We start from the raw sequence: 72,089 nt of genomic DNA, 5'->3' as shown, positions 1-72,089 counted from the left end.
ACTGTAGAAAATTAGCACTCACCCCTCTTAGAAGAATGAAATATTTTAGGAAATATTTAAAAAGGAAGAATATTATATTTTCCCTAAGGAGAAACATGTTTCTAAAGACAGATATTTGGTGCCCATTGAGAAGAACTGGCCAGCCTATCTATAAGACCTTCAACTTTAGGATGATGGAATTATCCTTCAGGGCAAAGCCATTCAAACACAATAGAAACTACACAACAAAGCCCCTTCATTGCATCAGCCCAAACTTCAACCAAGCTTGACTCAGACAACCAACAAAATCAGCTATGACCCCTGCATAGCCCCATGGAAGTCTGACAGCAACCAATAGAATAATTGCCCTTGCACAGGAACAGGAAGTGCAAGGGCAAAGCCCAAGAGACGGTATAAATAACCCTCATTCTCCACTCCATGTGGTCAGCTGCACCAGGACCATGTGCTTGATGGTTCTTCATTAAACCCTCTTTCCAACCAGCCTCCATGTTTCCATTGTCCAGTCTTCTCCCCACTGAATCAGATGGACATTTCTCCCAACACCACCTTGGTACCATTTCCAGTAAAAGACAGTTATACTATACTCTTTCAGTTAAGTGATGGAATTACAACCTACAACCTACAGATCCACAACCACAATTGGACTTAAATTTTTGTTGCTAAGCAAGGTGGCTGTTAAGTGAGTCTCACCTGATTTAATCACTTTTTTGTCATGGTTGTTAATGACTTTAGTTGTTAAGTCAATCACACATTCATTAAGCACATCTAGTTTTCCCCATTGACTTCCCTTATCAGAAGCTGGAAAGGTGAAACTGGTGCTCCCAGGGCCCTGGGTTACTGCAGCCTTTGAAAATACATGCCGGTTGTCAAGTGCACAAATTTTGATCACATGAACATGGGAATGCCATGAGGGTCATAAGGGTGAGGATCAGTCCTAAGTCAGAGCCATTGTGACTTCAAACTGTCACTAAGTGAATGGTTGGTAGTCAAGGACTATCTATAACAGCAGTGAGAAATTCAAACCTATATTGTAATCAGTCATGACTCAAAAGTACTACCCTCTAACTCAGGGGTGTCAAACTCACATCATCACAGCTGCATTACGTGACATATTGGAATTTTTTTCCCCCTTCACTAAACTGGGCATGGGCTTGGCCAGAATATGATACATCCGGCCCAGGGACCAGCAGTTTGACAGCCCTGCTCTAACCAGATCTCTATGTGCTTGTTTATGACAAGGAGAATGAAAATGGCAATCTAAAAAATATCTTGTGAAGTAGACTGAAAACTGGTTCTTATCCTGCATGTTATTCTTGGCAGCTGGGTAGACCCCATTGGTTTCCATTATTATCCTACCATCTGTTATGAAAAGTCCAAGGTCAGGAATTAGCAGGCATAAGGGAGGGAAGAAATATAGTTTAATGTACCGAGAAGGAAATCCAGCAATAGCTGCTTTTCAGGCCACTTATTATTTTGTACCAGTCCTTATGCATACCCACCTATTTACCTTCCTTTTGAAAGGGAAATCCCATTTTTGCTGCAAACTAGCACACATCTATTAATTATCTATTACACAAGACCATTGAAATTTTGAGAACATGGCTATAATTGAATTGTTCCAAGTTACAAAATGGCTGATATTCTGAACAGGCACAACTACAAAATAACCTTGCCAGAATACAAATTGATAAGATTGATCTCCCTCATCCTTTATTTGTTTCTATAAAGTCATAACTTCCCTTGGTCATTTTTTCTGGACAAAAAAACCCCAGTACAGTACTGTTAAAATGCAATGAACTTTTTTCATTTTCTATAGGGTTAAATATATTTTGATAAATAGAGACTGCAAATAGAAACTCATGCCAGCTTTTGGTTCATTCTTTTAAATAAATGATTAAACAAACAAATATGCTTTTACTTTTTTAAAATAAATCAAGTGAAATTGGAAACTTTCTGGCAGCCAACAGAATTCCATAGGCACATAAATATATTATCTATTTCAGATGTCTAACAGTCTTGCAATTAAGATGGTTGCAAATATAGGTGTTCCTAAGCACTTAAATAAATTGCGCTCTTCTGTCCAGAATACTGTTTGTTTTGTTCTCATGTGTAAAGCAATCTGAAAGAGGTAATTAAATCTGGAAAATAGATATTTGTAATACTATGATGGTCCAAAGGAAAATACTCCAAAAATATTACTCTTGTATCTCTCTATGTAAGATACAAAAATATCTTACATAGAAATGGTAGTCAGCAACCTTCTTGGCTGTAAAATGATAGGACTGACATGTTGTCACTTGTTGAGTAATTTCTACGTGGACTTTCCCCATTTTTCATTCTCTCAGGTAGCCTTGTCCAATATGAGAACATTCTTTTGTATCTGCAACTCCTACAGAGATAGTAGTCCTTGACTTACAACCATTCATTTGGTGACTGTTCAGAGTTACAGTGGCACTCAAAAAAGTGATGTATGACCGGTTTTCACACTTATGACAATTGCACTTCCCCATGGTCATGTGATCAAAATGTGGTGCTTGGCAACAGGCATGTATTTATGATAATTGCATTGTTCTGGGATTGTTTGGTCACTATTTGTAGCCTTGCCAGCTGGCTTACTACAGTCAAAGTCAAAGGGGAGAGCCAGATTCACTTAATGACAGCAATGATTTGCTTAACAACTTTGGCAAACAGGTCATAAAATGAGGCACATCTCACTTAACAACTGCCTTGCTTATAACAGAAATTTTGGGCACAATTGTGATAGTAAGTCATCTGTATTGGCTGGGAAGTCTTGGAGCTAACATTCTGTTCTATCGCCAGAACAAAGTAGACTCGAGACCGGAGTTGAGTTCAGCTCTTTATTTAACTGTCAGTAACTTCAACTGAACTGAACTGAAACTGTAGCTTCCGCATTCAAATCCTGAAGTGAAATTGAAGGGATTATATCCCTAATGGGGGGATACATAAGTGGTTTGTGGGCATTCCTTCCTGCAAAAAATATCAAGTGAGGAGGAAGGAGTTTGTAGCCTGGGATTCTACCGGTTTGGACTGATTCTATAGAACAGGTTGTTATCATTCTGCGCAGTTCAGAGAACCGGCAAATTGTGCCCCTGGCTGGCCCTGCCCCTCTCCACCCGCCCCTCCCCTCCCCTCCCCACCCAGTCAGTCCTTACTGTCATGTGCAACATTGCACGCATGCCCAACATCACTGACTGGGTTCTTCCCCGGCCAGTCACTCCTTAAGGTAATTCTTTCTTTTTATTCCCTCCCGAGGATCAGCTGTTCCTATGATCAGCTGTGTCAGGATTCCCTTCATTTACTGACTGCTTCACCCAACATGCTTCCCTGAGGCCCAGGAAGGCAAAAAATGGAGTTTCTGGGTTTCAGTTGGTTGGCAACATGGCCAGTCTGATACTCAGTGCAGACTATACCTACCACAAGATCTGATTAGTTGTTCTTCCACTTTTTGCCCTTCCCATCTATGCAAGAAAGGCAAACCTCTCTAGCTTTTTCTTCTGGGGATTGGTCCAGTGCCTTTCCTTTCCTTTTAGGGATTATTCCTCCTCTCCTTGCTGAGATGTTTGCACCCATGGATGCCTTCATCCTCTTTTCCCCATTATCTCCTTTGACAGTGCTGCAGTGTTGGTCTTTGTTTCTTTCCCCCTTAAGAGTTCCATTGTTGCTCTGGTGTTATAATAATTACAGCAATAGAGAACAAGATGCTCTTTCATTACTACCTTCCTCTGCAGAATCAAGAAAACTGTATAGCAAGGAGGAACTGGTAATTTAATTTTGCAGAACGAAGTAACAACATTCCTACATTGCAAGGGGAAGGGAGGGGAAGGGAGAAAAGAAAAAGAAAAAAGAAAAGAAGGTGTTGGAAGTTAAAACCCACCCCTCTCCTAGAAAAATGAAATATTTTAGGATATACTAAAAAGGCAGAATATTTCCCCTAAAAGAGAAGTAGATACTCAGCCCCCCCACATATCTTTGTTAATGGGCCATTAAGGCCTGGGCAAGTCTAGTCTACATAACAAAGATCTACCTCTTTCAGGCAGAGCCATTGACTTGCCCTTCATTGCACCACCCACTAAGTTTCAACCCACTAAGTTTCAACTAGCACATAGACAATCTACAAAGCTAGCTATGACCTCTGACAGCAACCAGTCAGGATACTCTTCCTGTGCCCCAGGAAGTTCAAAGCCCAGAGAGGGCATAAAACCCAGGGACTCTCAGCATCTCTCCCCTTTTTTTCTTCATCCAAGAGCTCCAAGGCATGTGATCCTGTCCACCATTAAACCATCTTTCCAAACAGCCTCCAGTGTCTTTCTCTCCATTTGGAACTGAACCCAGGTGGACATTTCTTCCAACAAAGGGAAAGGAATTTATTCAATATTGTGGACAAGGGGTGGGGAAAACCAGAGGAGAATGCTTCACCCTGCCATTGTAGAAATCTTGGAAGACAGGTTAAATGGACCATAAGCTTGTAAATTGAGGATGGTTCATTGACTTCATAGGCCATTGTTGCATGAATTGGTTGTCCAGAGCAATAACCAACCTTGAGGATAAGAGTTAGGGGGTGGAACTGTTGCTGGGATAGAATAAAGTTTGGGGACCATCTACATTGAAAGGCTCAAGATGGCACAAGAGAGATAACAGCCATTTTGAAACAAAGGTGGGAAATATAGGGTTGATGGGCTAGAAGTGAGAGGAAGAAGATATCATCTGTTCTCCCATTCAGGACCTGGTCAATGTCCTGTCCTGGTAATGAGCCAAACAGAAAATCCAGAACCAGCTTTAGTTGCTCTTTTGGTTGTTAGAATTTATTTATCTTTGCCAACTTGTTCTTTGTTCCTGCTAAAAAGTCATAGGCTGTGTGGAGGTTGTCTAATGTTTCCCTTGCACAGGATTAAGGCACCTTGAAAATGGGCATTGGAAAAAATAACCATCAAGCAACTTTCTTAATGCAAGAAAATGGGATAGGGCAGTGGTGGGATTCAAATTTTCTTACTAGCAGTTCTGTGGGCATGGGTTGGTGGGCGTAGCAGGGGGAGGATACTGTAAAATCTCCAATCAGAGGTGGTATTTTCCAGTTCTCCAAACTACTCAAAATTTTGGCTACTGGTTCTCCAGAACTGGTCAGAACCTGCTGAATACCACCTCTGGGATAGGGGGTGAAAAACCAGTTTCTGGAAGAAGCAGACTGACTCCTCCAGAGTCATGCACAAGGAACCAGAATAAATCTGTGAATAGGTCAAAGCAGTTACTTTATTATGATCGCCTACATTACAAGAATTTCACCAAACTGCATTCCTTAAGACTTTCCTAGTCTGGTCTATGATGTTTCCTCCTCTGGAGTAATTCCATATTGGCATGCTTCTTAATTCCCTCTTCCCATTCAGCTGCTGCTTCCACTAATGCAGTTATGTACAGGAATAATAGAAAATGGACTAACTATACTGTCTCTTTGACCCCCTAGCCCTATTCCACTTATTAGCTCCAATGATTAGCTAAAGAAAAGACCCACCCCCTTTTGTTTTACATGCAGAAGAGTTCTTTTTTAAGTCAAGCCATAGGTTTGAAGAACAGTTTTCCATAGGTTCACTTTTAGGTTTTAGTGACAGGGCAAGGTGGGGAAGATAACGCTTTCTTAAAATTAGTTTTAGAGTGTGGGACAAAGCTTGCACCCCTCCCCGCAAAATATATAGAAAGGTTCCCCCTCCCAAAATGTATGTGTGTTGTATCCAGTCATTAAAATAATAAGTGATAACTACAGAGCAACAGCTCCAAAATGGTGGGTTTTTTTTCATTCTAAATCTAAATCCTTAGGCCAGAATGGGCCCCACAGAGCTATACAGATTATTTTTATGACAAAAATATTTGCTAATTACTGCTCAATGTGCCTCAGCAGGTGGCAGCAGCTAGCTGACATTAGTAGATCTCAAAAAGCTGAACAGGGTGAAATTGTTTTATACTTGGATGGGATACAAACACGAATTTCCAAGTCTGTAGCTAAACCAGAAAGTTTTTTTAAAAAATATTCCCAGAACAAGGTAGTTGTAAAGAATGTTCAGTTTGTTGTGAATAATAATAATAATAATAATAAATCCCTACAATATTTGAGTTGAAGTTGAATTTGAAGAAAACAATTTCAACTTATATCACTGGAACAGAGAAGGATGTTATGAACATCACTCTTATTATAAACAAATTAAGCCCTGCTACAGAGTTTGTTTTTCACACAGTACTGCTGATAGAATAAGGCACATTTTTTTTTCCTTAATCAAATAGTCAATCGCCACCACCAATAATTACATTAAAGGCTTCTAGTGCTATTTGGCATGTGAAATCTTTAGATATGATTGTGTGGGAGAAAGCTATAGAGTTTAGGAGTTTTAAATTATTCAATCCCAATCATATAATGTACCAAAAAGTAAGGTGCCTGCTGAGTCATTTTCAACCCACGATCTTGATGTGGAAAAAAAACAACAACCCAACCATAGCAATCACAGTTGCATGTGATATGCATAATACTATGTATATTTTATTCCCATCAGATAAAATTATCTGCTATGAGGCAATACTATATTTCAGGAAGAATTATCTTTGTAAATACCCAAAGCATTTTAATGTATTTTGATATGACATTTTGAGTCACTCATTTTCTCGCTGCTCATATTCCCCAAATTTACTCATATCCTTAAGGAGAAGACCACAGTAGAACTGTTCTATATAGACTGGATGGGATCCATACATAAACATTAAATATATGCAAATATTATGGAATTTATTTGCAGGGGCCTATGCCCTGAAACTTTTAAATACTTAGTGTACCACAGATCATAGAGAAATTAAATTGTGGATCAGATATTAAAAGTTGCCTCATAAAAAATTATCACCTCCCAGACTTTGAATCTTTAGTTGCAAAAAATAAAAAAGTGGATGAAAACTTTAACCTTGGACTGTCTATTATTGACCTCACCCCTTTCCTAAGAGGTCTGTAGGAGGAGTGCATATGCGCACCAACGTGCCTACCATCCCTGTCCTATTGTTTCTTTTATTTTTCTATATGTATCCATTTCATGTATTCATAACTATGTTTATACTTATACCTATTATCTTGTAAGCGATTGGCAAATCAAATAAATAAATAAATAAAACAATTCAATGTAGTCAAGATTTATCTTGTTGAAGTTGTTACGTACTTTTACATTGATGTAAACAATATAGTGCATTGTAGAAATGCAATTTGGGGGGGGGGTTTCCCTCTTTTTCTGTTTCTCTTTCTATCTGTCAATAAGTTTGCTTTACTAGGATTTTTATATTTTTGATTTTGATTTGCCTTCATACAGTCTGGATTTTTAAAAAAATGTATTTTGCAGTTGAAAGAAAGCAGTATATTTTTTATATACAAAGCCACATAATTTTTTTTATTGATCCATACAACCAAAATAGCTTGCTGAGTTTAGAATTTATCTATGTATTATTACTGTATCATATCTGTTGCTGAGAATTTCACATTAATACTGAATGTTCATTACTGTTAAGTATATTAAGCCTTACTGTATTTCATACTGGATAATTTAGTATGGAAAATAAGACTTGGCACTCTTATAGATTTCAGGAAAGTGAAAAGAAGATGCAAGCAATAGAACTGGAATATATTGGAATTCAAAATCAGATTACTAAAGTGTTTAATCTAACTTAAAACAGGATTTCCTCAATTAAAAATCTAATGAACCTTAAAATAAATATATGCCTGAAAAGTATGGCACTCCAAATTAAAAATAAGTCAGAACTGTACCCAGGTAAATATAATAAAACCAAGACATTACTGATTACCAACTAAATAAAATCCAAGGAGATTAATTTTATTAATGTATTACCACATCAATTCTCCAACATCTGTCAATTTATCATTCCCATTTCAGCTTTTAGAGTTGATATAATAGTCAATGCATGGAAAAAAGGGCCTCCAATAAATTCTGTTTTCAGAATTGAAATGCAGTGGTCAGTTATTCAGATCGTATCTTCCTGTATTTTTGAAACGCAGTAGTCAATATGTTCTTTCTGCTTAGTGGCTTACTTTAAAAGCTACGTAAGCTGAATACTGAACTTTTTCAATCAATTCCCATGTTCAGAAAAGGGACTGGACGTTGTCATGAGAGTGAAATGCCAAGACTTTTTCCTCATGGAATTTTCTTTTGGTAAAGACAAATATGTTTCTAGAGGTCTCAGCCCAAGACAAGCAATTTGTACATTCCCATAGAGTTCAGTCTTCACACTGATTCCCAGCTCCAATCCTGTTCTAATCTTTTCAAAATAATGTAAGCTATCTGTTACAAAGTGTTATATTCTGAGCATGGGCACAAGGAACGGAGACGAGGCAGAGAGCTAGTGAACTTCAACTCTTTATTTAACGAATAAGAACAGAGCCAAAACCCTGGGCAGCAGCAGCTCTTTTATAGAGCTGGCTGCTGACCCGTTAACCAATGATTTGCATTCCAACGTTTAAATTGTACCCAATGAGAGATGTTCAACTAATAGCCAATCAGGCTGCCCCGTAAGGACCAATCCCTGCTCGCTATCAATGGGCCAATCAAAGGTGCAGGATTACAAGCCTGCTTTTCTCGTAAGGTTGACAAGTTTTTATTAAATAGTTTTTATTAGTTCATAACACAAAGGTGTGCATATAAATTAGTTTTTAATCTTACAGGAACATTGTGTTCCTTAATGTTTATGTCTGATTTTCAGTGACTTCCTGAACAAGTCCCTGAAGTTTTCTTGGGAAGGTTTTTCAGAAGTTTGCCATTGATTCCTTCCTACAGCTGAGAGAGAGAGAGAGTGACTGGCCTAGGTCATCCAGCTGGTTTTGTACCTAAAACGGTCTCCCAGTGTGTAGCCTGATGCTTTAACTGCCACACTAAAGTGGCTCTCAGGTCACCTATAATGAAATACAATTATGAATTTGTCAGAAGCTATTTGTGTCATGGATTTATATGCATCAAGGCTTACAATACCGCCAGTAATTGATTAACCTCATTTAATCAGCAACATTTCTGCAATTTCCTAATTAAATTTCAAAATGTTTTATAAACTGCTTACCCTATCGCCAGAAAGCATTCACGTAGCTTATAAATACACAGTACACAATCCAGCGGCGCTATTATCTCCATAATATTAATATTCTACCATATTGGAGCACTGGTGCTCTTCTGTCCCACTTCTATCATTTTTCCTCCTCCTCCAAATCCTGAAGCTGATTCTGTATTCAGGATAACTAAGAACATTTCCAAGTTGTCATTATCACACTTTCTCAAACCTTAGAGCTCTGTTTACAATAGTCCATGAATATGTTCACTTGCAACCATTGCCAGAACAGACAACCTGCATTCTTTCAGAGAACTCATAAGAAAGAAAATAAACTAACCTTTATCCAATACCCTTTCCCTCTCCCCATTCCTGATTTTTCACTGCATTAGTTTGCTGGGGGGTGGGGGGGGGAGAAATAGGTTGATCTGCAAACAATTCTTGAAGTATGGTTTAAGTATGTATCATGTCTTCCTGGGTAGTTTTCTTTGAATATTGTAAGCCTGAACAAAGATACAAAGCCCTTGCTTTCATTGGCACAGTACCAATGAACAAGTGTAGTTCAGAACAAATGCTTGTCTTTTCCCTCTTTTCTTTGTAACTGCATTTCTCTGGCCTTCTTCCTACACATCTGGGCATCGTTCCAACTCAGCACTAGTTTATATTTCAACCCGGTTGAATCAGCCTTGGAATCTTTCCCAGGGAAATGAGCTTGCTTTTTCTTACAAGGGGAGGCTGACAACCTAATAATGACCTTTTCTATCCCAAACCTTATATTTTCTTCTTCTTGCTGAGAACTCTTGTTTATCAGCACCAGAGCACTGAGGCAGCTTCGTTGTCACGACTTGGTCACATGATTCTCATTATTTAGAATTTTTCCTAACTATGCCTAGCTGATCAGTCCTGTCCATCCAATTGATAGAACAGCCTTATCAACAATTACTCAATTTACGGTTGGTTAAAAACATCACAGGAACGAATACAGCTAAATGCAATAATAACAGAGTACTGGGGGTTAGATAAAAAACCCATGCAGTATCACAGGCTGCTCTGGGACTAGATTTCCTCAAAACACCAAGTTTTTGAAGGCTAGTGAAGCCCAGATAAGCCATAGAGAGAATGTTATTTCAGAAGTCAGGAGCAGTAACATGGAAGGCTGTTCCATTCCACAAGATGGCACCACTACTTGTTTTCAGAAGGCAAGACAAGAAACAATGGATGGAAACTAAACAAGGAGAGAAGGAACTGAGAAGTAAGGAGAAACATCCTAACAGTGAGAACAGCTTGCCTTCAGAAGTTGTGGATACTCAATCACTAGAGGCTTTTAAGAAGAAACTGGACAGCCATTTGTTTGAAATGGTACAGGGTCTCCTGCTTGAGCAGGGGTTTGGACGAGAAGACCTCCAAGGTCCCTTCAGACTCTGTTAGTCTGTTAAAAATAAGTATGCCCACCCTGCCACACCTTATAGGATGGACAGAAGACAATGATAGAAATGTGGTTCCATAAATAATCAGGGTCCAAACTATGTAGAGTTTTGTGGACGATAATCAGAAATTTGATGGTAACCAGAAACTTGAATTGCACCCAGAAATCAATTGGCAGCTAGCGCAGCTTGTGAATTACAGGAATCAAGAGGGCATACCAAATTCTATACAGCTGTAGAGGATTCCTATGTAGAGTCCATTACAGTAGTCCAAATAGAATGTGAGTAGGGAGAGAAATATAGGTTTTTATCTCTTGCCACCACCCCTTGTTACCACTAGTTATTAATGGCTTTGATGTGATGACAGGCTGGGCTGGGTTGATAACTGTTATAGCTTCTTCACAACTGGACCTTTGACCTGCCTTCCTCTGCTTAGTTTACTTTTGCTCAGCCAGAATTTGTGTACAGTATTGTACGTTTCTGTGATGTTATCAGTATCAGTTGTTGGAATATCAGTAGTTGCCTCAGAGTCATAATTTCAAGTTCAAACAATTCCTAGCTCTAGGCTCCTACTCCCTTTTTACTATCTACTTGAAAAGCTGCTTCATGTTTTTACTGTAGGCCCAAAATAGAATCTGGCTTCTGTTTGCAAACATTGCTGGAAAAATCCAACATTCCAAGTGCGTAGCAAATCTTCCAAATGCAATTAAATTTGATTTAATTTAAAAGGATAAAAATGTGTCTTGGCTAGATAAATGGTTTCCATGTTTGTAACAACAAATCTTTTTCTTAGCCTTTCCCCCTGCCAGGACAGTCAAAATGATTTTCTACCAACCAAATGTTCTGATATGTATATAGTTCCTTTTTATTACAGTATTGTACTTTTTCTATTTATTTATTTATTTATTTATTTATCAAATTAACTTATATGGGTGCCCATGTCCCCTAAAATGGATTTTTTCTAGTTAAAGGAATTTCAGTATTAGAGGCAATGAAAGTCTTGCTCTCAGTTTCTAGAAGGTAGGAGAATATTGTTTTCTATCCACTTCCAGTCCACCACAAATGTGTCCCCTTTTTGTATTTTGAAGACCTACAATTTCTATTCCAAGCCACCTGAAATTCCTTTCAGCAGTTAATCCACAATATTTCATTCTAAGTTAGTGTCATCTCCAGCTCTGATTGTACCTGGAAACATAGTTTGATATTATTATTGTTGCTGCTGTTGTTGCCCATTGCATAGTCAGACAGATGTTCAGACTGCATTTGGCATTTTTGTCTACCTATCAAGTCTTTTCCAAGTTCCTGGGATAGATAGATGTTGATTTTTGATGGTGTTACAGGTATTATTACAGGATATAAGCTGTTAATGAGTAAGTTGCCTTTAGCAATGGGCTGATGGTGTTCAAATGGTGCTCCAGTTGTTTTGGAATTGCACCCAAGGTGCCTATTACTATTGGTAATTGGTAAGCAATTGCTTACCAATTTGCTTACTTTTGCCACAGTCATTCTAAATCATTTTGCATTTTGTTATCTTCTCCAGTTCTTTCTCTTCTCTTCTGTTCTCTCCAGCTACTGCCACGTCCACCATCCAGATTTTTTTTGTCTTTATTGAAAATGGTTAAGTCTGGGTTATTATTGCTAAAAACATAATGTCTATCTAATCTAATCAAAATCCAGTGAATGCCTTCCAGTTCTTAATGATCTATTGTATCCATATTATTTTCAATTTAATCCAATGCATACCTATTCATAAGTAAACCCAATGAATTACTTGGGTTTGTAATCATAAAAGTATGCACAGAGCTGCAGCCTCAGTTTCTGGCCAGCTATAAGTTCTATTATAAGAAACAGCTGCATGGTTGGGAGAGTGCTACTTATTTCTTAGCCATGCTGGATTTGCTAGGAAACGATGATTTATGATGCTCCAGGCTGAATTTTTTTTATTTTGAAAGCAAGTTGAGTCAGCATACTTTTTATAGAGTCAAATCATGAACTTTTTATAGAGTTAAATCAATATTAAATAAAGAATATACTTAAAGAATCAGTACATTATGATTCTTTGTTGAAGAATAAGGAAACACAGATAAAGTAGATCCAACTCTAATATTGTAATATCTTAAAATTTAATCCTATAGATTCACATTATAAAATGCTTAATTTTCCTATGTAGGTTTTTCAAGGACACCAGAAGATTGGATTATACTATGTACTATACTTTTCTTAGCATTTCTAAGAAGAAAGTGATGCAGAGACTGAGCAAAAATTGTCCTTTGATTAGGGAGATAACTTATTTTTGACAAGTGCAATCAAACCCCAGATATCAATTCAAGAAGCTAAAGAATAATGTTGGTAAGAGTTATTGAAATGGAGAAGGCTTGGAAAGCGGGTCATTTTGAAGAAGGAGATCTGTCTCTTATCAAATTGTCTTTTTATCATTTTTTAAAAAAAGTTAAAGTCTTCCTAAAGTTGAGCTTTACTTTTGGTGATTGCATGAACACATGACAAGTAGGATGTCTTGGAAAAAGCAAAAATGATATGGTTATCTGATTTCTATGTTTTGCTTTGCTGGAAAAAGCCTCTTTGAATTTGTTCTGATTAAAACATTTGTCTCAAATTATGACATTAATATTGACTAGTTAATATGCATGAAATTGTTCTAAAGGAAACAGATATACTTTGTTAAAAGCACCCACTCTTCACCATTTCAGCTGTTAAAAGAAAATGGCTGTTTCCAGCAAATCAAGTAAATCAAAATTTTCACATTGACTGAACATTCGAGCTGAATTAGAATGGTTTTTTTGACTAGCAGCTCAATCCTAGGCAAGAGGTAACTTTCATTTATTTCAGTGGGCTTGAATCCCAGAAATGTTGTAATGGATCACAGTCTCAGTCATTCATAATCCCACAACCCCAAAGCCAATTTGTAGCAACAAAGCTGATAAGATAAGAGCCATCATTACAGTTAGCTAATGTAATTAACCCTCAAACAAAGCAAAATATACTTTAAGCAGCTATCACAGCATAACCACAGCATATAACAGCTATAATTCACTTGTGGATTCCAAAATCATCACCGCAAATATTTGTTTTTCAAGGCACATGCTTCAAGAGCTTACCTGTGAGGCATGCCACTGGTATGAGCTACCGTATATTCATAGGATAATTCACAGATTTTTAGGTACCAGTTCATTTCCAGTTGGTGCAAAAGGGCCAGAATTCTGGACTTTTGTTTCATCTGCCCATAAATACTGTATCTGTTCTCCTTTTCTACAGAGACTTTTTCAAAGTCCTGTTGCTTCTTTAATTCTGGATTCTTTCTCTTCATTATCCCACCAGTCCGGACTACAAACATCCTTGCTCTTTGTCCATACAAGTGGAAAACACCATTTAAGACTCCAGTCTCAAATCATAGCAACTGATTTTTTTTCCATCATGTACTTTTATCCTGCAAGAGCCTTAACCTGGTCACAAAACTGTAATCAGATATGTCTACAGACTTAAACTAGAAAGCAGAGTAGTAAAGTTTCTAAAGCTGCATCAGGTAGCAGCTTTTGTTCTTTTTAACTGTATCACTGGTTTTAGTTTTTATTTTTTTTTAAAAGAAAACAAGCACTCTTGGAAATACTGATAGAGTATATGTGATTTCTCAGTGTAGTGGTGGTAGGAATACATGAACAGATTTAGAGATCGTTAATTACTATTTCATAAATTTTATGACTCAATCCTGGATACATTCTTGAACATATGCCTTAAGTTCAGGTCTGAATAAGAAAATCCATGTCAGAAGAAGATGTAAGCTGATGCTTTTTAGGTAACATTCAATTAAAGCAGCATTTCCCTTTGTTCAATTATTAAAGAATAAGGAGATTTTTGGATTTTGAAGATGCAGGATAGGAAGAGTATTGAAGCTTTGGTATTGCAAAAGGTTCTTGAGAATATCATGGACAGCCAAGAACACAAAACAAAAGGAAAAATGGATAAACCAAGAGTTGTCACTTGTGGCACAAATGACCGTGCTCAATTGTCATACCTCCAGGGTTATGATGGAGGAGGAAGGAGAGAGAATAGAATGATCAGCAGCAAGATGCATGGTTACAGTAGGAAAGGGTGATCCACGGGAAGGCTGTGGTGGCACAGTGGTTAGAGTGCAGTATTGCAGACTACTTCTGCTGACTGCCGGCTGACTGCAACTTGGCAGTTTAAATCTCTCCAGGCTCAAGGTTGACTCAGCCTTCCAACCTTCTGAGGTGGGTAAAATGAGGACCCAAATTGTTGGGGGCAAGATGCTGACCCTATAAACCGCTTAGAGAAGGCTGTAAAAGCACTGTGATGCGGTATATAAGTCTAAGTGCTATTGCTATTACGAAGCAGGTTAAGATTGTGCTGGAGAAAATCTACTTAGTGGTCACTTTTAAAAGTCAATGCAGAGTTGATAGCACATAATAAGCAATGTTGTGTTATTAGGAGTTCACCAAATTGTTTTGGTACTTTCTTTGCATAACTAGCCCACACAGTTCTCAATTCCAGTTCCCTACCTTTTCAAACAGCAATGTTTTTTTTTTATTAAAGATACTGGTTTTATAAATTGAATGAACTTCAATTATTGAAGTTTGTATTTGAAAATGGAGCATGGAAACAGGTCCAGATGTTAATATAGCTAAAAAAGATACAACGTGATTATTATATCCAGCTAACATAGAAAGTAATTCTCTCCCAAATATACTGGAATAGGTTTTATACATAAATCCAGAAAAAAAATACATATACATACATACATACCTACATACATACACACACACACACACACACACACACACGAAATATAAATTGATTTTTCAAAGAATAGATGAATGAATTGTTTTAAAAAATAAGAAAATGAAAGAATGAATATGGGAAATTGCATAAACAATGACTGTAGTCTATAGATTCACATTTAGAGAATAGTAATATGAAAACTTGAGGTATTAAAAACTGGAGCCAAACTATTAAAATACCCTTGGATTAAATATTTGGGTCATTCTGAGTTTTATCGTGTTTCCTTAACATAATATTCCATTAGATCCTTTGCTTAATCTCTCCAAAGTGTTATTAAAATGTCAGTATTTTAAAAAGAAAAGATAAAGAAAATGAATTATTTTATGACTCTGGATTGTTTCCAGATCTTTCTTCATCGTCTCTCCCTCTTTTATTGTAAGGGAACTTTCTTTTTCTCATTTCAGGATACAATAGAATACAGTACATCACCCTGGAGGAATCTGGTGTCTTAAATGAAGTCTTTCCATGTTCATAATAAGTTAAGTGAATAAATCAGCAACATTCGAAAAGATTTCTGTATTTTCATATATGTAAATTAATGTCGGGTTCTTTGTTGAACCTTAACTAATTTAGAGGCCGCACAATTTTGAGACAATTTAATTTCTTTAAGCAGAACAGGCTTAGGGAATCTTTATTATAGTCTTACCTCTCCCCCAAACAAAATAGCTATGAAACAGGTAGATATGCAGATGTCAGCATTTTTTTTAGTCTCCTTAGAAAAGGTGAACAGTTACAGTATTTATGGGCAGATGAAACAAAAGTCCAGAATTCTGGCCCTTTTGCACCAACTGGATTGCATTGTCCGAAGACACTTCTGTGATTATGTGGCCAGCATAACTATACACCAAGATGCATTGAATGCTGTTACCTTCCCACCGAAGTGGTACCAATTTATCTATTCACATTTGAATGCTTTCAAACTGCTAGATGGGCAGAAGCTGGGCAAGTAACCACAGCTCACCCTGTTGCATGGCACTCAGGTGTTTCCAGCTGACAAGCACAGTGTTTCTAACTGCTGAGACATTGCGCCCCAAGAAATGCACAAACCAAAAGTCTATAAATAAAAAATAAAAATAAATACAATGAAATAGCTTAAAAATAAATTAATATATAGTAGTGGAAATAGACAATTTCCACTAATAGACAATGTTTATTCAGGTAACTGTACAACATGCATTCACTCAAAAACTTTTGCCATTCAAGAATCCCAAACCAACCTATGAAAAATGTAGAATTAAGATACTGTCATGACTCTGAACTAGAAGACTGATGTAATATTCTTTAACTATTAATAGCAGCCTTCTTCAACAGTTCAGCTGGGTTTCCATAGCCAGTTCAGTTTACTTACCGTAAGAGAAACAACTGTAACCTAATTGTTAATTAATGTTGAAGACAAAAAAGTAAGTAAAACAGACTCCGGCATTCCATTCTAGAACAAAATTACATACAGAATATGCTCCAAAACTTTTGCAATCTTCACTCAGCTGGAAAGAGCAATATCAGGGCAATCAATCAATCAAACGTTTATTGTCAATGCACAACTTGTGCACAATGAAATTGCAATGCACCAGGGCAGTATAAATGGATGCAATGCACCAGGGCAGTATAAATGGATAAATGTGTAAATGCAATTTAAATAAAATAAAACAAAACCTTATCAAACGGTGAGATTCAAAAAATGTTACTACCCGTTCTCTGGGTGTGGCTTGGTGGGTGTGGTGTGGCGTGCTGGGCATGGCTTGGTTGGCATGGCAAGGGAAGGATACTGCAAAATCTCATTCCCTCCCCATCCCATTAACCTGCTTTCCAGCTCCATTCTCTTGTCCAGGGCAACAAAAGAAGACCCACCCAATCAGCTGGGATTCTGGAGGTAAAGAATAGATGGGGTGGGGCCAGTCAGAGGTGATATTTGCCGATTCTCCGAACTACTCAAAATTTCCTCTACCGGTTCTCCAGAACTGGTCAGAACCTGCTGAATACCACTTGTGTTATTATCAAAGATTGATCAGATGTCTTTATGCATTGCATATTTTTTTAAATGAAAAATTGGAGAAAGCAAAAGTAATTTCATCATTTACCCATAAAATTCATGAAATTAATCCAGTAATATAACATTTTTTTCTAATAGGTTTTTGCTGATTCTTTAGCAAATACACTTTGTTTGATATCAATAAATCTAACTCTAATTGTCACTCACTCCAGTCAAAAGTTAGGCAACATCTTTTAATTATTTAGGTTTGTTTTTTCATTATTATGGCATTACAGGTAGTCCTCAACTTACAACAGTTCATTTAGTGACTGTTCAAAGTTACAACGGCACTGAAAAAAGTGACTTATGACCGTTTTTCATACTTATGACCACTGCAGCATCACCTGTGATGTGATCAAAATTCAGACACTTGACAATGGACTCATATTTATGTTGGTTGCAGTGTCCTAGGATCACGTGATCTCCTTTTGTGACTTTCTGACAGGCAAAGTCCATGGGGAAGCACGATTCACTTAACAATTCTGCTATTAATTTAGCTATTTGCAGTGATTCACTTAACAACTGTAGCTAGAAAGGTCGTAAAATGTAGCAAAATTCACTTAACAAATGTCTCATTTAGAAATTTTGTGCTTGACTGTGGTTGTAAGTCGAGGACTACCTGTATTTTCAAAAAGAAATAGGAAAATCTAATTATTCCTGGTAAATTACTTTTTAACAGCAATATTGCATGGAATAGGATACAGTTTTATCTAATATTATCATACTAAACCGTGATTTCTGTATGAATTTTTACTTGAGCTTCTTCCCATTCCAAAATAATTTTTGAAATCATCAGCAGCAATTACCCCAAAATCCAGTGTGATAATCCACCCAATGGTGGGATTCAGGTTTTTTTACTACCAGTTCTGTGGGCGTGGCTTGGTGGGCATTGCATGGCTTGGTGGGTGTGGCTTGGTGGGCGTGGGAGGGGAAGGTTACTGCAAAATCCCCATTCCCTCCCCATCCTACTAACCTGCTTTCCAGCTCTGTTCTCCTGTGCAGGGCAAGAAAAGAAGACCCAGCTGATCAGCTGGGACTCAGGAGGCAGAAAATAGATGGGGCCGGGGCCAGTCAGAGGTGATATTCCAAACTACTCAAAATTTCTGCTACCGGTTCTCCGAACTACTCAAAATTTCCACTGCCGGTTCTCCAGAACTGGTCAGAACCTGCTGAATACCACCTCTGAATCCACCCTGTCCTTGTTATCACAAAGAGGCTGTTTCATCAATCCTCAATCCTGAGTAACCAAGTGACAATTCCAGAGACCCATAACATTAAGAGCAGTGTTTGTTCTACTACCACAGCAATTTATTTTGGGTGTTGTCAGAATAGGATTAGAAAATAAAGCTAGGGTTGCCCTCTACTGGTGTGGAAATCATATTTACAATTTAGCTCTCAGAATAAAACAATGTATTTCACATGATATAGATCCTGGAGAATATTTTGTTTGATTGTTTGATTTATCCCCTGATTTTCATTCAAGATTTGAAGGTGACTTTACATTGAAGTCCCTCTTGTGTCCACATAGCTAGAGCCGTTGTTCTTTCTTCACAAAAAGAACATGCTGATGTGGAAGGCAACGATGCAATGTTCATTTCCTTCCTGAATTTTGATCAAGAAATCATGCTATTTCCCTTCTGATATCATTCTAATCTCAAGATCTCCAGGATTGGTCTTGCTTTGCAGGGTTGGGCAACATTTTGGGGCTAAGCACAGTAAAGTGCTTTGGAGACTGCAGGAGAACTCATGTATCATCTGCAGAAGTTGCATCTTTCCCTATAGCTGCTGGCTTAGAAATATGTATGTGAAGACTTCAGGCAACCATAGGCATCCACCAGGAGAGAAGGCAAGGGAGAAGTGATGAAATATTGGTTATACACAAATTTTACTCCTCATGTGTACATGTGCAATATTACAACACAAATACAAAAGAATAGAGCTTGCACTGTGACATCATGGCTTAAGTTGGCATCTTCTTAACTTTGGCATCTTCTCACACCATACTTAGATGGGGAAAGAAGGGAGACAGGGAGGGAGGGAGGGAGGGAGGGAGGGAGGGAAGGAAGGAAGGAAGGAAGGAAGGAAGGAAGGAAGGAAGGAAGGAAGGAAGGAAGGAAGGAAGGAAGGAAGGAAGGAAGGAAGGAAGGAAGGAAAAGAGGCCAGTAACTAAAAATATCAACCCTCAAACGAGTGTTCAAATTTCTGGAATCCATTCCCATTCAATCCCCAGATACAATTTAGTGGCTAAATTATTTAGTGGCTAAATTATATATTCTGCTGCCAATCTAATTAATTGAAAACTGGTGATGTCACAAAGCTCTGGCAGTATGCTCCTCTGCATTTCAAAAGTGATGATCTTTGACCCACTTTTTTTTTATTTATTTATTTGATTTGCCAATTGTTTACAAGATAATAAGTATAAGTGTATACATAGTTGTGAATACATGAAATGGGTTGAGGTCGATGATCTGTTTGCTAGAACCAATAGTAAAGAAATCTGACTAGGTTAAGCATATTATGGGAACAAAACCACAGTGTCTCATCTGGACTGTGGAATATTAAGTTTCTTCAGTATCATAAGAAGACTTAAAAAATATCAAGGAGTTGGCAGTTCTAGGTATCTGTCCTAAATCTAGATGACAGCTTTGGCATGGTTCTTTTAGCAACTTATTTAGATTCTTCCAATTAATTTGAGGTATCGGTCACTGAAATTCTAAATTCATTGTATTATTGTTTGCTAATGCTGTGATTTGATGGATTTATTACCTACACTATTCTGCTGCAATCTTAATAAGATAACCTTATTTTTCCATCCTAGCAACTTAGTGTAACAGGGTCTAATTTACATATCTGTAATCTTTCATGTGTATTCCATCTAAGACTGAAGACATGCCTGGGTATCACCTTTCCCAGATATGCTAGAATTCTTCCTTTCCTATCTCAATAAGTTTTTTTCTGTTTTCTTTAAAAGAATCTTGTCTGATAAAGAGTTCTTGAACTCTTGAACGTTTACAGAGCATTTTGTAATCTTGGATCAGTCTAATCAGCCACAGAAAGATACATATGTCATATCCACCTGGCTCATTGTAGCTCAGATCTCTTGATGTCTTTTCATCCTCTATAATGATATGTGGGAATGACCTTGGAAGATAAAAAAAAGACACACAGACTAGACAATCATCATGGAAAAGGTATCTCAGGTCACAAAAGGAAAAGGAACCTGGGAAACATTTCAAAAGGAAGCATCCCTGGTTTTCTGGAAAGTAAAAGCAAGGGAAGAAAGAAATGCTTACACACTTACAAGATTCTAATATTGTAACCTTACAATAAAGGTAATGCTGGTGTAGTATTTGTAATTTGTGCTTCTTGTCTGGATACCTCGAAGAGCTGACATCCTTCTTCTGTAAGCATTTATTTCCTCAACCACAAGAGGCACCATAAGACTGCAGAACTTGTCTTCATTTTTCCCTCTGGCCATGCCTCTCTATGGTTTTCTCAGATGAGTTTTTCTAAATGCCATTGTATTTGTGCCAGAGATGGTATTCAGCAGGTTCTGACCAGTTCTGGAGAACCGGTAGCAGAAACTTTGAGTAGTTTGGAGAACCGGCAAATACCACCTCTGACTGGCCCCACCCCCATCTATTCTATTCTATTTTATTTATTTATTTTTATTTATTATTTATTTTGATTTGTCAATCGCTTACAAGATAATAGGTATAAGTATATACATAGTTATGAATACATGAAATGGGTACATATCAGAAAAATAAAAGAAATAGGACAGGGATGGTAGGCACGTTGGTGCACTTATGCATGCCCCCTACAGACCTCTTAGGAAAAAGGTGAGGTCAATAGTAGACAGTCTAAGGTTAAAGTTTTTGGGGTTTGGGGAAGAAACCACAAAGTCAGGTAGAGTATTCCATTGACCACATTGACCACTCTGTTGCTGAAGTTATATTTCCTGCAATCAAGTTTGGTGCAGTTAACCCTGAGTTTGTATCTATTGTTTGCTCTTGTGTTGTTATGGTTGAAGCTGAAGTATTCACTGACAGGTAAGACATTGCAATGTATGATTTTATATACCATACTTAGATCAGACCGAAGACGGAGTAATTCAAGGTTTTCTAGGTCTAGAATTGGTGGCATAAGGTATTCTACAATGAGTAGAGGAATGGAGAACTCTTCTTATGAAATATTTCTGGACTTTCTCAACTGTGCTAATATCAGATATGTAATGTGGGTTCCAGACTGATGAGCTGTATTCAAGTATTGGTCTAGCAAATGTTTTGTATGCTCTCATTAGTAGTATGATATTACCAGAGAAAAAGCTACGTAGGATTAGGTTAACAACTCTTAATGCTTTTTTGACTATGTAGTTACTATGTAGTTACAGCCCACTGTAACTAGATCATTAGATATGAGTAGATATGTATTCCAAGGTCCTTTACCAAGGTCCTTTAGAGCTTGGATCATCAACAAGGTCTTGACTGTTCAGCTTGTATTTTATTTTCTGATTTATTTATTTTTTTGCCAATATGTAAGACTGAGCATTTATTTGTTGAGATTTGAAGTTGCCATTTGTTTGACCATTCTGATACATAGTCAAGATCTTTTTGAAGGGTAGCAGTATTGTCTGTGGTATTGAACCGCTTTACATCATCAGCGAAGAGAACGCAGTTGCTCTTAATGTGATCACAGAGGTCATTTATGTAGAGTATGAAGAGAGTTGGTCCTAGATCACTGCCTTGGGGGACACCACTATTGACAGGTACAGAATTTGATAGGACACTCCCAATTTTGACCATTTGTTGTCTATTTCAGTGGTCCCCAACCTTTTGTACCAGGGACCGGTTTCAAGCAGAAACATTTTTCAAGGACCGGGGAGAATCCGAGTTTGGTAGTTTGCTTGCAGACGTTTCATTACCTGACTAGGTAACATCTGATGTTGTTACCTAGTCGGGTAATAACGTCTGCCAGCAACACCAGTCAGGGAGCGCCTCGGCCCTGCCTCCCTCAACCCCATCCCTCAGGTGTCTCCCTCCTCCCTCCCTCAGGTGTCTGCCTTGTTCCTCTCTCAGTCACTCTATCGCTCCTCCAGCAGCCCAAGCCGGGGGGTGGCTTTTCCTGTCGCCACAGCTTCCCGAAGCGCCCGTTTCACCCCACCCCGCCCGCCCGCTCGCGGTTCAATCCACAGTGCTCGTTCTACCTGCCTGCCTGCCTGCCTTCTTCGTTTCGAACAGCCCATTTGATAAAAGAGGGAATAGTTATTATTCTCAGCGAAGCTGCTCCCAAACAACCAGACAGGCAGAACGGAGCCACTGTGGATTGGGCTGTATCTGGCAGAAATGGCTGCGAGCGCTGTCGAAGCTGCAATGACAGGAAAAGCCCGGACTTCTTTAACTTTGGTTTTCTTCTGTGCTGGTGGAGGGCGAGGAAGATAGGACAGCGAAACTGAGAAAACAGAAAGGCAGGACAGGCTTGAGGGTTGCTTCCTCCCTCCCCTTCTTTCATTTGTGTCCTGATCCCCCGTCCCGGCAGCATTCACGAAGGCGAAGAAAGCCGCCATTTTTTTTTTATTTTTTTTTTCTTTGCGGCCGGTAAGAAGTGCTCCACGGCCAGTACCGGTCATGGCCGGTGGTTAGGGGACCCCTGGTCTATTTGACAGGAATGCTTCTATCCAGTTATGCAGTTGTCCAGAGATACCATAAGATTTTAGTTTTAGGAGTAGTTTGTTGTGTAGTAGTTTGTCATGTAGTAGTTTCTCTGCCTTCTGAGTCCCAGCTGATCGGCTGAGTCTTCTTTTGTTGCCCTGCACAGGAGAATGGAGCTGGAAAGCAGGTTAGTGGGGTGGGGAGGGAATGGAATTTTGCAGTAACCTTCCCCCAGGAGTGGGGAGGGAATGGAGATTTTGCAGTATCCTTTCCCTGCCATGCCCACCAAGCCACGCCCAGAAAACCGGTAATAATTTTTTTTGAATCCCACACTGATATTTTGTGCAAAAGAAAGGGAAATAGCAGCCCACCAGCCATTCACAGACATGGGCTCTGGCCCCTATACCCATGTTACCAACCTCTGATTACACAGGACAAACACACATACAGTACATACACACACATTAATTTTGGCTGTTTTCCATGTGGTAGAGCTTATGTATTCATGAACCCAATATTCTTTTCTCCACTGATCTACCATAAATTAATGCCATCTTCATGTATACAACTATGCTTAATTACTGTTGCTTGAAATTTCCAGGTAGGGGAGAGGATCAAGCACAGTTCTGTTAGTGTCCAAATGAGTTCAAAATGGAAGAAGAAAACATGAGTACTAGTGCAATGCTAGTACATTGAGCCAGCTTGATCACACAATCAATCTAAGGCCATGTTTTAGAAGAAGCAACATAGAACAGTTTAACAGTTCTGTGCAATGCAGGTGTTTGGAGCAGCAATTCTACTTGAATTACCAGGTAAACAAAGTACAAACAAAATGAAGTAAAATAAAGTGGAAACCATGACAACAAACTCATGTCAGTGGCTCTAAGAAAACAAGACAGTAAGCTGCCTATGTGACTTGATCAAAACTAAACCCATTTGTTTCCATCAGGAATATAACCCCGGCTTTCTAAGTCTGTACCAATGTGCTTCATATTTCAGCTTCCTCATAATAGGGATAGGTTAGACATCAGTTTGTCAAATGGAAGAAAACTGAGTCTTCCAATTTCAAGGTGAAACAAACACTGGGCTGGTGTTGCTGCCTTGGTCTCAGGGGAGCAACAGTTATTAACTGTAATAGCTCAAACAACTAACTTTTCCCTTGTGAAAAACGAGTTCTGTATTTTTCTTACCACAAGCAGTCCTTAACAAATTTAGACAGCTTCTGACTGCAGCAGTGTGTCAGTCATTTGAATATGAGAGAAAAGCTTTTCCTAATTCCATCTTGTTAGGATTTCATTGACATTCTCATAACTCTGTGTGTGGGGTGGTGTGTGTATGTGTGTGTGTGTGTGTGTGTGTGTGTGTGTGTGAGAGAGAGAGAGAGAGAGGAAGGAGGAGAAGGGAGAGGGGAGGGAGAGGGTGATTTTCCCAAGCAGCATCCTCTGATTTTCCTGGTAATGAGGCAGTATTGGCAAGTTATCAATTTTCGTAGTAACTGTGCATTCATAAATGTAAAACAATCTATTGGATGCAACTAGACTCTTAATTTAGGTAGTATAATCATACATCCCTCATTGCAAGGACAAGGTATTTTTTTCTACTACTACTGCTATGATAATAATGAAAAAGCTTCCAAATGGCTATCTAGTAGTGTTGAAGCTTTGATTTTTTTTTCCCCATTAGATTAGATATTAGCAGTCAATCTTGATCCTGGCAACTACATGGATTAGTCTCTGTTTCTTGACAATTTTTCAGAAGAGCTTTGCCATTGTCTTCTTATGGCTGAGTGCCTGGCTCATAGTCATCTAATTGGTTTCATACCTAAGCTGCAGGATTGGAACTTACAGTGACCTACTTTCTAGCCCATGACCTTAAACTAGACACTTACTTAATATAATATATCCTCAATTTCAGTTTCTGCTCAAAGAGTGAAATGAACTTTGATTATTTCCTTCCATTGATATTTGATTTTTTTAAAATTATAAAATAATTGTATATTTTTGTTTTAGATATGGAAGGTAAATCATCACCCTTGCTAAACAATTTCAAGCTTCCAATTATGCGAAAGTAATATTTCATGATATATTACAAAAAAAGAATAACTCTGTGGCATTGAGGGGAAGTTTTAAGTTCTGAAGGGTGTATAAAGACAATCAAAATTCTGAGATTCATTCGGGTGGAAGAATATTACCTAACCATTTACGTTAATATTTCTATAGCTATATTTATCCCCTCAGTCTTCCCAAAAATGTGCAGGCAATTAATAACAGAAGATAATTTAAATCCAACCAATGAGGTAACATCCTTGGCCTTTAGCAAGTTATTTGCTTAAATGGTGTCCAGTTCTTTGTGGATGATCTAACTAGTATTTCTATATTACCAGGATAGACTGCCCAGTGAGACAGAGAGGAAGAGAAATAAAAGGCAATTCAATGGGGATTTTAAGAAGCTAGGTGCATGCTTCTTCAGACAGAAGAAGCTACTTAGATAAGCAGTGAAATGTTTCAAACAAAAAAAAGAAAATAAGCCAGTTGCCATGACTCAGCTTCCAGACAGGTGCATGCTACCTGGGAGTATTATTACAAAAGAAAGTAAATATATTTTTTCCAGGATAATGTTTCAGGATCCAACCTGGATCGGTCACCAGGACCAGGGGTTTAGCCTTCTGAGCTTTCAGATTCATGCTGGAGCCCATCCTCAGGGAAGTTCTCTCTCGCCAGAATGTGTGTGAGAGAAATTCCCTGAGGATGGGCTCCAGCACGACTCCGAAAACTCAGAAGACTAAACATCTGGTCCTAGTGATCAACTCAGATTCTTGAATCCCGCTAGTGTTATTGTTACAGCTATGCTATTTTGAATTCATCCTGCTTCCTTTTAATATGGACTGTTATATTTGAACTTCCTCAGCCCTATTACATCCATAACATTGTCTGGGTTTGGGGGTTCAGCTGTTTTATTTCAGACTCAGCGGTATATTTGCTATCTCAACAAATTTCCTTGCATTATTGCAGCCCTGCAAAACTGTGGGTGAACCATTCTCTTTCACTCCTGTTTCGCCAGGTCTTTTCAAAGCAGTAGATAAAATGATGGCTTGGTGGCTCCCATCGGTTCCTCAGTTTGTGTTTTTGATTTTGTAGAACCAAACAAATGCTAATAACACAAATACAATTACTGAATGGAAGTCAATAGTAATGATTTTTTATATTTTGTAGAGTGGAGCATAGAGATTTCTCTTATCTTAGGGCTTCTGATAACTTGGGATGAGACGCTGACTAAATGCTGTTGTTTGTCTTTTCCTATTAATCAGGTGAAAGGAATACTGACCGGCTCCTTTGTATTATTCAGAGCTGAGTACAATTGTGTGTTGCTTCAAACTGCTTTTGAAAGACTGAATCATCAAAATGGTGGTAGTCTTCTGTGTACGCAATCCTACAGTATAGCACATACTAACCACATAAATTGGTGGCTGCTACCACAGTCAGAATATGATATACAGCTCTGGTAGTTAAACTTTAGAAGATGCTGAAAAGGGAAATACAAATAATTAGCATACTAAAGCAATTCTCCCCAGGAAAGAAAGAAGGAGAAACAAATACCTGCACTAAGGTTTGTATTGGAAAAACAGTAGGAAGTGGCAAAATAGGTGCAGAGCTCATTAGCATGCACCATTAACTTAAACACAATGAAAAGAAATACCCTTCAAGAACGAATTGGAAATATACTAGAATTAGATTCACATTTTACTGCTGATTATTTATTGATAATTGATTTATGACCAATGGTAATCTGCAGTATTTGCTTGCATCACCAAATGTTGTGTTATTTTGTTCCTAAGTGAGAAAAGACTGAAAATCATTGCCCAGGTGATAGTAGAAACTGTACTTGCTTTGGCACATTGAAAACATATCATGACTTTTAGAGTTTCATACTTTGTCACCTCATCTAGCAAGATGTTTATAAATGGGAAACGTGGGTTATCTCAAAACTGACACTCTAAAAAGTTAGAGTGATCTCATTAAAGCCGTTCCGTTGATTATTATAGTAATTGACATGGTGTAGCACTTGGGATCCCAGTGGGATTTCTGTGCTTTACGGAAAGACCAATGCAATCAGCCGCAACAGAGTCAGTTTGAAGAAAAAACAATTAGTCCATTTCTGCATGAAATAAAAGGGTAGGGGTGCTGGTGAAGAAAAGTGGTAAATCAACAACCCAAATGCCTATTTAGTTAACTGTTTCCTGCAACATTAGCCAGATCCTCATTTAGAACTGTGGGGGTAAATGATCAGTGACAGTTGTTGCAATAATCAACTGAAAGCAAATTAATAGGTTTCCTTTCCATTAAAAGCATACATTGGGGCTCCAGTTCCCTGCAGGATAGTTTGAGGCTTTTCCAAACTGTACAGCTGCTAGAATTAAATCCTATGATTTTGGCCCAGTGCCTGGGTTTGGTAGGGTTTTCACTAATGTCTTTTAGAAAAACCTTGTCTACCTATCTGCAAGGTAGATCAGACTAAGAGGCCAAAATGGTGCAAGCTAATGCAATTTTTATTGTAAGATCATGATAATACAACATTGCAATTCTGAATGCACTTCCCTCCTCCCTCTCTTTATCTTTGTGAGAACTAGGACGGGTTTTGTCTGGGATGCTGACTCATGTTATAGATCTGTCCTGGACTCACATTTCTTTTATCTGACTGTTGTCTTCCTTGCAGCTTTTCTTCCTGTCCTCAGGATTATTCCTTCTGTGTATTACAGATTTTTTCCCCCCTGACCCTTTAGAGGTTGCATATGCAATTTAGGACACATTTAATTTAGCTTGATAGATATGTAAGTCATTTTCAATAGGTAAAACATTAAAATGAAACAAAGTATATGCAGCAGGTAAGACCTTACTGAAAGTATAGAACATGCAGTGTCTATGGAGATTCTAAGTCATCCATGTCACGGTTGTTCCAAAGGTGCTTTTTCAAAAGGCAACTGGACTTTGTTTTTCCTTGAAGAACAAGGAATAGAGAACACTCACTTAACGAAGTTAATACATTGCCGGGAAATAAAAATTCAATAAGTGGGTCACATATGTGGAAGATATTCCAGAAATAGGGGGATGCCAGAGAAAAAATCCTGGCGTTCATACAGCACCCAAATCTTCTATGTGACACAGAGGCTCTGATGCTAATGGCAAAGGATGACTGAATCATCTATACGCCTATACTTCATTTCTATAAAACTGAAATGAAGTACTTCTCCGTTCAGGAAATTCTACATATTTCATCCTATTCTGATGAAAACTAAACCCGTGTTAATTATTTGAACCTTTCCCTGAGAAACAATTCCATTTCCCCAAATCTCACTCTGTATCTAGCTAATTGGATTGGTTACTCAGATCAGTGATTTCCACTTTTAGCAATTGATAGACGAGTGGGATTTGGCACCTAGAATTCTCACCAATGATCGTACTGGCCAGGGAATTACAAAAATTGAAGACAATATGGATGGAAAGTGTCAGTATCTAGATTAACATGGATTGAATCAGATTAAGTGGTCTCAGGATGCCTTTTATAACCATTAAAGATAAGCTCTGTGGTTATGGAAAGACTTTTCCAAATATTTACCTGGTATAAAATCTATGTTTTAAATTTTGATTTTCTAAAAAAAAAGTAGCTTTATATTGTTTAAGATGTGGCATTAATCTGCTGTTATGATGATTATTATGACATTAGGCTTTCTTACTTATTTTGTTATATATTCTGATGTTCTCATGTTGCAAATTTAAAAATTACAACCGACCATGTCTAGTGCACCTGGAATGCTGGTGAGAAGGGAGCTGGAAAACCAGGAGAGAAAGGGACTGTCCCTTGCTGTGTTGGCAGCAGGAAAAAACAAGGCGAACATACAAAGAACAATTGATCTTTATTGCTTTGACACAGAAACTACAGAAGCCCCGTGAACAGCTAGAGCATTCAATTGCAGTGGACCAAAATGCCATAATTAACAGCAAAGCACTTGGTGGAATAAATAACAACCCTATTGTGTCACACCTCCAGAATGCTGTTAGAAACTTTATGCTAGAGCTGAATCACTAATGTCTTTTGCCAAGCTTCCACTGAGATCAAGAACACAAGTGTCACATTTCTGGGTATATCTGAGGTCAAGAAACAGAATACTGCCCCTTGAGGCTATCTGGTACTGTCAGCAAATTTCCCCTGTGTATGCTTAAAGCACATGGCTAAAGCAGATGCTCAAAGCTTAAAACACTTTTGCCTAAGAGCTTATGTTAATGAAGTGTGGCAAACAGAGAGCCCTCATTTCCCACCTGCTGTTAAAGCAAATTTACTTAATCCTTTCATTACTTGTTGATGATTTATTAGTGGATCTTTAAAAGATACAAAAAAAGAGGATAGATATATATATATACATGAAGTTTCCATGATAATTTCTAAGAAGAAAAACCTGTACCAATGTTGGGGTTTTTGTATGATGTGTGTCAATATTTTGTTCCTACAAAACAATCCTTTTTGGGGTGAACACATTTTTCCCCAAAACTGCCTTGTATGGCATAAGAAACTCTGCATAAGAACAATCATTTGCTTAAACGGAAAATAAAGAATCAAGGGCAGTGATTCCCAAAGTTCATTTACAGGTTATCAGAGACTATAGAAGATTAACATATTTGAATTCAGTGTTCTGTACCATAACGATTTTCCACGAGGAATAAAGCTGCAGCATCAGACACAAGCTTTGTTTCTTTAAGATATTTGTAGTGTTTTTTCTTTGGATTGTCTAAACCCTGAAAAGCAGAAAACTGATGAGAAAATCCCTAATTGGATCTTTAATCGTTAGGCTTTCAACCTTTGGCTAACTTAACATTTGTTATTTCTTTGCCTTGAATGACAAACTTGATGTTTCTACACACATACACAAACATGGGTGATTGATGGGAACAGCTCATTGTCTGTACATTCTTTCTAAGATTATTGATTCCCTTTTGCCCAACTAGTATGCCACACACATAAACATCATTTAAAATATACATATTTCTAATAGCTTCTTCATTCCAATTTATGGAGTCATTACCAAATACATCTCAACCATTATAAAAATTATTCCATATTATGAATCAACAACATACTGCAATTAGAAAAAGAAATAGTAACCAGACGCCAGTAATGTTACAAAGATAACGGGATACTATGTGGGAAAGACTTTGATTGTGCCAAGACTTGCTGCCAAGGGAACAGGCAGATAAAAGACAGCTAGCCTACAACTGGATAGTCCAGAGATCTCCAAACTTGGCAACTTTAAGACTTGTGGACTTCAACTCCCAGAATTCTCCAGCCAGCATAGTAGTTGGAGAATTCTGGGAGTTGAAGTCCACAAGTCTTAAAGTTGCCAAGTTTGGGGACCCCTGGGATAGTGGGTGAATCAAGAGGCTAGGAAGAGACCCCCCTAGTTTCTCAGGTAGTAAGGAAGATGGTGGGGGGCAGGATTATACTTTCAGACTTGCAAGATTATGACAATGTAGATATCAATGGTATCAGCCTCTGGGATAAACCAAGTCAGAATCATCACCAGATGAGCTACTTCTACTTTGTTGTAAAAGCTACATTGATAGAATCTTGCAAGTCTGAAAGCATTGTACAATTCTATCCTATTCTTGGATATTGGCAAATCAGGATATCAAGGTATCAAGGAACTGGAATTTCCTGTTTCTTTTCTGCCGAGGAACATTTATTTTTACAGATGTGTCAAGCAGATGTGACATTTATTTTTTTTGCTTTTTCTCATCACCATTTTTCAAATTTTATCTCTGATTTTAAGTGGCATGATCCCGGGGCTCCTTGGGCAAAAGAACAGAATCTTGGGTTCTGCACGTAGTCCACAAGTGACCAATCTCTGATCTAGTGAGGGAGCAATATAAATGAACTGGAAAGAAAGGGATCAAAGTTTAATTGTTAAAAAAAGTTACATACAGTATATACTTCTCCAGCAAGCATAGATGGCAACAGTAAAATAAGGTGTTTTTTTCTGGTTCTTAGGAAGAAGTGAAAATTCTGCTTTGGATATGAAAAAAAAATGGCTAAGAAATTCCCTAACCTTCTGCACTGTAAAGCAAACACCTATTTCAAGAGTTAAGGTAAGGTAAGGTAAAGACTCCCTTGAGTCTAACTTGTATCGCTGCCAAGAAATTAACAAGGAGACCATCAACTTTTTGTCACTAATTGCAGCAGATGCATGTCCTAGCAGTCTTTTGTGCCCTGTTTTTGTGATGGTGCCTTCATTCGTTTCCAAGCCTCCATAGGAGGCAGATCTAAGTCATTTTTTGCTACTCTGGTTTTAAAATTATAGGTTCCCTCATATCCCAACCATTTTTTTTTTTCAACGGATACAACCTGGAAAATCCTGCCTAAGTTTGTATTGGGTTGATGGAAGGATTTGGTACCTGAAATCTAAAACAATCTATCTCATTCTAATACAGGTCTGTCAAACTCCTGGCCCATGGGCCAGATGCATCACGTGCTAGCCACACCCATGCCCGGTTTAGCGAAGGGGGAAAAAGTCCTGATATGTCACATGATGATGACATGAGTTTGACACCCATGTTCTAATACATTCTCAGTACTCTCACATTATGTATATAAAAATACATTTTTAATTGTGAGAGTTTAGCAAAGAAACCATTCTTCTGGAATAGTGGTAAACCTATATCCAGAAAGGAGGATGATTATTCACTGATATTTCAATGAGGGTTCTTCCATTTGACATATTCGTGCTCTTCTGAATCAATACCATCCTTATAAGATCCCATACCATTATGTCTGTTCATTAGCAGAGCTGATCAATTTCTGGTTTAGCTGCACTGCATCACAAATTGTATTTTAGCAACACAGAATCAGAGAGCTTGCACACAAATTAGTCTTCCATTAGATAGGAAGTCATATGTCTCCCCCTTCCCTATTTTTTGTTCAGCCAGCTCTCTTCTCCCTGCCCAAAGAAGTTAAAGCATCATTACATAACGTTTTACTACCTGTTTAAGAAAAGAAGAGGGGATAGTGTCTTGATGGCTCTCCCATCAGATATTCAAATATTTTAGAAAATCATTATAAAATTATGAAATAAAGGCATTAATTAAACACTGGGGTTTGCATTCTCTGGTCAACTGAAGGGAGTGATAGTTGCTCATCAATTTAAAGCTGATGGCAAAATCCTCCGCAAACAACTTTTGAGAAATTTGAAAATGCAAACGGTGTGATAATATGGAACTGAAATGACTGGTGCACAGACTAAGATTGGCATAACATACAATATGAACCATCTGTAAATAATTAGATTTATTGGAAAATATTTTTGTCATACAATAAGTTGATATTATGTTGAATTGATTACTTTTTACAAGGACATGCCACTGACTGTATTGTGTTAAGCTGATGGTATCATATGTAGTCCTGTATTCTATCAAACTTAGAATTTATATTTTATACTTCGATAAGTTTAATAAAATCATTTTTTAAAGAAAATTGTGTAAACTTCAATTCATGAAATGATTCCTTGTTTTATCCTTCCTGCTTCCCCCTCTGTTACTACCACCCCAAAAAGCCCTACATCAAAAATTGTGGAGCTGCAATGGAATGGAAAAATCAGCCTCAGTTGTGCAAGCAGAAATTAGAAGTTGCATAAGATTTGATCCTGGCTAAATATGAATGAAAATACAAAATTTCCTTAAAAGAGTTCCACATTACTTCCTCTGCAAGCAATTAAATATGTTGTATGTATTCTATTCCCCAAGAAGCCACTTTGACATGGACCAGATGATATGGGCTGGCAGGAGCTACAAAGTCCTAATCCTCAAGAACTGTGGAAACTGTGTTAATTTCACTGGCGCAAGAGGCAGAGGTTGGTGGAGCACTCTTGTCATTGGTGATAGCCCTGCCACCCACAATTTCTTCTGTATTTCTGGCAGGCTTCAACAAAATAATATAACATTTGGGCACAAATATGCACCCTAGCAAACCAAAGCTGGAGGCCAGAATTGCAAATATCTCCACAGCTACCTTGAATTTCCCTCTTGTGCTTAAATAAGCAGGAACAAAAGATATCCAGACAATGAAGAAAACCAGCATTCCAAATGTAACAAACTTGGCTTCATTGAAGTTATTGGGAAGTTTCCGGGCCACAAAAGCTGTGAGAAAGCACTGGATGGCGAGAAACACATCAAACCCAAACATAATGCACAAGTACATTATTGAACCCTCATTGCATTCAAAAATAATTTTTAGGGTTGTGAACTGGGTGTTTTTATACATACTGGGAGGGCTATAATAAAGGTAAGCAGTACAGATGCCCACTTCAGCTAGAACAGAGACAACTACCACCACTTTTTGGAAAATTGGTCCAACTGACATCCGGGCTTTCTCAGCCACTTTTGAATTTCTGGCCAAATGAGTTAGAAAGAGCATCACTGTCTTTCCTAAAACACAAGACAGGCAAACAGAAAAAGCCAAGGCCAAGGATACTTGGCGAGATTGGCATGACCAATCTTCTGGCTTCCCCACGAAGAGAACAGAAGTCAACAAGGTTGCGATGAGAGAAAACTGGATGAGGAAGCTGAGCTCACGGTCGTTGGCTTTCACCAGAGGTGTTTTCCTGAACTTGATGTAGACTCCAGTCACAGATAGAATGACACATGCGCCAAATACAGAGAGGGCAATCAATGTCATTCCTAAAGCTTCTCCATAAGCCAAGAATTCCACTAGCTTATGCTCACATTTGCTTCTTTGGGTATTGGACCAATAATCTTCGGGACATGGTGTACATTCCCTTGCATCTGAAGAAGAAACCATAACAATGGTACTTGGAATGGTACTACAGGGTTACTTTTATGCCAAAGCTTTAAAAGGTGAACTCAGTCATCAATATATAAAATATCTTTCCCCAAACCTTCTCCAATTGAGTTGGAATACTGCCCTGATTACTCCCTAACCATGTAGTCTTCTACAGCTGACACTTGTCAGAACACATATGGAGGACACCAAATTGAAGAAAGACATTATGAAGAATAATTTAAAAGTGCTTTGAATAATTGCATAGCCCATTTCTATCATTACAGATACATATGCATCAATGATGAAGTGGTCATTTTCCAGAACACACCATTTCCAGACAGACCTGAGGGTCAATATTACTGTTGTTTTAGAAATTAAACACAGTCCAGTTAGGCATAACCAGGGGTGGGATTCTACCAGTTCGCACCTATTCACTAGAACCAGTTGTTAACATTTTAAGCAGTTTGGAGAACCGGTTGTTAGAAGAAATTACTGGCCTAATCCTGTAAGGAAGGCAGGAAGGAAACATTCTGGTGTTGCTTACAAAAACTGCCTCTCCGTTAACCCTTATTACATTCTTGGCAGGACTAGACTTCCTGTCTCAGGAACTTCTCTGGAGTTTCTTTCCCCTCCTTTGCTGGTACTTTGCTTGTGTGGAGTAACCATTTAAAGTTACAATGGCACTGAAAAAAGTGACATGACCATTTTTCACACTTATGACTGTTGCAGCATCCCCACAGTCATGAGAGGCCAGTGCGAGGAGATGCATGCCTCGATGTGAGTGATATTGAGTTGGCCACGCCCAGCCAGTCACATGACCACCAAGCCACATCCACCACCTAAGCCACGCCCACAGAACCGGTTGTTAAAAATTTTGAATCCCACCCCTGGGCATAACCATCACAAGTAGCCAGAATCTAGCATAATGTATATCCACAATAACTCTGGATTTCTAATTAAAGCTGTTAAAAATTAAAGATATTAAAGAGAGATTGGATAACCATTTGTCTGAAGTGGCATAGGGTTTTCTGCATGAGCAGGGTTTTGGAGTTGGACTAGGGGCTTCCAAAGACCCTTCCAACACTTTTATTCTGTTCCGTGTAATATCCTAGATTGCAGAATTGAAAATATAAAGGGTCCAGTTTGGTATACTTGGCTAAGACTGTGAAGATTCTTGTTCAAATTTCTATCCAGTCCTTCTTTGAGAAACCTTGCAATTAGTTTCCATTTCTCAGGCCAACCTGGCCTAATTTACAAAATGTTGATAAAAAGAAAATTGAGATGGGGAACCATGAACTATCTGAAGGAAGGATGGATTTAAAAGGAGGAGAAAAAAAGATGAGAAAAATATACAAAATTTAAATAACAATGGCTTTTTAAGTTTCCCCATGAAAGATATGTTTGAAAACTTCATGTAAACTTTGCTGAACTCCCAATTCCAAGGAAAAGAAATAATTCAGTAACACATAATGACAGAGATCTGGGGTGAGGATTGGATAACAGATAACAATACAATTGCAACTTTAATTATTTAGAGTAATTAATGCAAAGCATTTTGATGAATTAGGGAGCATGTTTTAACATATCAGGGGGCATATTTTAAAGTATTAATTTAAATAGTTTCAAAATTATTTTGCATTGTGTGTGACAAAATAAATCTGTATCCCTAAAAATGATGCCTCCTACAGGCAATGTTCACATTATTCAAACACAAGAATATTAGGAAAGGAGTCTCCTTGTCAATCTAACTGTTAAATTAATACTTTTTACTTCATGTGTATTCAGTTAATTACAGCATTTCATTTAGTTGTACTATGGATTACCTAAGTTTTTAGTAAGTGTATGATAGTTCTATTTTTTTAAGTAGTATATTAAAAATTAATGTAGTAATTAAATGTGGTCTTAAGAATATGCTTGACACATTTCACCCTTGCCAAAATAATTATTTATTTGCTATTGTCTCACAGCAATCGAATGAGACATTCATCTGATATTTCATTTTGTTTATCAACAAACGTTCTCCATTTGTTATCCTTCTTCTATATAACTTTCTTTCCCTATTCTTTTAGGATAGATTTTAGGACTATTTACTTCTGATTTAGTTAAAATAGAATTGGATTTAATAACAAAAAAGAAACCAGAAAAATAATAGCATTCTAGCAAAATTATATGTTGAGTAAGGGCAGAATTGTTTTTTAGCTAACATGTTTCTAGACCAGCAATGGTAGCCTAGGGCTAGATGGACAATTTTGTTTGACTGAGTCATAAAGTATATGATGCCATATCATCATGTGGTCAAGAATACACTATAGGAAGGAGTTGGGTGTATGCCTATTTTAGGATTTAACTTAACAACATTTTAAGATTAAACTATCATAATCCTTAAATATTCAGTTCTGACTTTAATGAGAAGGAATTTCGACTAGTTTTGAAGTCAGAAGACCTGCTTCGAAGGTTGAAGCAGTTCTGACAAGATCAAAACAGGTTGAAATAGGATAGCCCAAGGTCATAACATTTTTCCTTGAAATATTTTTCAACTATCTAATGCATACTAGATTTTCATGTGTTTTCTACTTCAAACTACTATAAAAGCACACTTCAGTTTTCATCAATTGCAATCAGATCCCCAAGAACATTTTTCCTGTTTCTACGGTGGGGTTGCTTTCTATTAGTTCAAGTGATAGGTGTTCATACCTGTATGGTTACTGAACTGTCCTTCTGCACACCGTATACAATCATAACAGCATGAAGGTTTCCCTTGCAAGATTCCCTTACGATACCCAGGTTGGCAATTATTATTGCATGCTGAACGTGGTCGCTGAAAACATAGAAGAGGCGTTATATTTCTTATAAAAAAAAGATGTGTTTGAACCTGAAATAAAGTTCAATTTTGGGCTAGAGAATTATGGCTCCATCTATATCTCAAGTAGGACCTCAAGAGACTCTCATCAATACTGTGATCTTCTGAGACAACATGATAGTAAACATGATGACAGAACATCCATGACACACTAAGGCATTGTTGTTGTCAATGGGAGGGAAGAAATAAGGATTCTATAGAATAAGAGAGCCTCGGTGGCACACTGGTTAGAGTGCAGTACTGCAAGCTACTCCCACTGCAATTTGGCAGATCGAATCCCACCAGGCTCAAAAATTGACTCAGCCTTCCATCCTTCCGAGGTGGGTAAAAGGAGGATCCAAATTGTTGTGGGCAATATGCTGACTCTGTAAACTGCTTTAAAAGGGCTATAAAGTACTATAAAGCGGTATATAAGTCTAAGTGCTATTGCTAGTGCTATAAGGCCTGAAATAATTATTTACGTTATCACCTTTTCAACTTGCTTTCTTGGGTAATAGTAATGAGTTTTCCATAACTGCATTATTTCTGCCATGATGCTCACAAATCTCTGCCCTTTATATCTTTATTATCTTTGTGGGCATTAGTAACACTTTTGCATGGGAACTGAGCTTCTCTAGAATCCAAAGCAGGGTGGGTGACCATCAAATTCAGTTACCAAATGCATTGATCCAAGAAATGTCTATTTCTTTTTCCTTCAGAAATTAATATTTTTGTAGAACTTTTGTTTCTCAAGCATCTTTGTATTAATGAGCAATTACTTACCCAGTATAAAGTTTGCCCATGGTCATTGTGACATGAGATAATACGCATTTGAGATATGTGTTGTCTATCACTGTGGTAAATATGTGATTTTGTCAGGCACATATATGAGTGCAAACTATCAACATTTCAATTTTAATTATAAAGTTTTCAAATTTGAGTACTCCATAAAAACCACAAACATGCAGCACCAGTACACAGAACAATACCGTAAATGTAGAACTTTACTGTAGAACATTAAACTACTGGATATGAAAAACTATTCACTTACTGATCGTTCTCGGTTGTTCCAAAATATTGAATCATTAAATATATGAAATTCTTTATTGTGTTCATCTGTCTGGTTAAAAGTTCCAACTTTCACAAAATTGATTGCTCCAGTTTCATTCATCTGCCAATTTAGGATGTCATATGGTGTATAGACATCCCCACTGGTATCAATGCGTACATCCTCATCCAAAACTGTAAAGTTCATCTTATTCTTCATGTAGAACATTAACTGTGAACCAACAGGAAAAGATTACAATACAATACAATGCAATGAAATGCAATGCAATGCAATAATACAATACAGATAGCTGTAATGCTGCTAGATTTTTTTTTAATGATGGTCCACAAATGTCAACTGGTATTCAACAGTCTATATATTTTGTACAAATAAGGTAGAGTAATTGGATTCAGCAATTGCAAAAGTTAATTTAAAGTGTTCAATTTAAAATGCTAATATAATATGTAAAAACCTGAATGGGGACTGGTTATTCAACATATAAAGAAACATGTGAACTTTCCTTCCATAGAGATTAGAAGTTCTATTTTCTGGGCTTAGAAAATATTAGAAGTTCTATTTTCTGGGCTTCCACTTTATCTTTATCTTCTGAAAGATGAGTTTTAACAATTGTTATTTATTTGTTTTTTAAAAAAATATTTATTGAAAGCTAAATTTTAAAAACATTTGAACGTAGTGATCTTTTGACATATATCAGCAGTCTTTACATTGTTATAATAGCAGAATATCATTAAACAATATAACATTTATATATATATATACATCTATCTATATACACCTTTACATTGTAAATCTTTATATTTCTTAGACATTTTATTGTAGTATAAACTCTTTCTTTAATTTCTATTTCACATTTTTTGACTTCCTTTCGTATCCCTCCAATTATAATTTTTTTTCCATATTTCATAGAATTCTGAAGTATCTCATTCCTTCAGTTCTAACATTGAGCTATCTAACTCGGCGCAGCGTAGAGTTTTTTAAATTATTACTTCGTTATTAGGTATTTCTTTTAATTTCCATGTTTGGGTAATTAATAATCTTGCAGTTATGATAATATGAATAATTAGATATAAATCTGCTCTTTTTTTATTCTCATTTGTTATTCCTAGTAGGAACATTTCTGGTGTATAATTTATTTTTAAGTTTAACATTTCCTATAACCATTGCCAATTTTTTTGCCAAAAATCTTGCATTTTCTTGCACTCCCACCACATATGGTAATAGGTGCCCCATTCTTTCAAACATTTCCAGCATATCGGAGATTGGGAACTGTTCAGTTTAGCTAATCTGGTGGGTGGGAGATGCCATCTATAGAACATCTTAAACAGATTTTCTTTATAAGATGTTCTTTATAAGTGATCTTTTTATTCCTATCCCAGATTTGCTGCCATTGATCCAAATTTATGTTATAGCCGAAATTTCTAGCCCAGGTTAACATTGGTTCTTTCACCTGCTCCTCATGCATCTTATAGTCTAATAGATAGTTATATAATTTCTTTATTTGTTTCTTTTCTGATCCTAATAGTATTTTGTCTAATATTATATCTTGGCAATTTATTCCCCATTCTTTTTTATCTCTTTTATATCTGGATTGTACTTGGAGATATGCCCACCATTCCAAACCCTATTGAATAAGTTGAAGTCTTTGTTTTTGTCTTCCTTCATCTGTTAGGATATCTTTGTATGTAATTGCCTTTTTTTTGGTTATAGAGGTTTGGGTATGATATAGCTTCTAAAGGGGAATGCCAACCCGGAGTTTCCATATAGTTTTGTGATCTTGTTTTATTCCAAATTGATATTAGAGCTTGTCAGATTTTATGTCTCACAAAATATTTATGTGTTGTATGCCTATTAGGCCACAGATATGCATGCCAGCCCTGTTGTAGATCGTGCCCTTCTAAAAATAAAAGTCTTTCCCCCCCAAGTTTATCACAATTATTATTTATTTGTTGATTTACTTGCTTGTTCAGTTTCTCCAGCCAATATGTGTGCAAAACTCTGGGCTACTTACAAGGATTAAAACAATACACTATAAACAAAAGTTTTAAACAATGTAGACACAGCTATGCCAGGGGGGAAAACACAACCATTAATAAAGACTGAAGCAAATTAAGTAGTCAGTTCATATTATTCCATTGCCCACCGCCTGAGGAAAGAGATTTTCATACTTTTTTTAAAAAAGCAGCAGGGCCAAGGGTAGTTAATCTCAAGAGGAATGTTATGTCAGAAGACAGTTGTCACAACAAAAAAAGACATGCCTCCTGGGTTTACAAAGATTATAATATTTAACAGATAGGACCCAAAGAATGTCAAACTTACAAAATTTAAAGAACAGCTAATTCCCAATGATTCAGGGCACTTTACTACATTCTGGATTACTTTCAGGGCACTTTACTGCATTCTAGACTACTTTCCAAGTGGTCTTCAAAGTCAGACCCACATAGAGAGAAAAAAGGATATATCCTATTTGACTATCCTAGAAGGATACTCTTTCAAGACTATCCTTGAAAAATGTTTTATTTGATTAAAAAAAAACAGTGGATAAATTGCTCAGTAGTACTTATATAGTGAGATCTGAACCAGCTGAGCAATTGTTTATATGCACACTTTAGGATGTTAAAACATTAAACAGCTTCAGACCTTACTATCTGAAGACCTCCTTTTCCATTGTGAACTGTCCAGTTGTTACGGTCTGCAGGAAAACCACTTAGAAGATCCTTCCACTGTGATTGAAAGGACTGAAATTTACATCACAATTTCTAAGAATTTTTTATAAAATGACCTACAGTTGGTATATGACAGCAGAAAAAATTCATAGGGTACTTTAAATTTATTTTGGAAGTGTGGAACATATGAAGGGTCATTTTATCATTCTTGGTGGACTTGTAATCATGCTAGAAAATTATGGGTTCAAATATAAGCACTAATATAAAGAACTTTAAAGACTGATGTTTCACTGAAACTAGAGCTTTTCTTGCTAGGTTAAAGGACAAACAACTAGAAAAGACTTATGGATAACTGTTTTCGTACATGGTTAACATAGCAAGATTATTATATGCATACAAGAAGACTCTGAAATACCTACAATGGTTGGTGAAGTTTACAGAATTTGCATAGATGACAAAACTGACTTGTGGCAATTTTGAAAGGATAGTATCTACATTTGTCAGTGACTAAAATCCTTTATGGACTTTTTGCTGAAAACAGCAAAGTGTACTTGGGATTTTTTCATTTGATTATTAGAAAAGGTGGATTTTGGAAAGAGGGGAAGTATGATATAACATTAGAGAGAGGATAAAATATGAATGTATTTTTAACTGCTATAAGGAAGATAGTTCTTTATAATGTGTGTGTGTGTGTGTGTGTGTGTGTGTTTCTTAAGTTTTCATGGGTATTTATATGATTGGTATTCAGCTCTGTTCGGGTATTTTCCCACATCATTATATAAGAAGGCATACCTCTCAGACCCATATTCAGCTCCAGAGGAGCACCACTGCAAAACCTAGCCAAATACCTAGCAAAACAGCTACAGCCCCATGCTGAAGCAGCAGTTTTACATGTACAAAACTCATACCACCTTGGAAATGATCAAAGATCTACACGTGGAACAAAAAGATCTGCTTGTAGGTTTCGATGTGGTTTCACTATTCACTCAAGTCCCAATAAAAGAAACCCTAGAAATCATCAAAAATAAATACCAAACACCCAAACACCTCATGGAACTAGCAGAACACTGCTTAACCAACACATATTTCATATACAAAGGACAAAGATACAAGCAAATTGAAGGAGCCCCTATGGTATCACCACTGTCACCCGTTATTGCAAACCTGTTCATGGAAGAATTCGAATCCAGAGCCCAGCCAATGCCACCCACAAACCCAAACTATGGTTAAGATACATCGATGACACATTTGTTATTTGGTCCCATGGAAAAGAAAAACTAAACAATTTCCTAACACACCAAAAGAGCACACACCCCAAAATCAAATTCACCATGGAAATGGAAACAAACAACTACCATTCCTAGATGTACTAATCTACAAAAAAACAGATGGCACACTAGGACACACCATATACCAGAAGAAAACACACACCAACCGCTACCTCAATGCCCAATCCCACCACCACCCAGCACAGATAAACTCTGTGGCCAAAACACTAATTGCCAGAACCAAACACCTGGCAGATAAGACACACATAAAGACTGAACTATGCACCCTGGCTAAAGTACTGACAGCCAACGGCTTCCACAAAAGCAAAATCACAGGCCTGATCCACAAAAACACACTGAGACATAATGGAGATCTAGAAGATGAACATACCTATGGAACAGCTCTCCTGCCCTACATAAGAGGTACTACAGACAAAATCAGTAAGATACTACACAGGCATCACATCAAAATTGCCTTCAAAACAGACAGAAAAAGAGCAGCCATCCTAAGAAACCCCAAAGATAAAATTGGCCTGGAAAACCAAGGCATATATGAAGTCCCCTGTGCATTATGCCCTGCCACATACATCAGACAGACCAATAGAAGAATAAGGACCCGCCCGGATGAACACAAAAATGCAGTCAAAAAGCTGGAACACACTTCCTCACTAGTCCAACACATGAAAGCCACAGGTCATAGCATCGACCTCAATGGCACCAAAACCCTAGCCACTATAGAAAAACCCAGCTACAGAATTATCAGAGAAGCCATAGAGATTGAAAAAAGACCTGAAAGCATGAATAGAAGAGATGACTCCACCAGACTGTCAATTATCTGGAAGTCTGCACTCACAAACAAAAAAATCTCCACACCACAAGCCAAACAAACACCTGGGCACAAACAGACCCCCCATGATACCTCCAGCTCAAACACACCCCAACCAGGCACCCAGATGAAACCTAGCTTCCTAATAAATGATAGCCGTCCGTTTACTTGAAGCCAAGCCGCACTAAAAGCCTCCAATACAGGAAACACAATGTTGCCAGCCAATTAAGACAAAAAAATGCTACAAAACAGACAGAAGATATTAGAAACATCAATCAAGCAGAACACAGCAAACTCCAAGACCAATAAACACAGACCAAGACTCCCAACCAATCAGGATGAAGAAAAAACCATTCTGGCACAGCAATAGGCCGCCCCAAATTTAAATCTGAAACCACTATAAAAGTCTGATTCACAGATGAACACTATACAGAAGCCTGATGATGGCAGATGAGATTCTGCCGAAACATTACTACAACTTTAAAAGCACAACTACAATGACGTGGGAAAATACCCGAACAAAGCTGAATACCATACATGTAAGTACCCGCGAAAACTTAAGAATATATATGTGTGTGTGTGTGTGTGTGTGTGTGTGTGTGTGTGTTGTGTGTGTTTTCTGAGGTTTCGTTTTGAGGATCTTGTTATTCGCTCCGAGATTGACTGACGTGATGAACCATATCACTCGCTTGTCTCAGCTCTGTGCTTCTCTGAGAGCACAGGCTGAAGACAAGCCTGAAGTGATGAATGAGACTCATCACGTGCTGATACTCAATCTACGGGAGAAAGTAACAAGATCGATCTATCTATCTATCTATCTATCTATCTATCTATCTATCTATCTATCTATATATATATATATATATATATATATATATATATATTTTTTCTATTTTTCTCTTTTCTCTTTCATTTCTTTATTTTTTTCTCACTTTTCTTTTCCTTAATTTTCTTTTTTCCCTTAAATGTTTTTTTATTGTGTTAAATTTATTTAATAAAATAATAATAATGAAAAAAGAAGATGCTTCTAATGTGAGTGGATTATCTATTTATTTTGCAGAAATAAATTGAGTTCCTTCTAGCCTACAGAATGTACTGCCTTTTGAGTTTTGCCTGGTTTATCTCTTTCAGGGTTTAGAAAACACGTTAAAATACATCTTATTGGATTCAGTCAGTGCTTATTTGTTAAATGTAATCTCTGCTCTAAACTTTTTCATATATTTTGTTTTTATATAGAGTTAGTCAAATTGGTGGGAGCCATGGGCAAAAACATGTTAATATTGGCCTTATGCAATTCTATTCTTGGGGAGGGATATCTTCTTCATGTTCAAAAGTGCCTATAAATCAAAAGACAGGAGTATGTAAGTACATTTTCACTGTTTCCCTAACCTGAAATAATTACTGAGAAATCCTGTGCCTTATATATGCGATTCTTGTATCCATACATTCAAATACTTTCTTCAGAATATTTAGTCATCACAATTCATAAAGGAGAATTTCTGGAGCAGAATATTGCTCCGGAATATAATCTGCATTAAAATGTAAATTATTTTGAAGACTTCCATTTTGGAACTAACATTATTGTTTTAATTCTAGCATCATAACACAGTTTCCTATTCTTCAGAGCAGGAGGCACGGCAGATAATGCGCATACTTTGTATGCACAAAGGCTCAAGTTCAATTATATACATTTACAGGTATAGTAGAAGGAAACCCTTCCTGAAAAAAAATCTGAGTATTATGCCGATCAGTTGAGATGCAGTAGAAGACCAAGGCTACATCCAGCAGAAAGCAACTGTATTCCTAATGAAAAACTCATCTATCCATTCAGCATAAGGAAATGGCAAAAAAGGTCAATCTTATAGATTCATGCAGTAGTATTTACTAGTGTTTCATATTTCTGAATATTTTAAAAGAAAGCTTTATATATTGCTTGAATAAATATACATCAAACAGCCAGAAATAATATGAGAAGTAGAACACCAGCTGGGCAGAATATAGCTGAGAAGAGGGAACAACATGAAGAAGATATTCTTCTCCCAGAATAGAACTGCAGCTACATGGGAAATGTCTGGCCCTAAGTTCTTGTTTTGTTGTTGTTGCAGGACCATCTTGGCAGTCTGAAACGCAAGATTACTGGCAAGAAGCTGAAATTACTTATTTCACCATGAAAATGCAGTGCTGGGCTGCTGCCGGTTCGGACCAGTTATAGAAAACTGGTAGTTCCAACCATCAGCTGGCCCCGCCCACCCAGCCCCACCCTATCTTTCCTATCTTTCCTTCTGACTCAGCTGTTTCATGTAGCACAGCTGATTTTTGTACCCCAACTTTTCGACTTACTGGGGCTGCCCTAGAAGGTAAACAGTTGAGCTTCAAATTGCTGTTTTTTTTTTAATGCTGTGCACACCACTGTGAAAATGTCCTGGGACAATTGACTGATAGCTTTGGATACCACTCCAATGGAACTATGTCCAAAGGACAGCTCTGTGTGATTTCAAGCAATTGTTCATAATGATCTTCTAAACAGAGCTTAAAGTAAGTCCTTATAGTGGCTTCCGGTTTTGCGTGGCTTCGGCGGTGGCAGGAATTCACGACTCTCCAGGATTCTTGCTGCTCTCACCGCCAAGGAGCCCCCGATCCAAATGGGTCTGGGGGATATGGCTGTCCTGTAGAGGCAGCCGAAGAGAGAGGGGATCCGGACAGGGGTTTGGGGGTGTCGCAGACCCCCTCCTCAGCCGGAAAAACCCCTTTTTCCCAAGGTGGTGGATCGGCGGTCAGTAATGGCCGCCACAAAGAAGCCTGCAGCCAGATAAGATTTGTGCTGGAGGAAGCAGGAGAAAGTGAAAGTGCTGGCTGAACCGGGACAATAAGAAACTCTTAAATACCCTGGAAACTGAATTGCTTGAATTACTTGAAGGATACATTGTTTCCCAAAGAAGATTGGAAAATGGCGAAGAAAGCTGTCAAGGGAAAGTTTTTTTTTTTCTTCACTCTCCCTTCCCATAGAAATAGCAGACGGAGATCTGGAAAATCTACTTGGGCACCGAAGGTAATTCAATTTGAAATTTAAAACCAAGGGATAAAGGATTTCTGGACATTGGAATTAAAAACTTAAAATTCTTTCTATTTGTTACAAGGGGAAGGGAAGAGATAAAGACTTATTATAAGATTGTACTGAAGGAGACTGCTTTGAGCCTATAAAAGACATTAAGGAATAAAAGACATTAAGACTTCTAGAAGATCATCTTGGAACTGTGTATTTGAATTCTACCCTAGGAGGTGAAAATATAGAAAGAAGAAAGTGCTAAATGAAACTGTTTGCTCTGATTTGGTTTGCTTTGTGACTTTGGGATTTCTGTGAAATTTTTTTTTTTTTAAAAAAAGGGATTAAAGACATTAGGGTTGTTTCAAAAAAAGAAAGAAAGAAAAAATGGCATTATCCTTTGAAGGACTACAAATGGAATTTCAAAGACTGAAAGAAGATAAGGACTCTTCTGGATCTATTTTTCACTTTTTAGAAATGGCGATCTCTACCTATCAAGAAATACGACAACGACAGGAAGGCTGGGATGAAGGAGAATAAGCCATCTTTAATGGACAAACACACTTAGTGGAGGAAGAAAAGCGGAAGGGGCCCCGGAAGGAAGGAAAAGGTGAACTTAGAACTTAAAAAAGCAACCAAGAAAAAGAAAAATGAGATGAAAAAGCGATATGATATCAGAAAGCAACAGAAAAGAGAAATACAACAGAGAGGGAAGACTAAGAGAGTGAAATTTGAGAGATGGGGGGGGTGTCAAAAAGCTAGAATGGATAAGAAAGGAAGGGGAAAAGGAAAGAGAAGTCATAAAGGCTTTAAACAAGATGCTAAAAAACGATTTTTTTTTAGAGATAAGGGGTAAGATAATTTTATAAAAATGATTCTGCAAAAGTACATAAGAATGTATTGTAGACATTAGTATTTGAAGCTGAGTTAGAAAATCAAAATATTATATGAGTTAAAAATGTATTAAAGGGAAGCCATGATTTAATTATAGAGTTTAATTTCTTATGAAATATTGTTTTTATTGTTTAAGAATTAATAATAGAATCTAATTTCCTATGAAACATTGTTCTTATTATATTATAAATTTAATATTCCTTTTTCTTTTCTTTTTTTAGTTTTATTATTACTTATTAAATTCAATATTATTTGTTTGTTTTAATATTTTGAAATGTAATACTTAGAATGTACGGAGCAGAATCAGTACGGAAAATATGTATTATTTTAAGTGTTATTTAGGGGAAAGATAAAAAGTTGTCATACTTCAATCAGTGTTTACAGGAGAAATATTGTATTAGATAGAAAGGATAAATAGGTGATTGAAAGAAAACGGACCAAAGATGCAAATATAATTATTTAAATCGAGATGGAATAAATAAAATAGAATTAAAAGAATGAGTAGGAGAGAGAAAATATATGGAAAATAGAGAATGTTAAATAAGATATGAGATAGTATATTAAGAGAGTATAAACTTTGATTGATGTCTGTATAAAAAGTGTTAACCCGGGGTAAGCCGCTTTCCAAAAAGAAGTTTTATGTATTTATGTTTTCTGTAATGTTTGTTTAAGTTTGACAGGATGTGGAAGAGCACTAATGAAATTATATTCAATGAGTATATAACTTCAAGGCAGAAGAAATATAATTAAATAGAAGGAAAGGGAGTAACAAAGAGAAGTTTGGAAAAGATATGAAGTTGATTAGATAAGATAAATATATATATTAAATTATAGAAATGTGATAATTTGGAATTATCTTCTTTTTAAATAAGATGGTTTATTTGTTTCTTTTAGAAAATATATTTTATGTTACTACATCCTATGTTCTGTTTGTTTGTGTATTGTATTTAAAAAAAAAAAAACTAATAAAGTTTGTCCAAAAAAAAAAAAGTAAGTCCTTATAGCAATAACCTAAATCACTGTTTCTCAACCTTAGCAACTTTAGGGAATTAAAGTCCACACATCTTAAAATTCCCAACGTTGAGAAGCATTGATCCAAACAGACTGTAAAGTGTGAGGGTGGAGGTTCGTTCTCCAAGCTTGTGGGTTGGTTTCCGAATGTTTCGTTACCAGGCTAGGTAACATCTTCAAGGAAATTTAGGGAATCTCAGTGTTGTTCTGCTTACAAGGGCTTCTACTGTGGTCAGTAGATCTTGTGATGGGAGGATCACTTCAGGTGAAGGTCTTGTAATGATCTAGTGATGGGTCTTGTGATCAGTCAGGTGTAGGTCATATCAGGTGAGGGTGTTGTGATGGGTCTTGTGACAGGGAAGTCATGTCAGATGAGAGTCAATGGGAGATGAAGTCTGGTTGCGTGAGTTGCTTGAGGGTCAGTGCTGTTGCTGTTTGGTTGTGTGGTTGACTTAAATTCTCAGGACCTACCGACCACATGAAGTGAAAGACAAATCCAAACACATGTTCCAATATGTAGTAAAAAGGAAAGATATACCCATATGAACCCCAGTTTTTGGTGAGGATTTTAATAACATTTTCTTTTGACTTTCACCACCCTCTGAAATAGTCAGGAGAGGCCTTTTTTTATTGTGGGGACTTGGCTCTGAAATCACTTCAGAGATGTTCACCCGGTCTCTTACTACTAGCTTTTGAGATAGTCAATTTTATCTCGGCAAGGTATTTCAAGATCTGGAATCACTGAACCTTGTAATGACATGTTTTATTAGTTCACAATGGTATCCACAGCTGCTATGATGTTTGTCAGAATAACAAAAGCAACATTGTGCTGCAAGCTCCATCCCTTTTGCGGGTACATGCAACTTCATGACATATAGAAAAGGGTTGGTGTTTGCATTAGGACATCAAAATGCTGTTTTATTATGGTCTCCTACCTCCTTTATTTTCTATCTGCAGAAGAAAGTAAAGTATTCTTTTTATGACATTGAGTAAGAACCAGCTGAAAAAAACAGGAGAATTTTTCTGCACAATACTAAAACAGATTTAACATTTGTGGGATCTGTAGTTATTATCCCCAAATTTATACATACCTGCCAGGGCTCAAACTCATCTATGGTGGCACATTTTGGCCCAGAAACAAAGGGGCCAGACTCAGTTTCACACATGCGCAATTGGTCGAGTCCATAAGCAACAGCATAAACTGCTTTGTAGACATTATATGTTATTCTAAGTTCTGAAACATCCAAATATGTATTGTTAAGGTCTTGAAGTTTCTCCTTTCCAGTGCATAACTTATCTGAAGAAAAATCGACAATGTTCTCGTGACCAGTTACATTTTTCCGGTTGTCTGTATTATATGATATGTTGACACCAGGCCAGGTACAGTTGAATGCTGACTGCCAAAATTCGATTGTCATATCATTGGAATCCTTATTTGGGTTTACTTTTAGAAGAAATTCCTGAAAGCCTGGAATTTCACCCCTTCGTATCCCAAAGCCAATTGCCCCACCAAGAAGTGGAAAATATTCAGGTCTAGCAATTAAGGCAGAAGTGACCCATGCCTCACTTGCTATCCACGTTATGCCAGTAATATTATTAATCAAAAGCTCTTCAACTAGCGGATGGAAGTCAATATCAGAAGAGTAAACCACAATAACCGTAGCATTGGTCTCTTTTACAATTTCAACAACTCCTTTGATCTTCTCCCTGTTATATATTTTAGGAATTGTTTCTGAGAAGGCAATGCAGGTATAGAGGTTCTCAACAGCTTCTTTAAAAGCTTTGACACCATATTTCCCATAATCATCATCGGCAGCAATGGTTCCAATCCATCTCCAACCAAAATGGTGAATTAAATTAGCCATCCCCTGTGACTGTACCTTATCGCTTGGAATAGTACGGAGATAAGTTGGGAACTGATATTTATCAGAGAGAAGTGAGGAAGAGGAAGCATAACCAACCTAAGAAAGGAATAAAGAGAAAGAATAAACAGATTGCACAAGCTATCATATGTGACCTCAAGGGCTAGGAGTTATTGAGTTAGATTCTTAGCACACTTGATTCTATCAACCCATCTTCCATGGAAAGACTTCCTTTTCTAGAAATCCTTAGCTTAGGAATCAGTTCAGCATTTCCATTGAAAAATCTCAGGTGAAAAAGTGCAGGAAATATGATACTATTCCCGAGTTCCTAGAGAAATAATAATTAAGTCCATTTAAGTCTAAATGGACAAAAAGTTTGATTAGCTACAAGTCTGCTTCTTAGAGACTGTTTTCCTATGCTTTGTTAAGTGGGTCAACAAATATATCAGAGGGTGCAGGAGCAGGGTATAGATAAATCAGAAACTATTTAAGTGAGTGGCAGGCATGTGTGCACGCCACTCGTGCAAATGGAGCTGTGCATGATGCATGGTGTTTGCTCCCAGTTAAATCTGTCTTTCTTACTAAGGACAAGATGATGGCAATATCATGGAGAACATGAGAGTAAAATATGTTGCCAGGATATACTTGCACCATAGTTAATTACACATGGGGAAACAGTTTTGATAGCTTTCAGATATAGATACATCTGAATTATATCAGATACTAGCTGGATACCTGGGCTTCGCAATGAAACTATGTGATCGGGCTACGCAGGAGAAATTTGGTTCACAATCCATTGGCTCGGTAGTGGTCGGTGATTGAAAGGGTTTTCTCCTTTCCTTTCCTTTCCCTTCCTTTCCTTTCCTTTTTCCTTTTTCCTTTCTTTTTTTTTTTCCTTTTACCTTTCCTTTCCTTTTTCCTTTCCTTTCCTTTTTCCTTTCCTTTCCTTTCCTTTCCCTTTCCCTTCCCTTCCTTTCCTTTCCTTTCTCCTTTCCATTCCTTTCCACCTATCCATCATCTATCTGTCTGTCTGTCTGTCTGTCTGTCTGTCTGTCTGTCTGCCTGCCTGCCTGCCTGCCTGCCTGCCTGCCTATCTATCTATCTATCTATCTATCTATCTATCTATCTATCTATCTATCTATCTATCTATCTATCTATCTATCTATCTATCTATCAAAACTGTTGTAAAATATAATCCTCCAACTATTGTCCCAAAGGTGTTTTTTTTTCAGGAGACAACTGGGCTTTCTGGTTTTTCTTTGAAGGTGATTTTCTTCTCATCCAAGGAACTTCTTCAGCTCTGACTGGATGGTGGGTAATAAAAATACTACAACCTTTGATGCCAAAGTAGCTTCCTGTTTGGAAGTGTAGTTTGCATCCTTTTAGAATTGTTGAGGCAACTTGGAGGTTTGTCTGTGTCCTCAGGTCACCTGAGTGGTGCAAATGGCTTTGGAGTTACTAAGGTAACAGAATGTGAGGCAACTGGCAGTTGGAGCAGAGTTCTTTTCAAGTGGGGAGGGAGAGTAGAACTCCTTAGCATCAGAGTGTATTAATTACTGTATCAAAAAATACTAATGATCGGATGGTCATTTCAAAAAATCCTTTCTTAGCGAGCACATAGAGGCCAAGACGAACAAACATGCCAAATTTCAAGTTTGTAGGCTTTGCGGTTCTTAGAGATTTCATGATGCTGCTTGAATGGTATTTCGCTTTTATATAGATAGATAATAGCAGTGCCTATTAGATCTTAATCTGATTTTGCGTTATTACTATCTACTTTGCCTTATTGTTATTATTACCTTGTAAAAGGCAAAACATCTGAATTAACAAATGCTGTTGGTTCTGAACTCTTTAGAATCAACCTTGGTCTAATGATGGGAAAGCATTATGGAACTGAAGTGGGATCCTTGTAGCTTTCTAATATATTAATAACATTTTCCATGGAAAACTAATCATTTTCAAATTGTTCACAAAGTGAAAATGTTCAAGCTGGTGTTGGAGAAGAATAATTCTATCTATGATTCCTCTGCTCTCCTACCAGACATATCCTCCTGACAAATAATGTTTATGTGATTTATTGTACCTGAGGGAAATAGTAAAGCCCAAGGATTCTCGAGGAAGCAATGGAAAGAGTCGATCCACCAGCTCCAATAATTGCGGCTAAAGGAGCACCGGTACTGCATCGGAAGACAGGAGTTGTTTCATTTTGACCGGTGAGGAACGCCAAAGAATTCTCCACTGTCTTGGACATTGTAAAGCATGTGTCGTAGATTTGATAGCCAAGAGTAATGTTTGGCAGAATATCTTTTCTTTCATTAATATCATTGATGGCATGTATCATGGCTTTGACCCAACGGTAACCTCGAAAATTAAACCTGCAGAGTAAAAAGAGGTTGACTGCATGCATTCATGTTAGTATGTTAAGACAAAATGACACCTTCTGTATTTATCACATGTTATTCAAATAAACAAGTATATTGTTTATGAAGACTCCTCTTTATAACTTCTTATACTTATATCTTATACTGAGTCACCCACAACTTGGAGATACTATGTGGCTACCCTCCTGAGGTCTTTTGAAGATTCCATGGGCTTTGAGAGAGTTAACGAGAGAAATAGATGCCTTAATATTTTGTTCCTCACTCTTGTGTGAAAATACCACCTCTATAAAATTCAGGTAAGAGAGGGCAAATTGCAACTCCATAGCTCTATGGAACCCCTCAACTCATCCTGTTGTTGCACCCCTTATCATGCTATCAGATTTTGTGAGCACAATTGCCACAAAATTGTGATGTAGTTTCCCACCAATCTATTGTGGGAAACAGGTAGAAATAAGCATGAATCCCAAAAGAAGCATAATACAATTTAAAAACTTGAAAGTAATATATTTTATAGCCCCCCCCCAAAAAAAAAAACAATAGTAAAAATAATCAGTGATCTTGGTTTGCTAGCTTATCTTTGTGAAACCCCAGTGATAATCCAAGCAGCCAAATCATTTAGGATTTTGGTTACATCTGAGATTAGCATTGTTATTAATGTACATCAGAGATCCAAAACAGTAAATTATATAAAGTTTTATATCACATCATGTTTTATATTTGCATTCTAACATAATTGACCTTGCGTCTTGCTGCTCTATTTTTACGTCTTGCTGCTCTATTTTTTTCATCAGAAATCTTATGCTGATGTGACAGACCACATCCAAGAATAGAATAGTTTCTTGGATGTAATACCAGAGATGTTTGTCACGTAATGGAAATAAAATTTTGCAATGTACCAAAACACGTGTACTGGCTCATAAACAAATAATACAGCCCAAGAATATCCTGCATACAAAAAAAATATACCTCTCTGTACAGATGAGAATGAAGATGCCCAAATTCCTGAATATGTAAATATGTTTACAATTTTGGTACTTGGGATGTACTTTAGAGCAAGATATATATATAATAAATATAATAACATAATATTTTGATATAAAATTATATTTATAACATATATTGTAAACATAAAATAATAGAAGGAAGAAGTATTAAATATGTTCGCTACCTTGAGTTATTTATAAAAATAATAAAAGTGAGATTTTAAAAATTAAATAACTAATTAAACTTAGGTATATCTGCGAGCGATCTATATGAAGCAATATTTAGAATAGTAACAAATATAAATTTTCTAGTATTTTTTAATCATGACTTCAGGAAAGCCTGTAACCCTGACACTGCAACACTGACACAATGCAGATGGCACTATTTCCTATTATGATCGCTTTCAGAATTGTTTTATCTTTGGGGGGGGGCAAGAAAATCATGATGATGATGAAGAAGATAATGAAAATTATATGGCTATAGTTATTGTGGGCCATGCTCCTCTCTTGGAAGGCAGCTGCTATGTGAAGAACTATCTGGTTCAAGATCAATTTAAATTACATTTAAAAAAAAGAGCAGGAAAAGTTTTAAACTGTTCACCAACAAGAAAAAATAGCAAAAACTGCGGATGAAGAAACAAGCCTTCTGGTCATAATTTTACCTTGTATGAAGAGATATTCTCAGTTTTATTTAACGTGATTATAAATAAACGCCACGTTTGTATCTGTGCATATAAATCAGCATGCAAAAATGCTTAAGTAGAATGGGCTGAGGTTGGGAAAAAACAAGTGGCGCTCTTACAGGGCTTTTCTCCTCTAATGTCATATCAGCTGGTAGCATGTGCTTTGTCTTTCTTCTTCTAACCTCCCACAGCTTGAAAACTCCGGAAGGTAATTAATCCTACCGCAGATTATGATTTCTTTCCAATTAAGGAAAACACGAAGGAAACTTAGCGGTGTGGTTGCTCTTTGCACCTCTCATTAAGAAGTTCTCAGGTCAGGCTCAAAAAGAGTGAGGAATGTTTTTCTACTGTTGACATGAGAATGCACAGCATTTGCCTTGCATTAAGTCACATTGTCAAAGCCACGGTCAATTTTTAAAATCATGTTGGGGTGCATTGCCAGAAATGGGTGTGATGGAAGAAAGGGACAGAAATGGGACAGAAAATAATTATAGAAATTATAAACATCATCACTATTATTTCCTCAATCACCTCCTCACTATTACTATCATTAGGAGATGTTTCATATGTCTATATTGAACCATAGCTATTTAAAATCTCTGCTTGTATGCCACCATTAGTTTAATGGAATTTAACGGTTTTTAAGATGGCTGTGCACATGGATGCTGTGGCTGGCCACTCCTTCTTTCACTATATGGTGTGTATGATTCTGTGTGTTTTGAATTCTTTCCTTGATTGAATCCTGTGAGGCAAGGGTCATCTATAGTTGGCAACCCTTGCTACAAATTGGACTGAAAAGGCTATTACGGATTATTTTATACATTCTCATAGCATACTGAAGGAGGCAGCTAGGACCCTGGGGGAGCCATGGATCACTATCCCTGTAGGAAGGAGGAAGAGGCGGAGAAAGAGGAACAGGAAGAGGAAGAGAAGATGCCATACTGGGGTTTTCTTTAGGCTAAGTAAGTTTCCACACAAGCCTCCAATTCCAAGTATATTTCTTACCAATGAAAGATCTCTCACTAACAAAATTGATGAATTAAGGCTACAGATTGCAAAGACTACATTCATCAAGAACTGCTGTGTTTTGCTAATCACAGAAACTTGGCTTCATTCACTCATTCCAAGTGCAGCTATTGAGCTGGAAAGCTACATAGCTCACCGGCAGGACAGGAGTAGAGATTCTGGCATGAGCAAAGGGGGAGGTTTAAGCCTTTATGTGAACAAAAACTGGTGTATCAATACAAAGACTGTAGACAGCCACTGCTCCATGGATCTGGAGTATATGACTCTTAAATGTAGACCCATATATCTTCACGGGAATTCAGCATCATTTTGATTACTGCAGTCTATATCCCACCTGGTGCCAATACTATCATAGCTTTGGGATTCTTGTATAACATTGTTAGTAATCAGCAGAATAAGTATCCTGATGATGTGCATATCATAGTGGGGGACTTTAATCAAGTTGATTTAAAAGCAGTGCTCCCTAAATTCTATCAGCATGTTAAGTGTGCTACTAGAAGAGCAAACATATTGGACAAAGTATATACCAACATCAAACATGGCTATAAGGTTATACGATTACCTCATTTGGGACAATCAGACCATATGTCACTGCTTTTAGCACCAGCATACATCCCTCTTAGGAGGAAGGCTGTGCCTATAATAAAGACAGTGAAATCTTGGCCAGAAGATGCTTCCTAACAACTTCAGGATTATTTTGAGAACACAAACTGGGACATCTTTTACCACTCTGACCTAGAGGAGCACACTGTAACTGTTCTGTGCTATATCAAACACTGCACAGATACTATCACTGTGGATAAACATATTAGAATCTATCCCAATCAGAAAGAAGTCCAGCGCCTCTTGCGTGACAGGACCAAGGCCTTTAGGTCCAGTGATGGGGCAAGATACTGTGTTGCCAGAGCTAATCTGAAGAAAGGTATCCGGAAGGCCAAGACTGATTATAAGAGGAAGATTGAGGATAATTTTTATAGCAATAACATGAGGCAGGTGTGGCAAGGGATTCAACAAATTACCAACTATCAACCGACCAATGTCATCCCTGCTGAAGGGGATGCTTCATTGGGAGAGGAACTGAATCATTTCTTTGCTCGCTTTGAAGTGGAGACATCAGAGACAGATAAAATACAACCACCAGCCAATTGTAGCCCCACCTCATTGTGGAGGAACAGGGGGTAAGGAGCATTATGAGGGCTTTGGACCCTAGAAAGGCTGCCAGCCCTGATGGTATCTCTGGCTGAGTGCTTAAAGACTGTGTTGATCAGTTGGTTGGAGTCTTTACTAGGATCTTCAATCAGTCTTTATCCCAGTCCACTATTCCATCTTGTTTGAAGGCTTCCACCATTGTTCCGCTGCCAAAGAAGTTCCCTATCAATAACCTCAACGATTACACACCAGTGGCACTCACTTCTATCATCATGAAGTGCTTTGAAAAATTTGTCTGCCGGCACATCTTTTCTGGTCTTCCGCATACATTTGATAAACACCAGTTTGCATACAGAAGAAATAGATCTACAGAGAACGCTATAGCCATCACTCTTCACACTGCTTTGACTCATCTAGAACAGCGGGGGCGTATGTGAGGATGTTTTTGTAGAATTTAGTTCTGCATTTAACACCATTCACTCCCACTCACACTAGTAATACTATTACTAAATTTGCAGATGATACAACAGTGATGGGACTCATCTCCAGGGGGGGATGAGTCTGCCTACTGAGATGAGATAGACCAGTTGCTTTCATGGTGTGGAGACAATAACTTGGTCCTTAACACCAATAAGATCAAGGAGCTTATAGTGGACTATAGAAGGAATAGATCAGACATCCAGCCCTTGCTTATCAATGGAGAGCGAGTGGAGCAAGTGCCCAGTTTTAAGTTTCTGGGTGTTACCAAAAAAGAGGACCTGACATGGATTGCTCACATTGCAGCACTGGTCAAAAGGGCCCAGCAGAGATTATATTACCTGAGACTTCTGAGAAAACAACAACTGAATGAAAAACTGCTGGTGATCTTCTACCGTTGCACCATAGAGTATCTTAACTTACTGCACCCGTGTATGGTTTGCCAACTGCACAGTGGCAGATAGGACAGCACTCCAGAGGGTTAATATCATTGCCCAGAAGATCATTGGTTGCCCTCTCCCCTCTTTGGAAGAGCTTTAGAGCTCCTGCTGCCTTAAGAAAGTTCAAAACATTCTCAAAGATCCATCTCATCCTGGGCACCTTTTTTTGAACTATTACCATCTGGCAGATGGTACAGAATAATTAAAAAAACAAGCACAAATAGGCTGAAAAACAGCTTCTATCCCAGGGCTGTAGCTTTTTTGATTTCTGCTGTATAGTGCAGTGTTGGTGCAGTGTTAGGGGTTTTCGGTTCAATGTGTGGAGTGTGAAGGATGTGTGTTTGTATTTATTTTCATGGTCATGATGTGCACTGAAAATGGTGTTTGATTTTGTTGTTCAAGGTGCAATGACAATAAAATAAAATAAAATAAAATAATTGGTGACAAATAAATTAAGCACTAGTATTCTTGCTAATAATGCTATTGTTGTCATCATCATCACAGCCAGAGAGGTGTTATGATTAAGGTATTTTGAGGCCTAGGAGATCCTGAGCTTCTGGAGCAGGGGAGATATAAATTAGATACATAAACAACTATTGTAAACATATTAAGGGATATAGTTATTACAAACCAGTCTAACTCCGGCTATCTTACTTCCTGCTATCTTACTTCCTGCTATCTTGCTTCTGTTTCTTGCTTCTGTTTGCTACACTGATGCCAGCAACATTATGCTCAATAGATAAGAAGGGCAGGAACACACAAAGAACAAGGAACTACCCTGGGTTGGGTCAAAAACTACTTTCTCTGATTGGTTACATGAATGTATAAGATGTTCGCTACACTCTTCTTAGGTGTGGTTCTTCCTTGAATGCTTGCTGCCTGTGTGTTGTGGAACTGTCCACCCAGCTATTTTGCTTGGCCAAATAAAAGCTGTTTCCTTTTTTTCCCTCAAGCCTCATCTTAAGTCTCACTTTAGCATTTTGATGGCTTGAGTACAATTGAACCTTACACAAACAAACATTGCTAATAGAATTGCCATCACTGTAGCATCTTGCCCATTTCCGCCACAAAGCAGTGGTAGTATTCTACTGGTTTAGCCTGGTTCTGCCGAGCCGGTAGTGCTGATGAGCAGCGGAGACCAAACCAGTTCTCTCTGCCACTCTGCTGTTGGACCCACCTGCCCACCTGAGCTCCCAATACTCATCTTTATTCCCTGCTTTTGAAGTGCAACTGTTTTGCGTGGCATAGCAGAGTGCCGCGCGGCAGCTGACGAAGCAACAGGGAAAGTGCAGGCTTGCAGGAGATGAGTTGGAATGCCTCTGCGCCTGCACAAACACCTCTGTACCTGCACAAAGTGCACATTTGGTGCACGTGCAAAGTGTGTGCATGCGCGCAAAGCACGCCCACCAAGCCACACCCACCGAACCTGTGGTAAAATATCTTTGAATCCCACCATTGCCACAAAGGGCTTGGAACCAGTTGCTGTAGTGGTTAAGATTTAAGCCTAGGAAACAGGAGCCTATGAGTCCTTAGGTATGAAAGCTGGCTAGGTGATTTTATAAAGTAATAAAGATGTGTGTGCAGGGATCTAATAAATAAACATCCTGCCCATACTTATAACTCACGATTCCATAAATTTTGATTAAGAGAACAAGTAGCAAAAAACAGCTCGTAAATAACATTCCACTTTTGGAGGCTCAGCTACACTTACAAGGAGAGGCAAACGTTCAGAATCTTTACTTTGAAATATCTTTGAGACATCTTGCACATGAATAAATTTAGGTAGAAGCAATAAGTATTCATAAATTTTTGGGAATTAACCTGCTATCTGATAATTTTATATGTTACAATAAGACTGGAAAATGCAGATTGTTACACAAATTTGAAACCCAAACGTTTTGAAATGGTTTCTAATTGTTTTATAATTAGAATGAATTTGAAGCTTTCAAAATGTTAATGATCTGGATAATCTGTTTTAGAAGATGCATACAGGTTGTGCTTGATTTACGACCACATTTAGGTCCAGAATTTCTATTACTAAGCATGGCAGTTGTTAAGTGAATCACATGGTCATTAAGCAAATCTAACTTCCTCCATTGACTTTGCTTGTTAGAAATCAGTTGGGAAGTTCACAATTGGCAATCACTTGACCCTGGAATGCTACAACTTTTGTAAATACATGCCGGTCGCCAAGCAACTAAATTTTGATCATGTGACTGTAGATTCTGTGATTAAGTGTAAGGACTGGTTGTAAGTCTCTTTTTTCAGTGGTGGTGTAAATTTGAATGGTCCCTAAACAAATGGTTGTAAGTTGAGGATTACCTGTAATGTCTTCCTTCATACACACAACATCAGAAATGAATTGGGACTCTATACATTTTCTTCCCTAGCCTTTTTTTTGGTGGGGAAGGCAAGGAAAAGAATCAGAGGAACTGGGCAAATGATAACATCATACATAGATGTCTAACTTTCCTGCAGTTTCCTTCCAATATAGGTTGGGCATGTATGTTTGTCCTCTCTGAGATGACCATCCCTACTAATATCAGCACTGCCTTCAGTAATTTGTTTGAATAAATCAATCTGCTTTCCTCCATGCCGTTCCAATGTCTAAATGTTTGCTGGCTGTAGAAAAGTTGCGGAGTTAAACTGTGTGACAAGCCAGGCGGTCTTGCAATTAGTACTTTTGCTGATGGCCATCAATTTGATGAAGTATCCCAACCACAAATTCTTAAGTAGTCTAGGTAAAAGCCTACTTTGTAGAAAGAAAACTGAAAAACTGAAGGAAGAACGTGATGAAGTATTAGTCTAAACCACATTTTGGTTAGAATTGCAAAGCGAAAAATACTGATGAAAAAATATCTGGAGGTTACAAGTGACACGTGACAAGATACAGCAAAACTCTTGAGGGCTATTGTGATGGCTTTCACCTCCAGAGAAACAGCAGAATACAAACCAATAAATCAGTCTCTTAAATGCCCTGACAACAGTTCTGCTAGTTTGGATCAAACTGGGAATGTTAGAAGTCTGTATTTTGTACATTGAAACTAGAAAACTGAGCCCTTGCTTGGAAATTAAAACATGTACAATAAGTATAAGGGGAAGTCTTATGCAGAAGTGGTATTCAGCAGGTTCTGACCAATCCTGGAGAACCAGTAGTGGAAATTTTGAGTAGTTCGGAGAACCGGCAAATACCACTTCTGACTGGCCCCGCCCCCATCTATGATCTGCCTTCTGAGTCCCAGCTGATCAGCTGATCTTCTTTTGTTGCCCTGCATAGGAGAACGGAGCTGGAAAGCAGGTTAGTGGAGTGGGGAGGGAATGGGATTTTGCAGTACCCTTCCCATAGGAGAGGGGAGGGAATGAGGATTTTGCAGTATCCTTCCCCCACCATGCCCACCAAGCCACGCCCACAGAACTGATAGTAAAAAAATTTGAATCCCACCATTGGTCTTATGTGTAATTTCAAAGTTCCATTCAGTTCTGAACAATATACATATTTGTTGCTGTTCACCGACCGAAAAAATGAAACTTATAAACAACACTGGCAATTATTCACCAATCAGAATATAGAGTTCTGCCTTTTAATCTTTTTCATAAATAAAATATTTCAACCACAATTCAAGTTCCTACTATTGTAGGAATCAAAGAACTTGAATAAACAAGAAGTAAATCTACTGCCAGTATTATCTCAGTGGAAAGGCTCACACACCCACACAGAGATATTAATATTTTTTTTCCTGGAGAATGTATATGTCTGGCAATATATTTCAACATGTGATATTCTTTCCAGCCAGATTATCATGGGTGTTAAAAATAAAATGAATTTGTGAGAGCCTTTCATTGTTTAAAGCACAATTATTTGTGAATTGCCTGCTATCCTACACTTTTCAGGATAGCACAAAGAAGGAAAAATTCTGAACAGGGAGAGTGAAGAGGAGATCATATTTCCACCTTTAATCATAAAACTTTGGGCAATGGTAGAAAATGAAATTCAAATTTGGGAATGCTGTTAAAAAGTATAGTCAGGTACTGATTTTTTTAATCGCCAATGTAATCATTTAGTGTTTTAGTATGTTGTAATGCTTCCGTTGATGTTTACTTAGGGCGTTTTCACCCCACAAATGCCCACAAAAACCTCCAGTCTTGTGGTAACAAAAATCTCCGAACCTGTACTTCATATAAAATAAACAAGTTACTGTGGCACAAGTTATACAAGACCAGCTCATATTTTCAGTGCAGATGGCTCATTTAAACTAAAAATCCTGAGCTGATATATAAAACTCCATCATTTTTATATGTAAAACCCCTCTGTGAACCACTAAGGTGAACAAGCAGCAATTAGGACCTTTTGAAAGGTGGAACATTTCTATGACTGTGGCATTGGAAGGATGGGGATTTATATTTTGTTAAATTCTAAGCAGGAGGTATTAGGAACAGGTTAAGCTGTAATGATGGAAATGAGATAACTCATCCAGGACCTGAAAAATAGGGCAAGATAAGAGATAAAACATTTCCCCACACATTCCTCACAGTAGGGATGCAACTTCTCCATCTCACCCCTCCTCCCCCAATTTCCAAGAAACTAGAGTCCACAAAAAGCTAGCCAACACCAAAAATAGCAATAGCACTTATATACCACTTAACAGCCCTTTCTAAATGGTTTACAGAGTCAGCATATTTCCCCCAATGATCCGGGTCCTCATTTTACCCACCTCAGAAGGATGGAAGGCTGAGTCAACCTTGAGCCTGGTGAGATTTGAACTGCCAAATTGCAGCCAACTGGCAGTCAGCAGAAGTAGCCTGCAGCACTGCACTCTAACCACTGTGCCACTGTGGCTCATAAAAGTTCACAGGTCAACTTGCAGGCAAGGAGTGTGACTCAGAGGTGGTATTCAGCAGGTTCTGACCAGTTCTGGAGAACCGGTAGTGGAAATTTTGAGTAACTTGGAGAACCAATGGTAACCTTCCCCTTGGAGTGGGGAGGGAATGGAGATTTTGCAGTATACTTCCCCTGCCACGTCCACCAAGCCACGCCCACAGAACCAGTAGTAAAAACTTTTGAATCTCACCACTGGTGTGACTGGTTTTGAGAACAACCTTAATATGTTGTTTTTACAACCAGTTTCGTGGTGGACTGAGCTCCTTAACACCTGCTCTTTGCCTGGAGAAGAAATTGTGCATAGAGCATGTATAGGCCATGCTAAACTGAAGTGGAAGGATCCTCTTTAAAATGAACATAAGGAGTGCAAAATGCAATATTTAGTTTACCCTAATTTTTACAAAAGAGTTTAATAATTTATTAGTATGATGATCTCTAATGCTAAACAAGATATTAATCAAGCAAGAAAAGATAAGTCGAGGAATTTCAATTTACCAAAGAAATGGCTCTTTGACTTTACCCTTGAGAAGCCATCTTCCAGTTATTTGGACAGTATCTACTCTTCTGAGATTTTGGAAATCTCTTAAAACCCAGTTCTGTTTCTAGACTCATGTGGGTAAAGTTCTGTTTTACTTCTCTCTCTCTCTCTCTTTTTTTTTGGTATTGTCCATTGTTCTACTTGTTGTAGCCTGGTCAGCCTGTGTTTGTGAGTTTTAATTGTTTACTTCTTATGTAAGCCATCCAAAATTTCCTACCATAGACACCCATATTGGATTAGATTAAATGAAATGAGATCTTATTACTATGCCCTAATTTATAAACTACATTTGAAAAAAAGGAAAAAGAAGTGTCCCCAAACAGTCAAAGATGATCTAATTATTTGCACTAGTTCAAATCCATGTATATTAATGTTGTGGAAACAGACTAATCTTTGTTCCCCTTGATGAATAACATGCTTGCAATAAGAGGAATATCTCCATGTAGGTTCTCTCAATCAAAATAGAAAACATGGAGTCCTCCATTTTTTTTCAACTCCCTTTTGTCATTGTCATTTCTCAAGGATGTTGTGAATATTTTAACAGCTTCCCTATTTTCTGTAAACACTGCACCTTGAGAAGTTTTCACAGAAAATCAGTGACTCTAATATTACACTTGTGTTCCAAGTAAGCCAGACTTAAAGTTGACTTTATTATGTGATGAACATTTGAATTCAGAAATCAGCAAGACAATACAAGGCAAAGAGTTGACTTTGGAAATGGTAATTCAGCACCAGAGAATACAAGGGATGAATAACATTAGTCCCAATCAACATATTTTTTGCTTACTCTATATCCTGTGATTAGCTAACAGTCCCAGATGCTAGAAACTCCAAAAGACAATGAAGTTAAGATAAATTGTGCCTGGTTCTGAGAAGTTTTTCTTTGGATTCCTGTTTACTTGGATAAGCAAAGGCTAGTTGACCAAGCACTATGAAAGTTGGGCCTACAACTTGTATGGTCTTCCTCTACCCATATTCATGTGATTCTAGCCTCTTTTAAAAGTTCATTTTCATCCAAATTCAGGCAACTGTGGTTTGTATCCACTGCATCCCAACCTTTTAAAGCCAAAAATCGATTGGTTGTATGAAAAGAGGATTGGAGAAAATATTAAAGCTGTAGAGTTTGAAGACCCTTGCTATACACTATAAATGAAAACAAGATTCGCTAGGTAGACCAGCCAGGTTCATATGAAGTTGTATGTCCTGCTCCTCACAATAACCAATGAGATACTAAGTAAGAAGTAAGAGAACTTGAAGACAACTGTAGATGTTTAACTTAGTTTCACCCAATATATCTAATTACGTTGTCCAATTAACGATACTCCATGTCTGCCATCAAAACCTTTCTTCAGGGGGACTTCCGGTTTGTCGGCTTCGGCAGCGGCAGGGATTCGCGATCCTGCGCGATCCCTGTTGCGCTAGCCGTCTTGGTGCCTCCGATCCGGACGGGTTTGGAGGCTAAGGTTGCCCGTAGAGGCAGCTGAAGATAGGAGGGATCCGGACAGGGGTTGGGGTTTGCAGACCCCTTCCCCACCCGGCTTAACCCTCTTTTCTCAAGGCGGTGGAGCGGCAGTCAGCAATGGCCGCCACAAAGACAGCTGGACAAGATTGTGCTGGAGGAAGAAGGAGAAAGTTCTGAAGCGAAAGTTTTTTGGCTGAACTGGGACTATAAGATACAAGTAATATCCTGAAAATCCTGATTTTTTGAAAGATACTTTGTTTCCAGAAGAGATTTACAAGCGGCGAGTGAAAGTGCTTAAAGAGAAAGTTTACTCTCCTTCCACATGGATTTAACAAATGGATATTGAAAATCCTGCTATTTTACAGAAGGTAAAAATTTAAAGCTTTCTGTTATAAGTGGGAAGGGAGAGGACAAAAGGAAAATTTTTATTAAGATTTTGTTGGAGGAGATGCCTGGAAGATTTTGAGATTGGAAGTTAATTGCAATAAGACTTTAAAATACAGATTGGGTTTTTTTTTTTTGCCAATTGATATTACCCCAGGAAGAAAAAGTGTGAAGAACTTTGTGCTCTGTTTGGATTGTTTGATGACTTTGGGATTTTGGGGAATTGTTTCAAGCTTTGAATTATCTTGGTTGTTTTAAGAAGAAGAAGAAGAGAAAAAGAAGAAGAAAAGGTTTATAATGGCTTTATCTGTTGATGAACTGAGAGAAGAACATGGTAAAATAAAAAAAGAAGGTAAAGACGGTGTGAGAGAAATTTTTCGCTTTTTAGAAATGGCGCTTGCCACTTATCAACAAACACAACAATTAATGGAGGAGGAGGAGGAGGAGGAGGAGGAGGAAGAAGAAGAAGAAGAAGAAGAAGAAGAAGAAGAAGAAGAAGAAGAAGAAGAAGAAGAAGAAGAAGAAGAAGAAGAAGAAGAAGAAGAAGAAGAAGCCATCTTTAATGAGTCTACAAAGTTGATTAAAAAGGACATAAGACTTAAAAAACATCCAAGAAAGAGAAAAATAAGATGCAAAATCAATACAATGTTAGAAAGCAAAAGAAAAGAGAAATACAACAGAGAGGGGAAGCTAAGGGGGTAAAAGACCAGATGGGATAAGATAGGAAGGAAGAAGGGGAAAAAGCCACAAAGGTATGAAACAAGATGTGGAAAAGAAATCTTTTTTAGGGATAATGGGTAATGCATAACTTTGTTCCAAAATGTTTCTGCAAGGTACATGATTGTATTGTAGTATTTGTATTAGAAATAGAAAATTAGAATTTTATAAGACTTAAGTAAAGATTAAAACATTAAAGGTTTAATAATGATAGATTTTAAGATTTAATAAAATATTAAAAGGAATGTTTAAAATACTTAGTTTAAGTATAGAGTTTAATTGACTATTGTGTGGATGTTTGTATGAACTTATTATTATGGTATTTGTTTTTGAGATAGATAATTGGAATGCTATGAGATTTAATGTTTAATTATATATTTAATTACTTTATGGATTTACTATTTTAGTAAGTAGAATGTAATAAGCAGAATTAGATAGGGAACTAGGTGTTACCTTAAATGTTAATTTAGGGGAGCGATGGAAAGGCATCATACTTCGATTAGTGATTTCAGGAGAAATTTTTTTTTCTAATATGAATGAGATAAATGGATAATTGGAAAAGAATGGACAAAAGATACAAATATAATGATTTAAATTAAGATGAAATAAATAAAATAGAATTAAGAAGAATGGAAAGCGGGAGAAGTTATAATGAAGATATAGAAGGGTAATAAGATAGGTAATGGCATATAAATTGAACATGAATTTAATTGAAGTCCATACAAAGAGAGGTAATCCGGGGCCAAGCTACTTTTTAAAAAGAAGTTTTATGTTTTTGTGTTTTGTGTGTGTATGTTTGATTGAGATTTAATAAAACCTTGGGAGAAAGCGAGAAGAATATTTGTAAACAAGGCAGAGGGAAATATGAATATGATGAATATAAAATGGACAAATATAGAAGAAATGTAATTGAATAAGAGTAAAGAGAAATAATGAGAAATTTGCTAAAAAATATTTAAATGGAAATGGGATATATTAGAATTATATTGTATAAAACAATGTTTTATCTGCCTTGTAAAAATTTATAATGGAAAGAGGTTTAATGTCTTTAATGTTTAATGATGCTTTGTTTGTCTTTAAAATTAATAAAATTTGTTTCAAAAAAAAAAACACCTTTCTTCATTATAGCACCAGCTGTGTTTCTAGCAATAGGACCACAATTTTATGAGCATGCATGCAGTTTGCAATGCATTTCACAACAGGCAAGTATAAACTGTTGAACGCTCTTCGAAATTCAATAAATACAATGACTGTTTATTTTCCTTATCAAATTCTCTTTTCCATGGATTGTCTGCTGATGAAAATCTGGTCACAACATCTTCAGTTTGGGTGAAAATAACTCCTAGTTGTTTGTTCCCACTGTTTCCAGAAGCACAGATTCTCATGAGGACATTTCCAATGATAGCAAGAAAGTTTATGTCTCTGTAACTATTACCTTTTATCAAAATAAGGATTATAATTGTTCATGTTAATACAGACGGGCTCTTCTTTGAGTATTAAATGAGTCATAACAATGAATTAGTCACTGACTCTAGTTGAACTTCATCAATTTTGAATTCTTCAACTGTTATCCCAGCCATTCTAGGTGCTTTATCATTTTCAGTAGCTTTATTACCATTTTTACTTCATCTTAACATTCATGGTGCAATTTTCCGAGTGTGGGCGAACAATGGATCTACTGGTAATCCGCACAGTTCTCTGTGATTGCACAGTTACTAGAAGAATGATCTCGATCTTTGAAGTCATTCATGCAAAGATCATATAAATATCCTATCAGCATTAAAAAGAGCATTAGTTATTGACATTTAGGCATCTGAGACAGGCAAAGAGCATGTTGTGTTTGCTTAGCCTTTTCCACTTTCAACCGTGGTGTTCCAGGGTCTCTCATGATCTGCTTTTGGCCTATGGCAAACCTCATGGTTGAATTGTCTGTATTGAGCTTGGCTTTTATGTTTTGGTTTATCAAGCCTGTGTATCAGATGGAACACTAAGTCCACCTGCAGGAGAAACTACAGCTCAAGTCCCCACCCCAGGAATATTTGTAGATCAGGGTTGAAATGAGGGGTCCTTGGTGATGATATCACTTAGTTTGGATAATGAAACATCTGCAAGAAAACAACCAAGCTCAGAGAGTACCAATGCCAGATAAAGCAGGGGGGTTAGTCCCCCTGTTAAAGTATTGTAAAATCATAAATATTTTCATGAAAATAGACAAACCAAACAGAGAAGATAAAAACTAATTTCCTATGATTGCAACTAACCCTGTGCTACATATATTCTTCTCCACTGGAATGCAGCCTCTAATTTTTTATTTGAATTAAATATACCATAGGAATCCACTCATAGCATTGAAATGAGTCATTTAAGCCATCAAATCCAATTCTCTAATTTGCATTCTTAATTTTAATTTTCTAAGTAAAGGAACCTGCCCCCATGGTTGTCTAGTCTTGGTTGGAACAAATGGAACATATCTCGCAATAGCAATACCACTTATATACTGCTTCACAGTGCTTTACAGCTCCTTCTAAGCAGTTTACAGAATCAACATATTGCCCCCAACAATCTGGGTCCTCATTTTACCAACCTCAGAGGGATGGAAGGCTGAGTCAACCTTGAGCTGCTCAGGATTGAACTGCTGGCAGTCGGCAGAGTTAGCCTGCAATTCTGCATCCAACCACTGTACCACCAGGGCTCTAATGAAGAAGATCTCCCAATCTCCCTTGGTAATTGGTTCAGTTGTCAATTTTACCTATTTTCTTAAGTTGCAAAGAAATACTTTAAGGCTGTTAAAGATACTACAATCTAATCTAATAAGTTTATATAGCTACCCATTTCATATAGGTGTCTTTGGGTGGCTAACAATTAAGAGTAAAATAAAAAATAACACATTTTTTAAAAAAATAGCATAGAATAATTGCCAACAGCATTCATAATGTTCCACATTCAAATCATGAAATGAACCCACACTATTAAATTCCCAGAATAGATGACTAACCCAGGTTTTTAATGTCTTATAAAAGTCCAGCAGGGTTGGGGCAAGCCTAATTCCAGGATGGGTGATATTCTGGAAGATGGGTAGGAAGGCAAAAAGGCTCTTTTCCTGAGTCCCACAGCATGGCATTTTCTCATTGCCAAGATCTGGTGCATGCCTCTCCAGCTGGATCTAACAGTATAGATCAGAGGTCTCCAAACATTGGCAACACACTTGGGGGAGATAGTCCCATCAGTAACTTGGCCTCAAGCCATGAAAGGCTTTAAAGACAACCACCATCAATGTATTAGCTTAATCCTTGTGTTCATGTAATTGCCTATGGGATTATTGTATTATCAATTAGAATAGAACATAGAACGGGTTTCAAACTTGCAGCCCGTGGGCCGGATGCATCAAGCACTGGCCACTCCCCCTCACCCCCAGTTTAGCAAAGGGTGGGGGGGAAATTCACAATACATCATGTGATGAAAATATGACACCGTGAGTTTTATACCCCTGACATAAAACCATCAAGTATGTCCCTTTGCTTCTGTACTGCTTAATTTGGTATTAGAACTCTTGGTATGGTTGGTAAGACAAACATGAAATTAATTTATTAATTAAGAAATTTGCTCATCTAAATTTAAATATCAGATCTTTATTTATTTATTAAATTTATATGCCATCCATCTCACTATCCAAAGCAACCCTGGTGGCTTATGTTGTTATATGCAGTTATTTATATATATATTATCCAACACATTTACTTAAAATTACAGAAGTGGTGCAGTTATATGATAAATGTTTTGAATATACAAGTATTATGTCAATCAGTCACATTCTGATGTTTATAGGTAATAAATTAAGTTTTGTATATTGTCCAGAAGCTATTAAATATTATTTAAGATTTAAATTATTAAATTATTATCCCTAGGAGAAGACCCTAGGCCTAGATGAAATATTTCAAAGGTCCCACCCAGATGAAAGAGATTAAGGGATGGATGAAAATACCCCATAGGTTTGTGGGGAAAAATGTACATAGCAAGCACACAGATAGCTGAAAAATGTACACAGCAAGCACACAGATATGCACTTTGAAATCAATGTCTACAATGGTTTCACTTACGTACTTTAAACAGGTTGATAAGTTAATGGTTAAATTTGATACTGGAAGAAGCAAATGCCCATGATCTCACTTAAAGATACAGCTCTATTATGAAAATATCACTTTTAATTTTCTTGACAACTTTGGGCTTATTTATTTACCTCAACATGCACTGGAATGGAAAATAAATTGATTAGTTACCATTGTTAGATTAATTTGAGAGTTACTATTTAACAGCAAGTTCTTTGTTCTAACATGTGTATCAGTAGGAATTTTATTACTTTTCCAGCACCAAAGGCTGTCAGACATATCTAGATCTTACTGGACAGAAAATTCAAGTTGATACTTTATTTTCATGAGAAACTGACGTTGTTGAGCAATTCTTGTTTAAAAATGGCTGGTATTACTTTTTTATCTGGAAAACATGAGCTCACAGTGGGATCATTCTATGTAACTCTTACATAATTATAACTTTAAAATGTTTGAGATTTTACAAAAGGAGTGTAATTTACTTCAAAGGTTGAATGGCAACACATACAGCTGAAATATTTGCTATGTACATTGTTTGACTCAATATTCTCGTGGCCTCTCAAATTCCAGGGACCTTGAGTCTATTACAGAAGTATTTTACAGGGACTAGTTGTTAATATATTATCACCAAAAATTACAAAACGATGATTAAAAAATAAAAAAATGGGACAATATATAATCAATTTGGAACAGAGAATCATAGACTCTTACATTGCCTGTTCAGTGACTTTGGGCTTAAAGGAATGTTAGATGTTTCTTCTGACTTTGAAACTATTAACAGAGAAAAAAATATCTAGGAACTATTGGGCTCCTCAGAGAAGTTTAGGAAATTTTCGTTCTTATTCTTTCTACATTGAGATATAATACATTTAAAGAAACTTTGACAGATAAATTGTGGGCATACCCAGTTATAATTCTCTGTATGTTAGCTATTACAACTATGGTTAACCAGGTTCTTGGAAGGAAGACAAAGTTTTAAAAAAATTAATTTTAGTTTTGCAATTTAGTGAATCTTTCCACTTATGACAAATTTGAATATGTTGTCTAATGCTGTGCAGTGAAACTGTGGGTATTATGGACAGACTATGTCACTTCAAAGGAAGGTTACCTTTCTTAATACAGAGGTGGCAGGAAGGAGGGAGGAGGAGAGACAGACAGAGAGACAGACAGACAGACACACACACACAGACACACACAGAGAGAGAGAGAGAAAGAGAGGGGGGAGAGAGAGACTTTATATCTGATTTTAAACCGTATTCTGACAGTTGGACAATATTTGGTACATAGACATTACAATTAATAGTTCGGGAGAGACAATGAGGCAAAGTAAACCAGACTCTGTCTCTGTTTGGGTTTTTCTATTTATTCCTTAATACAAAGAAGGTGAAGTTTCCATCTGTAAAAAGTGCTAAAGCTATTTTAACAAACTATAAAGAAATCACATGCTGCCAGATTTCGGCAAACATGTCAGTGAAATTCAGCAGTGCAGTTGAGGGATAGCCATCTGGGGCATCTGAAGGGAAGTGGGAATATATATACAAAAAACTCAAGATGGCATTGCATGGCTATACCTTTTTGACCTTCTGGTTCCTGCATTGCAAACATCCCAGGGAGCCACAAAAGTAGTTTGAAGATTCCAAGCAGGCCTGGGAACTCTAGTTATCCATTCCTATCCTATAGATAAAGGAGTCCATTTCCCCCACCCCCAGCCCCCATAAGTGGTTCCTATAACCACATCGGCACAAGTCATTCCAGCAATCTCAATCAAACCTGCATTCTTTTCCTATGTCAAATGTTGGTTTACAATTGTTTCTATGCTATTTGAATATTATCTAGTCTCTCATAAGTCACTTATATAAACTTGGCTCTCGTGAAGTATTGGTATATTCCAAGAGTATTTGGTGAGCTCTCTCAGAAAGCAAAACATCCCTTCCAATGATGTTTCTTTTACCTTTTCCCCACTGCAGAGTGGAAGCATCCCTTCCCTCTTTCAGTCACCCTAAAATTATGTCAGTATGAATTTTGCTATCCTAACTGTTGGTCCACAACCTGTTTATAAATTAACTCTGTTTCAACATCCTAAAGTCACTGACTTCCCTGCAAGGTAATGGATGACAAAGCATAATGATTTTACAAATCTTGAGGTTACTTTTGAACATTGTTGGTATAAAAAGGAAAATCACACCTGATAGCATTAGGATCAGAACAACTAAATACAAGTTAAGGCTGTCTCACTCTAGCTTGGAAATGAGATGAAGAATATCTTGGGGGCATTCAAAGATAGTGTTTGAAGTAGGCCTTGCCAGGTGCACTGTGATACCAACACCAAGAGTTGGGTTCAGGAGACTTTGTTCCAAATTTCTTTGAAGAGAGAGGATAATGGGACCAAGAAAACAAGTATCTACTGTACATCTAAAAACTGGCTCTTTCTCTGTGCCTCTTCTAGGGTGGAAGGACTACTGGATGCAAGTCCAGTGTCCTGCCTGCATGAGGTTTCCCTTTTCCTCCTTCCCTCTCCACCATCGATCCGGTCACCTTTTAATTGTTAGCAAAAAGAAAGTCAAAATGTCAATATTCCTACTTGGGAAATTGCAATAAAGAAATGGGTATTAAGAGATATGGGATGTATTGAGAAAATAGAAGACCACCAAGCAGTCAGAACATATGACTAAGAAGCTGGTGAAGGGATGGAGCATCTAAAAATGTATGAAAAGTTACATGACCAGGGGTTTGTTGCCTAGGACCTCCTCAACTTCCACAGCAGCCCTGCCTCCCTCACTTCTCTTAAGTATCATTATTTGTCTTGGGCTGTGACAACAAACTGCTGTCATTTCTGACTGAGAACAACACCTTTTGTCTGACATAATTATTTTCCCCCAAATAATAGTAAAAGAAGAAGTACCTTACCCCTCACATTTTGGTGAATTTGGAGGTGTACTTGTTGGATCTTCCTCAAGGATGGTCCTGAAATGTATAGGGAACATGCCTCCTATAACATGCATGGCTTCTTCAGCTTCTACATAGCCACGTAAATCAAATTTCCCTAGGAGTCGGCATTCTTCCTCCGGTTTGCTTGGAGGATCTGAAGTGGCTGCATGCTCCAGTATGAAGAGAAATAATCCTATGTACAATAGCCACAATTTTTGGCTGGCCATTTTAACTCCGAGCTGCTGGAAGAAAATAATAGCTGTTTTGAAGAAAAAAAACCAGAGGCTTTTATGAGGCTCTCTCATGTTTATGACTCGCTAGCCTATAAAGGAACAGCTGAATTCTCCAGGGACAGAGAAGTTGATTCTTCTTTGCTGCACACCTGTCAAGATGCAGACTCACAGCTAAAGAGATGAAAGGACAGGAAAAAGCCCATTTCTTTTCAAAAAGAAAAGAAAATATGCTTTCTTTATTTTATTCAAAACTGAGTCATTTGTACGATGTTATTTATTTTCCTGTAAATAAGTTTGTGTGTGGGTTGTGATTTCTGTTTATATATCAATATTTTTGTTTGGATATTGATCATTAATAATATAGAGTATAATAATCATTATCACCCCAAAACGTTACT

General features: G+C 37.4%; 1 protein-coding gene across 1 annotated transcript; it reads right to left on the bottom strand.

Annotated features, from left to right (window-relative positions):
* Positions 1-32,324: 32,324 nt before the first annotated feature.
* LOC113411744 (vomeronasal type-2 receptor 1-like) lies at positions 32,325-71,743 on the bottom strand. The gene is made up of 6 exons (XM_026666970.2): positions 71,438-71,743; positions 51,389-51,680; positions 48,535-49,404; positions 37,721-37,948; positions 36,525-36,648; positions 32,325-33,832 (listed from the first exon to the last, which is right to left on the bottom strand). The coding sequence occupies exons 1-6, from the start codon at positions 71,683-71,685 to the stop codon at positions 32,847-32,849; spliced, it is 2,748 nt and encodes a 915-aa protein (XP_026522755.1). The 5' UTR covers positions 71,686-71,743; the 3' UTR covers positions 32,325-32,846.
* Between the last annotated feature and the right edge of the window lie 346 nt (positions 71,744-72,089).

The sequence above is a fragment of the Notechis scutatus genome, chromosome 4 (genome assembly GCF_049901735.1).
Source record: "Notechis scutatus isolate UNSWTSFEM ecotype Mainland chromosome 4, rNotScu1.2, whole genome shotgun sequence".
In the NCBI taxonomy this organism is placed as follows: Eukaryota; Metazoa; Chordata; class Lepidosauria; order Squamata; family Elapidae; genus Notechis; species Notechis scutatus.
This window is presented reverse-complemented; position numbering and strand designations above follow the sequence as displayed.

Coding starts and splice junctions, on each gene's coding strand:
- LOC113411744 (XM_026666970.2), bottom strand. CDS start 71,685: ATGGCCAGCCAAAAATTGTGGCTATTGTACATAGGATTATTTCTCTTC. Junction 49,405..51,388: donor GGCTTTACTATTTCCCTCAG/GTACAATAAATC, acceptor TTCCTTTCTTAG/GTTGGTTATGCTTCCTCTTC. Junction 33,833..36,524: donor ACAGTTCAGTAACCATACAG/GTATGAACACCT, acceptor TTTCTTCTTCAG/ATGCAAGGGAATGTACACCA.